The sequence below is a fragment of the Corvus moneduloides genome, chromosome 5 (genome assembly GCF_009650955.1).
Source record: "Corvus moneduloides isolate bCorMon1 chromosome 5, bCorMon1.pri, whole genome shotgun sequence".
Classification (NCBI taxonomy): Eukaryota; Metazoa; Chordata; class Aves; order Passeriformes; family Corvidae; genus Corvus; species Corvus moneduloides.
The window spans coordinates 9,046,103-9,107,050 of NC_045480.1; the positions used below are offsets into that span (position 1 = coordinate 9,046,103).

Genomic DNA, 60,948 nt, shown 5'->3' on the forward strand with positions numbered 1-60,948 from the left:
GCTGCTGGTTTGTCATTTACATTCCTTTCCTGTGCTACCTCCCCCCAGAAGCAGTCCAGTCTCTATGCTGGCCTGCTGATGCTGTCACACCAATTCCCTATTTATTTTCTCATATTTCTTGTCTTTATCCTTCTGTGTTCCACGTTGCACTTGCCCATGAAACTCTTTGACGCAGGAACCAATATTTCTCATTGTACAGCATCTAGAATAATTATGTCTCAGTTTAAAAATGAGGTTCTTTGAGGTTCATTATACTTACTACTTTACTCTTACTACTGAAGAATTACAGGATTTGCTAGTCATCCACGTTGGTTTTTCAACTAAAGGTCAGCCAACTGTATTGAGTTCAAGGACCCGATGCTTGACATATTACGGTGGGATTGCTGCTGAAAGTTATTTCCAGTTTTTTGAGTCAGAGCTACCAAATCTGTGTAATAGGGTGACAACTCACCCTTAAGGGGAAGGAAGCACCCAGGATTCTGAGCATTTCTCAGATCACAGGCTGGCCTGAGGGCAGGGGGGAGGCACCACCTCCATCCATCCCATGGCTAAAGTCAGCTTCTCTGGGCCTTTATGCTTAGGTAGGACTCAAGAAACTCCACTTAGTCTAGAGGACAAGATTTACCAAATATTTCCTTATCCTAAACTACTATTGCTTTCAAATGTCAGAATTGCCAGAGCATTTTGTGTATGAGGCTCACTACCTCTGTGAGTAAATTTATAGTAAAGAATTTTCCGTGGACTGTGCACAACCCTCATCCTTACAGTCAGCTGGAAGGACAAAGAAGCTGCCTATGTCTAGAATGTTTTTTATCACAATAACTAAACATATAAATTTTTTTTTCTCATTGATGCATTTAATATTTATGGACATATCAATTCGTTTTTCATTGTAATAGACAGAAAGTAAAAATTCCTAATACACTCATGGCTGCTTCAGTTTCTGGGTGCAGCTGGAAAGCTGTGCCTCTACATTTTCCACAAACGCTGTCCATGTTCAATGCTGTACTTTGCAGACGCTGTCCTTCCTCAAAGCCTGATTTAATATCCAACACATTCTGTAGCTTTTTGTTATTATTTAATGAAAGTCCTGAGAAATTCATAGTCATAAACCACTCAGTAATTCAGTTTTATTAAGCAATTTTCTCAGTCTTAGCAGAATTATATAGCACATATTAATTAGTCCTTACAACAACCACTTACAAGAGTAGGGACCATGAATGTCTCGATGTCCTCACAATGAGGCAGAAAAGTTAAATCTTATTTAGACCAGACATAGTTGCTTCTCATAGGTATTACTGATACAGCGTGGTCATATGAATGACTGTTTGATCTTTTTGCAAAGAAAATTACTTTGGAAAGAACTGTGACAAGAGATCTCATGGTTTCATGAGTGTGTTGGCCTGGGCCCACGGGTGAAGTGAGGCACAACAAGCTACGAGTGCTGGGCACTGAAGCATCTCATGTACAAAGGTGCTGATGTCACTACGGTGTAAAAAATGTGACACAGATTGTTATTTCCATTGAGTCCTTATTCAGGTCCAAATTCAGCACAGAAAATGAGCCTGTCTTATTTTAAGCGCACAGATAGTCTCAATGCTGTATTTTTAGTTTTGATTTTGTTTTCCTGGTTGAGCTTGAGTGACTGGTTACTAACTTTGACATCTATACTTCTTTTAATATTCTTTTCATGTTTCCTGGAATAGTCTTACGTCTTCTTTTTTAAAAAAATAATGTGTCAAAATGCCTGCACAAAGGCATGTAGGTGGGGGTTTTAAATTATTTTCTTATGTGCTACTTCCCCCCATCAGATGAAAGAGTGTACTTTGTCAGTATTTCTTTCAATATTCCTCTAGAAAACGTTTTTTTTATATATCCAGCTCAGTATTGATGTATTTCTTTGCAGGCAGTCTTCTGCTTGTGTCTTCATAATATCTGAATTAATCTGCATTCACCAGTTGAAAAGAATTATCTTCACAATACTCTTGTGATTTTGGGTCATGCTGTTATCTTTGACTTATGGGTATTGTCTCTGATCTGGACATATTAAGTGCCAGATGACCATAATTTTAATGATTTGATGACTTAAGTGAGTAAAGTGTTTTGCATGTTCAAATTCTCCATTTTCTTTTATTGTGATGGGGTTTTTTCTTTCCTTTCTGGAATAATTTTCCCCATTTATCAGATACTTTACATTTTTTTCAGCTTCTAATGTAGGAGCCCTACTAATCATATCATTATTAACTACCTGTCCCTGATACATTTCCCTTATGCTGAGGAGGAATATTCACCAAATGCATTCAATAACACAAGCAAAACCACTATGCTGTCATGCAATTGAAGTCTAAACTGTAATGGACTTGCATGTGTACACTTAACAAATTTAATTAATTACATTTATTTATGTTTACTACTTTTTGAGGCTTGGACTTCATCACCTTTGTAATTTTCCTTTTTTAAAGTAATTTAAAAAGTAATATTGTAATTATTAAAAAGAGTAGATGTATTCTGTCACCTAGATTTTATTCCTAGGTGTTTCATGGGGAAGTTTATTCAGAGTGTTGTGCATACCAAACACCATAAAAGAGGCCTTTAATGATTATGGCCAGAAACATATAGGCTCATGATTTCTGGGTTTGTTGCCTGATTTTGGTAAAGGAGATGCTCCAGCAGTTGTAGACTCTCCCCCTTATTGGAATCTCTTGACTTTTCTAGTCCCCTGATCTGAAATTAGTGATGTGGCCTGGGTTGATGTCAGACAGATTTCTGCTGGAGACAGACGCAGACTGAAATCCTTGGTCCTTGCTGCCCAAAACTGTGATCTTGACACCAATCCTAAGCTAGTTTATCAACTCCTTTCAGATACCATGCTAAGCCTTTCGTATCAACCCCACTCAACATTGGGATCTGGGGCAGGCAAGAACCAGTAAGTTTAAATTTAGTATTAACTTAAATTGGGTTTTGAGTCACAAGACTGCTATGATTTAGGGATAGGATAAAAACATGGAGTCTTGGAGTTAAATTTGCCACCCAGACTGAATTAGGTTTGGATCTGGGAATAACTGAAGGTGTCTGGGTCTACTGGAAGAGAGCTGGGCTTAAGGTTTAAGTGATGGAAGAGGGTGCAGGAAAACGAAGTCAGTGAGTTTTAGTTAGTTCTGAATCTAGCAAGGGCTGCAAGGTTTGATCACAGGTGACGGCTCTTTGGTTTTTATGAGGCTGGAAGGCCTCACTGTTTAAAGCTAAGCAAGGGTTTGCACTGGTGTTGGATTCATGCTTCTCTTGGCACCAGCCCTAAATTTAGCAAGGGCTTCTTTTCAATCCAGTACTGATCTTTCTTTGTCAGCCCCTGCTGGCCTAAGCTTTTTCCCAACAAAAATCTTGATTAATCTTGATATCGAAGCTTCTGTAAGGTGAAGTCCTAAAATTAGATAGGGATTTCATATTGGCACAAGCCCCACCTTAGTAAAGCCTTCCACATCCACCCTTAACCCTACATCATAGCCCTTGTCAACCTGAACCTTAAACCCCTGTAATTTCCTGTGATTCTTGCCAACCCAGCTCTTGAAACTCCAGCTGAGAGCCTTTACATCTCAAAAATTCAAAACAAACAGCTTTAGAAAAAAAGTGGGTCTTATTTCCACTGCCAGAAAAAGTGCTGTTTAATGTGCAAGTGCAGTGTTTGTGTACGACAACCGTGGGTGTTTTGATATACGACTCACATGCTCTTTTTCAAAATAGCACTTATTTTGAGCTGACAATGGAAGCTCTCATTAGAAAATTAGTAAAGCTGCATCATTTTTCTCAAGAGTAAAATGTTTCAGTTCTGTCCCTTCTGGTAATCCATATCCTTCATCAACAAGAGACATGCCTAAAAATTTAAAACTGATATTAAAAAAATTAGCTGTTTCTGAAACATCTCCTTACATCCTCTCTGCTGGATCAGAAGGACTATCCTGAGACTCCCCTTTCATGGAGAAACTTTCTGAGGTGCTTAGCTAATGTGTCTTGTCAGTTAGGAGATGCTTCCCCTGGGGATACAGCAAAACACTCCTACATTTCGTGTGTGCTGGGAGATCATTAAAGAGAGCAGGCAAGGTCCTCTTGGTGCCTCCAGGTGCAATGCTGGACTAAGCAAAGTTCAGATTGATCAGGATCTTTAACCGTCTTTTTTTCTGACAGCTTAGGAAAAGACATTAGATAAAATGGCAAAAGTATATAATCCATGTTTAACAGGATTTTGAGTGTTGGGAAGAACTGTGGAGGAATCCAGCTCTTTGGGATGAATGGGCTCTGCAATTGGCAAAGAAATACTCAGGTTGTAAGAGGGAAAGAAATAATTTAAACCATTAATTTATCCCATTAGTTCCTGTACTCCTTGTCATCACTCACTTACTAACTCCAAATATTTCCCTAAGTTGACTACAGAAAATGCTGTCTCAGTGTGGAGCACCAGCCAGAAAAACTACCTAAATTCTTGGCTGCATAAAGAACTGGAAGATACAGTGTCACAGACAAAGGAATGGCATGTTCTTTGTAGCTATGCTCATGACTAAAGAATCCAAGCTATAAAGAGAGCTCTAAAGCAGACAATGGAAACTATTAGTCATGGGGATGGTGTGCACGGGGACACAGTGTGGAGCAGGTGTGTTCTCAGACTCCTGTGCTCCTACATGCCTTGGGGTTTCACTGAGGCCAAAAGTGCAGCAGGAGTCAGTGCTCAGAGTCCACAAAGCTGAAAACAAATCCCAGGATATTAGAGGGGATAAGGGTTTTTTTCAGAGATACACAAATATTTCAGGGTGTGAAAGAAGTATCTAACAAAGGAAATCTCACTTCTGGGGAAGTTATTTTTTAATTTTCCATCTGATGTTCTGTTGTGCCTTCCTCAAAATTCTTTTAACACTGAGCACTGCTAGGCAACTCAGTGGAAAATTCATATGCTCTAGTCAGGACATTCCCATATAACTATATGTATGACTCCTTTGATTTAGATAATATTATTGAAATGAATAAACTGTTCCCTTGCACACCTATTTCTAGGACAGGACCTGACTGCTGTGAAGCACCGTCCTGTTGTTTGCAGTGCGAAACGAGGAGTCACAAGCTAACACACTTGACTGAACTTCCTCATATTTACACTGCTAACCAAGAGCTGGGCTTCTGCTTTATATGCCTCACTGATCTTCACAGAAAACTGACTCGGAGGATGAGAGGTGTAGGCGGAGTGAGTGATAGGAGGAAGGGTCATAGACAGTTTTGTGTACTAAACATTCCCCCTACGCAAATGGTACTCTGGGGGTGGCTGCCATTCTTAGTTTCAAATTTAAAAGCCACAGTCCAAAAATAAAAAGAGTGTCACTACAAATAGTAGAAGTGAAGCCAACAAGTCAAATCTGGGCTGGTGTTTTTTTTTTTTTTTGAAAGGTGGATGTGTGTGGGCTGTGAAGATTGTTTGAGCAAGTCACTTTTGAGAAGGAAGAACAATATGGGAAACAAATGAAAAGTATTTTAGCTGTTGATAATTTCCTTTTTCATAATAACAATTGAATGGAACATATTAGTAAAACCCACTTACTGTACGCCCACATTTTATAATTTTAGAGAGTATGTTGAGTGCTTAATCCAAGATGCCAGAGAAGGATCTAGTCCTTTTGACTTAATCGCTTGTTTAAAATGTGGTTTAGCATGGCATGTATTTTTAGACAGCAAGAAGGACTATTTATGATGGTCAGTTAGTACATGGTAAATTGAGGAGTGAAATTGCAATCTGTTCTTTACCTGCATTCATTCTGCATGAGGACACTCTATCCTTACATGGAGAGTGGAGAAGCCAGTGCTAACTCCCAGGTCCAGCAAAGCTGCTGTGTCACTGCATCTTCCTCCCTTCTGTCTCCTCTTTCTCTCCCTGTATGATTTGCCCCATTTGCCGCAGTTCCTGTCCCTGCACCATGACACCACACTGCTCCACAGCCCCTTGGCAGGGATCTTTCTGGCATGGGTTTTTTTTGCACTTGGCGTGAAGTGAGTTCTAGCTGTTCTGGCAGGAAGAGGCTAAGGCTCCTGTTGTGGGGGTGAATGGCTGACAGCTACTTCCAGCACTGTCCCTAAAGCCTGTCAGAGCCTTCAGTCTCAGTTTCCCCCCATCCATCCCACTGCATATCCCTGTATGCATAATCCCGTATGGCTACGGGATTATTTTTGTGGTCTTTCACCAGCGTCTGTGTGTGTGCTCTTCTGTTGTTATTTGTCTGCCTGCAGACAACTAGTGCGGCCTCACCTTGAATGTTGTGTTCAGTTTTGGTGACTGCAGTATAAGAAAGACAATAAACTATTAGAGAGTGTCCAAAGGAGGACAACAAAGATGGTGAAAGGCCTTGAGGGGAAGCCATGTGAGGGGTGGCTGAGGGCACTTGGTCTGCTCAGCCTGGAGAAGACTGAGGGGAGACCTCAGTGCAGTTACAGCTTCCTTGTGAGGGGAAGAGGAGGGACAGGTACTGATCTCTGCTCTGTGTTAGAGTGATGGGACCTGAGGGAATGGCCTGAAGTTGCATCAGGGAAGGTTTAGGTTGGATAGTAGAAAAAGGTTCTTCAACCAGGACTTTCAATTTTTAAGGCTTGTGTGTTTTTCTGGGAAGAAGTTCAAGACCACCAAATAATTAGGGATTATTACTGGCCTTAACTGGAACTGAAACAGAAGTAAGAATAAAAGGTGCTGGTCAGACTCTCTGGTAACAAGCAGTTTTGTCTAGGAAAAAAGTCAGGAGGAAAGACAGTTAAAATAAACATGAATTAATAAGGGAAGGATATAATGTTGTTTCTGCTGACTCTCAAGAACTTTTCCAATGTTTGTTTGGTTTGGCCTATCTATCTGCATCAACATATGAAATCCTACAGCTTGAGTTTCTGTAATTTCCCTTTAAAACAAGATAGTGTTTCAATTCTCCAAAGACTGAAGGCTGAACTCCTATCACAGCTGTGATGGTAGAAGGGTGGAATAACTTCCTTGATCTCAGTCTCAGTTACTGTAAATAATTTTATTAGGTGTGGTTTTAGCTAGGCTTTCCTGTCATTCTTATATATGAGGGGGTTTTACTGAAGGTGGGTTTTTTTCCCCTTAACATATTTTTTGTAGTGATAGCAGTGCCTTCTGAAAAGCCTTGGATTGACACTCTGGACATCAAAGACTCTGCCCACAAAGCACATACTGACATAGTGCCCAGATGATGTTGTTGAAGCATGACTTGAAGGGATCATTTGTTAAGAGCTGAGGATAATTCCGTCTCTAAAGCTACTCAGGCTCTGGCCCTAAGCAGCTGAAACAAAGATCAGTTTGTCCCCAGACTTCTTCACCTTTTTTTTTCTCCACTCTAACTCTGTTTAAAGCATTTCCCAGTATATTTTTCATTTAGATAATTTGACAGTAGACTGAGTGAGTTTCCCCTATCTCGTGGTTGTAATTCTGGTCATTTCAGGTAAAGTTGCTTTTTGTATAATCTGGTTAATTTAGACATCCAACTTTAGTGGTCAATATATGGCTCTTAACATCCTGTAAATATGTCTCATACCTGGTCACCAGGTGGATTAGTCATGCCTGGTCACCAAAATTTAGTTCTGAATTCTCTCCTACAACTTTTCTTCACACTTTTACTCAGATTTTCTGTCTTTTCATTTCCAAGAGGTCTTGGTTACAGCTGAGTTCCAGCTCTGCAGGATGTGAGCCGGATGTGTCACACCTCAGCATGCCACTGGTGTCACTGGACAGCACACACAGGTCAGGGTGGCAGCACTGGCAGTTGCAGTGGACAGGAAAGGTAGTGCTGAGAGAAAGATTAATGGTTTCTGTCGAGGCAGATGCTTCAATGCAGGAGACATGCACTTTCTTGGTATCTCCCATCCTATAAGAAAACACAGATTTACAATTGCTTATCTCAGAAGAGAGCGTGTGTCCTGACCTCCATGTCCTGCATCTTCTTTTCTGGTGTTTTCAACAGATAGAAAACTTTCAAAATCTTCAAGGGCTGATTTCTTCTTGATAGAAATAGTTCTTTGTGTTTTATTTGGGATGTTCTCTTCTGGATGAAATCAAAGATCTCTGCATGCAGTGAGTTCTTGCAAAGCCCCTCAAAGGCAAATCTGGGGAATTGGTTTCCTCTACTCATTATTGTTACAGACCATCAGACTATCATTTGGTCTCGTCTCAGGAAGAAAAAAGCCAATAATTAGCAGGTAATTGAATTCCATTTATATATTTGTATTGTTTCTTTAGTTACACACAGACACAAAATCTAAGTTTCAGTGGATGAACCGAATTCATAAACCTGACCAAAGTTTTATGTGTTATCAGCATTTTTTAAATTTTATTGTCTGGCTTGAATTTTCTAAGTATATATTTTTACTTGATCTCTCTGGAGACAGGGGTGGTTTCAAAGTAGCTTCCTAATCTTAATTTTAATTTTAAAGGACTGGTGATCCTTAACACCAGAACACCTCAAGCAAGTTCTCAGCTAGTCTGAAATACCCAGAGGGTAAGAGGATGTTGTCCACAGAAACTGCACAGGCCAGTTTGAAAGGTGGTGCTGTGCAAGTTGGCAGAGGAAGCAGTGTGTCCCAGTGTCTGTGAGGAAGCTCTCTGGCATGTGACAAGGTGAAGACAAACCTCACCTGAACCCCAGGTGTCCCTATGAAGCAGTTCTCAGCTTTCAGGGACAGTCTAGGTGATATTGCAAGATTGGAAATGTCAGCCTGAGGCAAGGCATTGCCCAATGCCAGATTGTAGGGAAATACTTTCACTGGCAAACTCAGCACTGCTCTGATTCCAAGGAATAAGTTCTCAGCTCTAGGAGTACATGAATTGCTCATGGTAGCCAATAGGCCATGTCCTGAAACACATCTGTCCTTGGGCACCAGTTGGTGTTACTGGGACACAGCTTCTTCCATGCGGGATATGAATCTGACAGCTTTTTTTCCCAGTATTTTCTGTTCCAGTGGTAGTGGTGGCAGTGTTTGCAGTGACACTATGGGAAATCCAGGTTCAAGTCTTTTTTATATGTCTGGGGTGGTACAAACCCTTGTTGTCTAGATGTTCATGAGAGGAGATCCTGGGAAGAAGGACTGGACATTTGCATTGCAGTTTCTGTCCATGGAGTTCTCCACACACTTCATTGTCTGACACCACATACAAAACATACTGTCCTCCTGCAGCCTCCAGGCTGCATTCCCTCCAATAAAACGGTTTATAGCCACTCTATAAACCTCACAGAGACTTGCTGTGCAGCAGTAAATGTAGGCTTTTGTGGCACAGCAGATTTTCAAATAGCATAATCAGAGCTGGCCCCCAGAGAGCAAGCTGAGGAACAAACCTGCGTGAAGAGCTGTAGAGCTCTGTGCCAGCTGATTTGGCCTGTGTACTATCTGGACTAATTGGCCCAAATGGAAAGCAATACCAATGCAGTCATTCTGCATCTGCTTTCTGAGCCAGTTTGTTCGGAGCCAGCTCTGGTATTTCTACACAGTAGCACACTGTCTGTGTAAATACATTCTCCATGCTGCCCACAAAATCATTCTGTGGCACTCTCACTACTTGCACGTGCCATTGCTAACCCATATTGTTATGTGTCCTGGAGACCCCTTGTATAGGATATACAAGTGAAAAGGGCCAAATTTGCCCCATGTTATTTACTGGTAGAGTATGTATTTCCTACCCTAGATTATCTAGATCACATGTATTTAATGACTTCTAATATTAAAATTACTTAATATTTCTCAGAGATGGCTTTTATTTTGCAATACCAACATTAAAAAGTATTTTGTATTGCTTCTAATGTAGCTGCCAGTGTTGGCAAACATATATTCCAGTGAAAAGATTAAACAGTGTAGACAGCAGTGTAAAAAGCAGATGATAAAGTAGGGTAAAGAAAGGCATTTCTAAGCGGGTTAGCTCCACATGCATATAAAACGTAGAGGAAAGAAAATGTAATGCTGTTCATCAAAGCTATAATCAATTCTGTAAGGGTTCAACAAGGATGAGTACTTATGAATAATTCTCCTTCTTTTGACTTTTAGTTGTCCTTTAAAAACATAAATTACAATTCAGAAGCAGATTATGGAGCACTGGAATGAAAATGCATAGGAAGATCTGGGGAAAAGAATAAAGTATGTCAAATCGAGCTGAAATCTTTATGAAAAAGCATAATCAATGTTGGTAAACCTGAAGCCTAAAGGAGCAGTGGTGGAGAAACTCTGTACAACAGTCCTCAAAGAAGATGATGTCCATCTGCCATCTGGGAGAAAGAATGCCTTTGCAGGAAGTAGGGGATGTGTCCTTTTGAGTGTTTACTGTTGAGTGCTGTACTCTCACCAGGATGCTGCGTAGCTGTGCTGACAGCAGACTGTTCACCAGATGGAAGCCTTAGACTCAGATCCAGTGGGGAAAAGGATCTGCTGGTGCCAAAGCCTTGTTACCATGACTCCTAATCTGGTTTAGAGAAATCTCTAGCATTTTGTAGCAAACTGCCTGAGAGGTGATAACAGGTTTAGATTTACTCAAGGAAATTCCCAGAAAAAATTCTAAGGTCTCAAGTGCCACACCAAGGATAACAAATATTGGAGGACAGAAAAGAAAACACGTTCTAGGGAAGTTACTCAGGCTTTTCAATCATAGCTGTAGTGCTGTGCAAACGTTCATGCAAATATCACCACTCAGTCAGAAAGGCATGTGAGCAAAACTTGTGTTTGTTTAAAAGATAATTGGTGCTAGTGAAGTGTAGCATATTTTGTGCTTACCTGAGGCATTGTTACCAGAACAACAAATGGTCCTAATCTCCTAATACCAACAGATGGAGAATTTGCTTCCTTAGCTCGTTTGTTCCACTCTGTGTATATTAGTGGTCCATACCACTAATACAAATATCTCGGGCTCATCTTTATTTAGGACTCCATCTTTGTGTCATCTGCAAATTTATCCATGGTTATTTTCTTTTCTTTTCTTTTCATCATTCCATGATGAGCCTCACTGAGGACTTGTTGAAATCTTTCCACTGGTTGTGGATCTCTGCGCTGTTTGGGTTATCTGCATTTTGTATTACCCCATCTGTATCAGGATGTCAAGGCTGAAACACTGAATACATGCTCATGTTTTCATCAGATTCTTTATCTATTTTGCAACTACTATACCTGAGGTGGAAAAACTTAATTTTTTTTTCCCCACAGATCTCCACCCCAAAGTATTAGCATGTTTTTAATGTCAGCACAACAGTCGTACTCCTCCAGTCTTTTGGAATTTCACACTACCTGCATTTAATGTTGTTAATGCCAAAATCTATTAAGAAGTTGCGGTAGGCCAGAGGTACTCCACAGTCTGCTTTTTCACAGTTCCTGGGTGTAAATAATGCAGGTTGGCTTATGTAACAGTATCTCAAGAGATGCCTTTTACCATCACCTGACTTATTTGCTAACTTGACCGCATTTCATCATCTTCATGTGATGTGGGAATATCATACTCCTTCCTCCAAATATAAACTAAAACTCCTTAGTACTTCTGCATTTTTTGCATTGTTATCAGCAGACATATAATTTCCTTTGACTAATGGGCCTTCTATGATAGCTAGGGTTTATTTTGTTCTTAATGCACGTCTAAAATTTCTACTTGCTATCTTCACTACCAACTTCTTCTTTTAACAGATTTCTGCCATGTGCTGGCAGTCGCCCACCCCGTGGCAGCCTGTTATGAAAACCTGTCTCTGGCAGCTACAAAACAATCCACTCAGGAAGGGGCTTCCTGGAAAGAAGGCCACTCACGCATAGCAGGACCTGAGCTACCTGCAACCCAGAAGACACAAGGGCTCAGTAATTGTTTGCTGAGACCATCTGTACCTGTATGGAGGGTTTTAGCTGTGGTGAAAGACATTTCTGTGAGTAGCAGAGCCTGTTTGGGTTGAAGGAATTTACTATGTTGAGGATATTCATGTGAGTGAGCTGTCTGTGGTTGCTGCTGGTGCACTGACTGATCCCCTGACAAGCTGAACATGTCTTCAGCAAGGAGGTAACCAAGCCTTTGATGTCCAGAAAGCCTTGAGGTCAGGCTGTGGGTTTGCATGAGCCTGCCAGATCCTGAGAACATGACATTCACTGTAGTGTCTGTGACCACTCTGGCAGTGGAGGATGCAGAGGAGGGGCTTTTTGCACAGGCCACAGAGATACAAAGAAGGGGAGGAAATGGCTGATACACCCTGCCTTCAGCACAGTAGCAGAACCTAGGCTTGACATAGTTGTAATAAATCAAGTATACTGATTAGAAGTAGAGGGCAAAAGATAAAGTGAGAGCCCATGGACACATGGAACTTCTGTTTGCCTAAATATGAGCACCAAGTGCCATCTGGGGTTCTCTGGGCAACGGGGCCATGTCTGCAGCTGGAGCTCCAAGGACAGGAGTGCATTGTGCAGCTCCTATTTTATAGCTGTCAGCTTCTTGGGAAAGCTCAGGATACCTTAAGGCATCTCAAATGGCAAAAAAATGCAAATTGTTAGGTATTTGAATTAAGCCCATTGAGCAGGAGTCAGATTAATACACCATAATTGAGGAAGCTAAGTGGAAGTACCTTATTTGCAAAATAAAGCTGCCTTTATAACCAATGGAAATCTAGGGAATGCACCCTACTAATTTGATAAGGAATAGAGAGGTGCATTTGGATAAGCTGAGTAACTCTTTTGAAATACTGACCAGGCACAGGACACTTTTGCCTCAACAGAGGCACGTTGTGGCTGGTCAGGTACCTCACCTGGCCCCTGGCTGCTGCCCCTGGGGCGCAGGGCCTGTGTTGTAGCTGCCGTCCCTGTGCAGGTGTCGCTGGTGCAGCATCTTAAATACCATTAGCCATTTATGTGTGCAACAGGAAAGCCAAAATCAAGACCTAGAACTCCACTACAAAGGAACATTCCACAGCTAGCTCACAGAGACACATTTAAGTTTCTGTATATTAATCTGGAGTTGAATCTCACTTGTATTTGATGCAGGACTCACATATGTTGAAATAATTGTTATTTCCAAGCCTAACTTTGTGCTTAGTTTGTTTGGAAAGGTAACATTTCTAGACTGTGTGTCAAAATGTAGCCAGTATGGCCACACCTTTATGTGGTTTATTCTTAACCTATACAGGATATGTTAGATGTTACCTAAGCATCTAGGCTTAGACGCTCTATTTGTAAAAGCAGAATGTACCAGCAGTTTTCTGTCCTCTGCACCACTGAGACCTATAGTCTCTCCCTCCACATAATTTATGGACATTAGTGATGACAGGGAGAGGAGAGTATTAGCATACCTAGCAATGCACACCATGGCCTGAAGTGAAGGAGCCATATTGATATTACGTGAGCAAGGAGCTGCAGCACTGTATGAATGTCCCTTACAAATTACAGCTTCTGTCGCCTCGGTTTTGCTGTCCTTTATTCCTAATGTGAAGAAATGTTTCACAAGAGGAGAAAGAGGAAACTGCAAAGGCTTTCTCAGGCACCAGTCTGTTCACATCAGAAACAGAGAGTTGTTCTACTTCTGAAAACACATCAGTTTTGATCAAGGCAAAATTTTCTCCACTTTCCTGGAGGAGAAAATCACTGGAAATGTTTTGTGGCATCAGTGAGTTTTGTGTGAGCAGAAACAGAGAAGAAATGCCTTCTTTTTCTCAGCCATTCAACATGTCAGCAGATAACTCTGCCCTGATGCACTGGAGAAGATTCAGCTATGAATGGGGCTGAATAATTATTTGGATATATTATATCTGTCATGAGAAGATTTCAAATTGCTTTACAAGCAGTAAGAAAACAACTTTCATAACACTTGGTGACGTAAAGTAAGGTGAAGGAAAATTCATATCATGCTGAAAATATGTGGTTGGCTCAATTTCAAAAAATATATGGCTTGGAAAGATAAACGAACTGGCTTAACATTGTACCAAGAGCAGAAATAACCATAATATTAAAAAAAATAGAGAGAAACAAACTAAACACTGACCGTTTACAAACTAGAGATTAGAACAGCTCAAGCCCTTCAGACTTTTGACAGTAGGAATGAGAGCTTGCAGGCAAAGACAATCTTATGCTGCACTGAAGCTTTTGGTACCTTGTTTCACTGGTGGTTGGGTAGCCCACATATTTTCTAAAAGTCTTCCTACAGACTTTCCATTTTTCAATTAACTGTATGCTTTGTGACTACCGTTTTTTCTTACCATTATTATCTGTTCCTGATATGCAGATAGATATTATAATAGAGCTGACTGATGGGCTTCAAAGATCAGATTGGTGTAATTCCTCCTTTATTCCTGCTTCATACCCAAATGTTTCACAACCCATGGTCCTGGCATCAGCTCTGTTCTGTAACTCCACAGCATCCCTTGTGCTTGCTTATACTGATCCATTCTATACCATATATTTTTCTGCCTTAGGATTATATGGGACATGGATATAATTTATTGTTTAAATAACTTTGTTTCTTGTAAACCATCATGTTGATTTATGGATAGTAAAATAGTCAAGATTTGAGTCACAGGCAATGCCACCCATGTCTCTCCTGTTTCCTTATTCTCAGTTCAAGGTTTTCATTAGGACTGATACAGTTTGATGATTGTATTTCTCTTGAAAACACTGCATTTAGAATACGTTCTTCAATCTAAAGTGGGGTGTTGGGATCTGGAGTCCTCTGCATTATGTCTGTCACAGAGTGTGTGCCCTTCAGAGCTAGACTGCCGGGTACCAGACAGCTTCCCCAAGGAGACAGCACTCCTTTGTTCGTTTCTGGCTGTGTTCTTGGCTTATTAGTTGGATTCTTGGCACAGTTGCTGGACAGATGTCCACAGCAGTCACAATCACAAGACTGTATTGGGTCTTCTGGTTGTTACGTTTGGTTTCTAAGGAGCTTTCAGCTCCCTTTTCATTGTCTGTGCCCTTTTGAGACATAGCTGTCCTCTCCACCACCTTTCTGAAGGGTGAGACAATTTTCTACATAGTTCTGATCTCTCTCATCCTGCTAGCACTGCTATGTCACAATAATTCAGTTATATCAAATCCACAGATATTTCTTATTTAAGAATTGGAGAAAAGGTAAAAATAAAATCAGAGGTTCTACCTCTGCTGAGTTTTTGCTGTTTGTACTAGCTTCACCTGGGTCTTGAAGGAAGTCCCAGCAAAACTCATGGTGAATGTACCAGGCAGTGGATTGAGCCTGATGAAATATGACACAATGATTCAGGTGCTAAGAGCCAATCTACAGTTCATCAGGTGACTAGAGAGGAATCAGCTGAGGCACTCTCATAATGACAAGGAAATAATTAGTATAAAATACTTCAAGAGCAGTGATGATAATGTAAGAATGTTTTTATTGGTCCTATGTAAAGTCCAACTAGCCCAGTACTTGTTTTCTCCAAAACCTTCAAAGTAATGAACTTTGTGGGGGGAGAAGTGCTATATTTTTTCAATTGATGATGTGTTTTTCTGCTTCAGGTTTTCCCAGGCTCACTTGAAACCTGGCTGAACTGCTAAGATCCACAGCATCCTGAAGCAAGGAGATCTACAGCCTAATCACAAAATCACCACATTTTGTGGCATTTTCCTATGCCATTTTTGCTGTGGGGTATCTTGCACTAAAAAGTTTCCAGGCTATGAAGCCTGATGGACTTATACTATGGCATGAGGCTGTTCTCAGATTTGTTCTTGGTTCCCTTGCTAATAGGTCACTAATGTTCTGTTTGCAGTTGTACTATTGCTGAGTATGGAACTGCCAGTTTTTGGAACTCTTACAACCCAAGCTCTCATTCCTCAGTGGTAACAACCAGCTCATTTTATTTGCTGTTAGGAAGATTTTTGCAATTGTGTGCTCTGCATTTCAGCTTGCTCTGTTGCTCAGTATTATAAAGTCCCTCCCCACACCCAGAATTTATCTTTACTACCTCAAGTAACTCAATACCAGCACATTTTTTCATCTCCCTTCTCACAGTAAGTGTTGCATTAAAGTACTTTTATTAAATTGTTTATGCCTATGTTGAACAGCTTTAGTGCCGTGCCAGTTCCCAAGGAAGGAAAATGCCTTTCCTCACAGTGAAAACTCTCTGTTTAAATCCTGCCTTCTTTTTCCCATCTTTTTTGCCATTTTTTTGGACATTGGTGGTCAGTTTCTTGAAACTCTTTGATAAGTAACTGCACTGAAGGTGTTTTAGAAATCTGAGTAAGCTGTATATGCTGGATCTCCCTTTTCACATGCCCAGTGACTCCTTCAGGGAACTTCAGCAGATTTACTTGTGAGGCATAAGTCCTCTTTCTAAGAACTATGCTGACTCCTTCATAACACATTACCTTTATTGCCTCCCCTAATTGTTTTATTACACTCTTTATTAATTCACTCTGGTCCCGATGCCATAGAATCCTGACTTTTGGAACAATGAAAGAAAAATCACAATCAAAGTTATTACCTTTCTCTTCTCAGATAAAATGCTGCTTTTAAGCCGAAAGTTATACACCACAGTTTGACTATATTAACCTAGAATTCCTGGGAGAATACAGTTCAGGTGAAAGGGTTTTGCATGGGAACTTCCCTAACTCTCTTAGAGAAGTAAGATATTTATTCAGCTTTTCTGTAACGCTCTCCTATGATCTTATCTGCCCTGAGGCTAACTTTAAACTTTCATCACATATTGACTCTACTGATTACTTGGTTTGCTTCCTGCACTTGATGCATTTGGGAAAGTATTTACTATCAATTTTTTTGCTTCTTGCAAGTTGTTTTTAAACAACAGTTCTGGCCTATTTTACTTTGCTTTTAAGCCTTTAAAATTTATTATTATATATGTATCTGCATATGCACTGGGTTTTAAAGGACAATGTGATAGATTCTACATCCTTGCAGGATGTAAAATATCTGCTCAGGTTTGCTCAGTTCAAAAGGAGGCTTGCAGTGAGGATACCTGCCAGAAAGATGCTAAAAGCAGTGTTAAAGAGAGTTAAACTGTTAACAAGTATTTGAAGGTAACTGTGGGAGCAACAGGGCAAACATAGCCCACATATGAAGAAGGATTTGAAAAAGGGCATGAGGATGTCATCAAGGTCAAAGAGCAGGATGAGGGTGAATCAGTGTCTTGTTGTTAGGGACCAAAGCTGGAAACTGCCTGGTTTCCCTAGCAGTACTTGCCACCCACACCAGCAACTTCAGGTCCCTCCACCAGGCAGATGTCTGCAAGAGCTCCACGCTTCCTCACAATAGAAGGGTTTTGGTGCTGCTGCAGCCTTCAACCCTGGGGTGCTCCTCCTTTTGTTGCGTCCAAAATAAAGCCTGCTCCTGAGACATGTCTACTTTCGCAGTCTTCTGATGATGATTTCATACCTAAATCCTCCTACATGGTACCGAAACCTGTAGCCACCAAGCTTGCTGGTGTTCATGCCTTCATAAGCATGTGTGGAGCTGAAGAGCTCTGAAAGGTTGAATTCCTATGCTGGGTTTTATGTCTTGCCCTCCACTCTTCTTGGTGTGAGCCATCTTTAAAGGGCTGTAGTTATGTGAGTAGTAATTTCCTTCTGGAAACTTCAAAGCCATGTAACTTATACCGCTTTGACAAGATGAAGATGTTGTTAGTCACCAGCAGCAGACTGGAATTGTTCTGATGATTTCCGTTACCGTGCAGTTTGCTGCAACAGACTGGAAGGAGTAGGAGGAGATGACAGCACAGAGCACTCAAATCATGAATCGTATGTTGGAGGCTTAGCAGTGAGTTATTCGGGATTCTCTGCCCCTGTAGCTGAGGCTATCTTTTGTTTGCTCAGTTTCAAAAGTGAAAAAATCAGCACTTTACCTGGAGACATGTTTCACTGTCACTAAAGATTTGGTGTTTACTGTCATTCTAATTATATGCTTAGTGTGAAACTGGTTACAGTTTGGATTTTAAGGAAATATTCCTTTGGAATATAGGATGGAAACTGATGTTTCTCACTGGGCTTGCCAGAACACAGGTTAGCAGATGAGGTCATGTGGGAAAAGTTGATACTTTCTGCTAACAAGGGCAGGCAAGTCAAGGAAAATACATTCTTCCAGTCTCAATAATGGCCTTCTCCTCACTTAATAAGCATAATCATGAGGATCAAAAATCCCTGCTATCCACAGTGTGGTTATTTCCTCTGAAGATGAGCTGGAGACAGATTACTTTATTGGAACTTTTATGAAACCCTGTTTTTCAAATACTGTTCATGTTCTTTCTAGATATTTCATGCAACTGCAAAAGACGTTAGTCAAATGGACATCCCTGAGCTTCCCATTACTGAGCTCAGTAGTGTAGATGCCAAACCCAAATTATTGCTGCTTCCACAGCACTGGCACACTGAGAGCTGGGCAGGAGAGAGTGTTGTTTGCTGTAGAGGACTGATACAATTTGCTTGCAAATGCAGCACAGCAAAAAAGAAATGGAATAATCTGTGTTACCAGCAACAGTAACGACCTCAGACAGATCACTTTACTCTTGTCCTGCACATCAGCAACTCTGTAATGTTGAAGACAAGGAGGGATGTACTAGCTGTCAGTCAAATATGTTGAGGAAGTATTAGTGAGTTTACTTCCTTAAAGCTTCAGCTGGAAAGCATGACAGAAATAGGCAAAATGCCTTCACGAAGCCTTGCTTTTTCTGGCATGCTTCCTCCATCCCTAATGGATTGTTCTGTCTCTACAGGGATACAGTTGGGCCCTGGTATTGGTTATGTAACAAATTAATTGCAGTATTTGTCAGCATTAAGAAACAACAAAGAAAAGCCAAGAAGGAGGTTTTATTTTTACCAAAGATTTGGTAAAAATCCTATAAACACAACAGAATATTGCTAATTGTGAGAACATTTGCTCTTTTTTACATCTGTTTATCTTTGGAATTTAAATGTTTTTCATGTTTCTCTGGCAATTCTAGTGAACAAAGAGAGAAAAGTACCCTCTTTTTACCTAAAGTTATTGTCATTTTAATGCATGCCTCTTGAGGAGAACAATCAGAATCCTTTTATCTCTTGGAGCAAGGAGGAAGTATGCCATTATTGATGTGTGCTGCCCTGTTACTGAGAAGCCCCATTAGGGCCCCGTGGTAGTGTCTCTGGAGCCAGACTCTGCATTCCCATGGGAGAGCAGCTAAAAGAAAGAGCAGCAAGCAAAATACAAAGTGACCACGATTCTGGGGTAAACAACAGAATGAGAAAGGCCTGAGCATTTTTAAAGCATTAGGTGTGTTGCATATTTAAACAGGTAAGCCAGTCCTGAATCCCACAGTCAGGAATCCTGTTGGAATCACAGTATCAGGTTTTAATCTGTCACTTCTGTATTTTTGTAGTTATATGATCCTCTGATGTTTCAAGCACAATACAAGAATCTGAAATTGGACACAAATGCTTTCATTCCTTGAGACTGAGCATGTTTTTGCACATTTTTTGCAGGGTAATTGGCAGAATACAAATAATCAAAACAAAAAACCCTAGCACCCTATTCTTATTCCCACCCTGGGTTTGCATTTTGGATGGTGCTTGTTTTGGTGGAGACAGCTTACACTGGGCTCCTTATGACTCCTTGTGCCACATGACTGCATAAAAAGCAGGGAAAGGAACTTTCCTGGAGCAGCTCAAAGTGTGTAGTGAGTCATCACAAACGGGAAATCAGGTATAAGCAGAGATTGTGCAAGAAAGAAGAAAGACAGACTGGTGGCCAGAGGTGTCTCAAGGCCAGGAAATGAGACTTGCCAAGTGTCAACTAAATTAGACATGGGAAGGCAATTATAACAAATAAGCCAAGGCTTTGCAAGCACGTTAAAAAACAAGAGAACCAGGAAGGAGGAAGCAGAACCACAAGGCATTGAAGGACAGTGTCTTTCTCAGAATTCTGGGCGAGCTGGTTAATGAACTCACAAAGAAGTATTTTCATAAGTCTGTTAGATTTGGAGTCTAGATCAGCTAAAAATTACTTACTATTTTTCATAATGAGGGTTATGCAAATTCTGTATTTTAGAAGAACAGAGGTGAAATCACTATCAGAACTACAGTCCCTTCAATCCGATTTGCCATATGCAAATTTGAAGAAAAAAAAAAAGATTATGAAGGATGTAGAGATAAATGAGATAAAATAGAATTTCTTTCTCCCTAAGTAGACCATGTCAGACCAACATGACCATTCTCTTTGATAAGAGCATGGATTTTTTTAATATTAAGATTATATTTACTGAAAAAATGAAGTTGGAATGTTTCCTCACAACAGCAGATTACTGTAATTCAAAATGAGTGGGTGGCTTCAATGACCACCAAGCCTGCCAGAGTTCAAGAAGCATTCAGACAATGCTCTCAAGCACATGGTGTGATTTTTGGGGTTGTCCTGTGCAGATCCAGGAGTTGGACTCCGTGATCCTTTGTCTGGTTCCCTTCCAACTCAGGATATTCTATGATTCTATAATTTCAAGAGAATGTATTATGTGAATTGATAAAAGCTTCAGATTCAAGTAATGAGTTTATTAGTTTGAGACACTTGAGAAAAAGCAAGCTCATAAAATAACTATGATTTCCTAATGTTACACAAGCGTGATCCTAAAAAGTACTGGGCACAGCTTTTCCAGGAGGAATGAGTGAGTGTCCAAGTCCTCCCAGCTGGATCACTGCATGCAAATTAGGTCACACAGAAAGCTTAGCTTGTACAAAAGCGGAATTCAACTCAGAAGAGACATGGAGAAGGGCCTGTTACCCTGTAACACAGTTTGTATCAGGGCTTAGCCTTCGGTTTGGGGATGGGGAATATTTTCCTTGCAGAGGACCAAGGGTGCCTTTCCAACACGTTTGGCAGCCCACCCACTAACACGCTCTGCTATCCAGTAATAACATACACAGCAATTTTAATCACGGGCTGTACCCCATAAAATGAAATCACAGGGCATATTCAGCCAACAAAAGGAAGGTTCCCCACACCTACTTCAGCTTAATGCACTAATCTGCTTTCTCTGGAGACTGAAAGTTCTGGGTTTAGTCAGGCAGGAAAATAAACGCTGTAATTTCTACCAACAGTCAGGATGTTCTGACACAGAACTCACACCAAAATCGGTGGAAGAGCTACACTCAAACACTGTTCCTCCTTGTGGTCTTCATATGGGACTTGTGTTACCCAGCCTGCCCAAGGCTGTACACAGCTCTCCGTCTTTGTGCAACAGAAACCTGAGGATGCTGTTGGCTGCAGCTGTGAGAAAGCTTAAGAAACTTGATTTTCCTTAGGCCCTGCCAGTGCAATGCCTTCCTCATACTCAGAAATGGTCTTTCTGTTTACATAGAGACTCCTTCAAATCCAATGGCAGCTGTTAACAGCACTGTGTTTATGTTACAAATTAATCAAAGGTCGCCACCAAACACCATTTCCAGCTTTAGTCAGTCTCTGTTGTACTTTAAACACAGGGATTTTCATTTCACAGACCAAGACCCCTCTCTATTGTAATCAGAAGATGGATTCTCTTTGCTACTTCATACTACAAAGTTCTGTGAATGACCAAGACAAGCACTAATAAATGGCATTGACAGGAAGTATTGCACTACCGCCCTATTTTCTGACCACAGAAGCTACTCTGGTACCGCCATGAAGGTTAAAAGCTTTAAAACTAGGTTGAAGTATTAGATGACTAATCAGTAAAAAAAGCTGCTGCCTTTTATTCAAACAAGCCTCAGAATGATACAATGATCAATGTTTTGGGAATACTGCCTTATTAGATGCTCTCTCATTTACATTCTTGTTACAAAAGTAAATGGAGTTAAAACCGATCAGACTAGTAATATTGCTTCAGATAAATTTTACAAGACAAAAACCACATTTTAAGTTGCTGAACATTTTAAAATAGATTCTTCATATTTTTTCTTATTTTGCTTCTGCATAATTTAAAATGTAATTTTACCTTTTCAATCCTCTGCTCGTATCACAGAATATGCTGAGTTGGAAGGGACCCACAAGAATCATTGAGTCCAGCTCTTGGCCCTGCACAGCACCATCCCCACGAGTCACACCACATGACCAAGAGCATTGCCCAAAGGCTTTTGGAATTCTGTCAGGCTTGGGGCTGTGACCACTTCTCTGGGGAGCCCCTTCCAGTGCCCAACCACCCTCTGGGTGAGGATCCTTTTTCTAATATCTGACCTAAACCTCCCCTGACACATACGACTAAAACCCAAATAAAATTGAAAATACAACCCCAAACCCCTTCTTTTTTTTATCTACAAGAAACCCCACCCCCCAAATACCTGGGATACAATAAAAGGCTGATGGAAAACCAAACAAAATATTGAATGAAATAAAAGTATATCTTATATTAACATTTAACATGTGAGAATGAGGCAAACTTTATCTTATCAAATTTTAAATGTCACCTTTTAGATAACTTAAAGATACCTTTCCAACCATGTAGCATCTCTGTGAGTACAGGTAAGCTGCAGTCTAGCTACCATGGGCGTGAGGAGAACCTGGACAAAATGAGAGTTGAGTGCAGAGGCAACGCAAGGCTCTGTGCGTGGCCAGCCTGGAGCCAGCACGGCTGGTCCGGCCCTCGGCTGTTTCGGACTCGGGCTCCCTCTGCAGTGACCCTGGAGCAAGAAGCCGGGCACTGAGGCGCGGAGAGCCCGCCTGTGTCCATGGAGCCCGGCCGAGCCGGCCATCCCTGCAGTGCTCCAGGCCTGGGGCAGTGCCTGCACGGGCTTCCCGAAGGACACAAGACAGCTGGGACAGTGCCTCCGCGGGCTCCCGATGGGCACAGGACGCTCGCAAAGGAACGTCACCGTTTGCAGGTATGCTACAACCTCTTTTCTCCCTGCCCCTGTTGCCTTCCGGGCAGGCGCCTGTGTCAGACCCTGCTGCCAGTCACACAAAACCCGATCCCCAGGTCACGTCCTCTGGGGCTCCAGCTTCTGGACGTGGTGGAATCACCGTCCCTGGAGGTGTTTAAGAGAAGACTGTACTCAGTGCCATGGTCTGGTTGACACCGTGGCGTTGGGTCATAGGTGTGACTGGATGATCAGGATTCTGCGATGCTGTGCCAGGTGCAGACAGACCCGAAGCAGTGGCCGCCGGGAGCGTTCAGCACAGGCAGCCCTGGCAGAGCCGAGAGGCGGCCGGCTGGGGCCGGACCCCGGCAGAGCCCGGCTGCCCCTCCGGCCCAGCGCTGCCCGCTCCCCGCCCGGCTGCCCGGGAGGGGCGGCGCTCCCCGCCCGCCGGCAGCTCCCAGCGGCGGCTCCCACGGGCGGCGCCGGCGGGGCGGGAGCGGGAGGCGGGAGCGGAGGCTGGGCCGGCCCCGGCAGGTGAAGGAAGGGGCGGGCGCGGGGCGCGCTGGCCGCAGTGGGGATGAGCGGCCGGCGCGGCGGTGGCGGCTGCCCGCGGAGCTGAGCCGGGCTGCGGCGGAGGTGAGCGCCGTGTGCCGGCGGCGGCGAGCCCCTGTCCCAGCGGGGTGGCGGGGGCGTTCCCGCTGCCCGGCCCGGCCCTCGCCCCGCTCGGGGCCCCCCGCGTGTCCGCCTCTCCCGGCTCCTTCCCGCCGCGGCGCTGCCGGAGGGCGCCGGGAAACTCCTCGGGTGAGTCACGGGAGCCTCGGGAAGCGCCGTGCCGAGCCGGCCCCCGCAGAGCCCCGGTGCCGGGCGGGGAAAGCCGCGGGGTGGCGGCCCCAGAGCGGCCGGGTTCCCTGTGCAAGGTGCGGGTCCCGCGGCTCCGAGGGAAACAGCGGGAAGACGCCTCGTGTCTCCTGTTGCATGGGTTTACGCCTTCTGTTCGGTGCCGCTTTGATCACCTGCAGGTGGGACGTGGGATAGAGTCGTCGGTGTGAGTCCGCCCGTGGGGGAAGGAAAGGCTCTTCTGGGGGCGGAAAAACGGTGTGGGTGCTTTCCTTTGGGAAGGGAAGAGTGGAAGAGCTGTATGGCCCACTTGTGTTGAGCTGCAGCTTTGGTGTTGAGTTGGGAGCATCAGGAGTCATTTCCTAGCATGATTCCAGAGATAATAGAAATACATGTTAAAGGATGAAGCAAGGCTTTTTAGAGTTGAAACATAGCAGTGAAACATAGGGTACAAATGCATTTTACAGCATTTTCTTCAGTGTTCCAATCTGCTTTAATCTTGGAAGCCGTCCCCCTCTTACTTGGGTCACATCTGTCACTTCAGTCTAGGTATGAAGTTTGCATCCATCTGCAGGTATAAGCTGTGTGCAAGCTGTGTACTGCACCTCTTGTACCAGGAGAGAGTGAGGACACCTGGCATGTGCTTATTTAATTTGTCAGCTTTTATCCCCAAGAGACCAGTGCAAATTGGATACTGCTATCCCAAATGAATTGAGGTGGTGGATAAATGTTTCCCCTCCTACAGGGGAGGCCTGTCTGCTAAGACCTCTTTTCTGGAGTCTTGATGCTGGCAAAGTACAGGTCAGTAGTGGGACAGAACTGGCCTCGTGCTGTGTCTAAATTCATCACTACAGGTGCAGTAGTTCCTCGTGCATGTCACACAGTCTCCTGCTGATGTGTGCTCTTGGTCTGGCTGTGCGCTGAAGTTTCCTCTTGGAAGTTAATTGCATTAAACTTGTATGTTTCTTACTGTGAAAAGCAAATCTCCACTTTTTCTCTGCTCTTAGGGTTAGCGTGTCACCGGTTATGAAACAAATTTAGATCTGAATAATTATACACCTCTTCTGATTATTTTTGGTTGTATTTGTACAGGAAATGTAGAGCTGAAGCCTCTGCAGTTTATATCTTCCATGTACCTCCTTCACGCTTTAGGCAAAAGCAGAATTGCTGTTTTTCTTTTAGGCATAACACATTTCTTTCCTTTCCTGTGACCGTACTTTAAAGCCATCTTGCTGTTGCAGGAGAGCTGATTAATAGATACCCCTTGCCAATATTCCATTACTGAGGAGTCAGTACTTGGTCAGCTTAGTGGTGGGTTAAATGCTGTTTCCTGTTTGTAATTTTTTTGTTTTAAAATCTCTCAGCTTGCCATAAACTTCTCTACAAAGCGTGACAAACTTCATGCTAAAAGGTTCAGAAAACAAAAAGCTTTTTAAAAAAGGTTATAAAGGAGGGAGATGCAGAGATGACAGTTCTGGAAAGGGTTAAAGGGTTTGAAGTTATCAAAGCAGTAAGAATGAACACACCAAGATAAGTTCCTGCAGAAACCTCAGACAGGGCTGTCTGAGTGAAAATTCCTGTGTTTGAGGCCAATCTGACCAGCTGACTGTGAATCTGTAAACTCCTGCGGAGAACCCCTTGTACTTCAAAGACTGGATTTCCAATCTAATATTGTTGCTAAAAAATTTAGCTAGCCTACAAAAAATGTAAAAAAGGGGGCATGAAAAGTCTCCTTCTGCAATTTCTTAAGTGGATGTGAAGCAGTCTCCTTTGACAGAAAATCAAACATGGCAGGCACTTTGGTAATGAGTGTTAAGTAGAAATGGAAATGCCTTAAGAAGTGTTAACTTATTCTTTACAGCACTGAAACACAAACATGGATGACCAAAAGGCACATACATATTTATCATTTTACCTGTAGGAAAAGTGCCTCTGACACTCAAACCTGGTGGTTGCAGTGTTCCCCTTTGCCCCACAGCCCTTAGGTTGCTGGTGCATTTATTGCTCTGTGTTACAAGATAGCAGTAATAGAGAGGTGTCTGTTTTAACCTGAAAACATTGACTTTGTGTTGGTGGATCCTCTAGTCCTTTTGGCATGGGATGTTAGGCAATGGGTAGCTTATGCTTTTGTCAGAGTATCCAACAGTTTCATAAGTTGTTTGGAATGTGCAGCCCTGCAAATATTGTGTCCATTAATTGTTTCTGGCTTAAGCCCTGATCTTAAAAGTACTTGCAGATGTAAGTAACTCTACTATTTGTAAACTGTTAGTTTGTATTACTGTAGGATCGGGATCTTGGCTTGCTTGCTACTTTTACTGGGCCTTGCAGGAAAGTTCATAGAAGCTCAGACTCTCAGTAGCATTGATTAATAGATCTGTAAGCAATGGTGAGGCCTCCTAACAGCTACCAGGGAACAGCCAGAAAAAATTGGTTTTGTTCAGATTTGAAAATATTAATTGATACAGTGATTCTTCCACAATGTGTTTTGTCTTCTAATAGGGATTTTTTTTTATGGAAGAGAGAAAAGAACCTCTTAGATGGTCATACCTGTATTGTGTAGCTAAGCATTTTTCTGGCCTTTTTTTAAGGTAACCTTAGTTCATGAAGGCATTTCCTCATAACATTGTTTCACAATTGCTTTGGAACCTGTACTGTAGTGGAACAGTGTTGGAAGGGAGTTTGAGAGTGTAGAAATCAGAGGGACTTAAGGCAGCCTCAAAGGTAATCTGAGAAGCACTGATTTCTGTAAATACGGTTCTAAAGGAAATGTGTATTTCTTATACTGTTATCACATGTACATATGTCACTGTCTGTTCCTCCAATATTTATGAACCATTGCTAACTCTTGTTAATCAACACCCTGTCCTCCTATCAATACTGCTTGCTTTATGCTGGAATGACTAAATGAGTTATGCCTTTTGTGATATGATGAGGAAAGGATTGAAGGCACTGAAATTTTCATCAGTATAACTACACTGGGTATGGTTGTAAACTTTAGGAGCTATTTATCATGTTATCAAGCTTATGCATCATTGGCTTGCTTGCTTTAGATGACTAGACTAGAGCACACAGCAGAAATCTCGGTATGCTCTGCTTTTTAAGAGCAATATACTGTCTACACAGTATTTCTTCAAGGTCCGTTTGAAGTTTTTTTTCAATCTTGTCTCTTCTCCATACTCTTCTATGTTGAATTTCTTATTTTTTCCTTACGAAGAAAAGGAGTTGAAGAGTCTACATTTCATCAAACACATGCAGAAATTTGACAACAATTTTTCTCGCGATAAGGGATTTATTTTGAGCAGGGCAATAGTTAGGGGAGAATGCAGAGACATTAATTCCTATGGAAGCAAACCTAAATGTTCTTCTCCCCTTATTACAGCATACCAGCGTAATTGAAATAATCTATTTCTTTTGTTTGTGTGCTAGCTCATTTCCTATAATGACCGAGTTCTTATCTCTTCCAAGCTGGTGTTATTGCAGTGCTTATGCATGTCTGGATATCTTTGGCAGAAAGATACTTCAAGTATCTTCAAGTATCTCAGTGCAGAGAATTACAATTACTCAGAAATCAGACCTTGGCAATACTTATGGCTTCAGCTCCTGCAGACTGTTTTTAGGAGCAGAGAAGGGGGAAGCTTGCATGCTTATTGAGAGGATTCCTGTTGTGTCTTTTTGCTGTAGTCATGGGCTGGTTTAACCAGGCTAATTCAGGGACACCTAATGTGTAGCTAGAACTCTTTCTAAAGTACTTCTGAAAAATCTTAACCTCATGGGAAGTGGATGTGCTGGATCTGTCTCCTAAAACAGCTGTAAAGAGCTGAGCTAGATAGCTGGTGTGAAATAAGTAAGTCTGGCTAAATTTAGGAATATATGCTTGATGGATTTTGTTGCTGGATTAACTTTCATGTCTATGGCTGCCCTGAGGTAGGGAAAGTACACCTTTGCTTCCTTGCAATCTTTTATTTCTGGAAAAGCCACAAGTAAAACTTCAGGAAATCTAGGGAATGCTTGTTTTCATCCTCTTAATGTTTGAAAATTCTTACTGTTCAGCTGATTATGGTTAAAGCTTTCTGGATTTTTATTTTCTTTATGCTAAGTTATAACATCAACTGAAAAACTGTCCATCATTAATCATGTATGATCAGAATCACTTCCATCCTAATGGAACTGTAGGTACATTTGGATCATTAGATCTGTTCTGTCTTCTAGAAAATGTGTATGTCTAATTCCAACCCAGCTCTTCTAGTGTTAATTTGTCAAAGAAGGAACTTCCCGATTCAAACTAACTTTATATCCTTACATTTTTAAAAGGTAAACACTTTTCTCTTAGTTAAATGCAACCACTCTGCTCTAACTTAGAAAAACACGAAATTTGTTTTGGTCATGGTAAACCATTTCCTTGGATATCTTAGGGCAGGAATACAGGAGTTTGGTGTTCTTTTCTTTATATTTTGACTGATTAATTTATGTAGGTGGTGCTACTATGTATGGTAGTGTGTGACCACTTAAGGATGACTTTGTTAATTCCTGATTATTCCTCATTATTCAAAGTGGATCTAGGTGCTTACAGAGACTTTCACTCTCTCATGAAGCATTTAGAAAAATTAATGCCTGCACATACATTCAAGATCACTTTATGAAAACTTTAGAGTGGTGCATTTAAACAGATTATGGTTTTTGTTGCTTGATGTAGTAGACATTGCAGCTAAACTTTGTTAATGTGTGCAATACCTTGACATGTGCATGCACAAAGGACTTGCATAAAACACTTCTTTGATATTCTTGATTGTTTCGGTGCAGGGACTATATTGCAATCCCAAATAGAAAAATTATTGGACATATTTAAGCAAGGCTCTTATTTTGTTATCTCTTCACCTTTGCCATAAATGAGCGCTAGGAGAAAGTTGGATTTATGCCTTTAATCATGAACGCTCTTGTAAGGAGTCTTCAAACAGGAAATCTTTCATGCCAGATGTTTTCCTCTAAATATGAAAATGGAATTTCTATTGGAGCTCATATGAGAGCAACAACTGAGTGAAATATCACTCTTAATTTTTTTAAAAATCTGGTGGCCATGCTGAGTAATATTTAACCTTTTTTGGAGAGTACAAAACCCCTGAAATTATAGAATTCTATTGCTTCTGGCAGAAGCACTGTAAAAGTATGCAAAGGTCATGTATGAGGTCCCTAAGAAGAAGATGATGTCTGTATTTTAAGCAAGCATGTTTTATTCACTTTCCTCCCATGTGCCTGTATTGTATGTTTTAATACTTTCCTCTAATAGGAAGGATAACATGCAGCTTTAAGAAAACAGAAACTGAAATCCCTCAGCATAGTAGGCCTTAAAAGAAGCAGAGGAGAGGCAGTAATATGTGCACCAAAAATTTAGTTATATATGCAGTTCTTAGAGTTGGCTTGTTAGTATTTTATGTTCCAGTTCATCTCCTGTCTTAACTGATTTGTCATTTTCTAGCACCTGGCTTAAGACTGGTTACCAAGTTCCAGTTAAGAGATTGGTCCCAACTTGCTATAGGAAAACAACCTGCATTTTGGAGTTTGAATGATATTCATTCTTGCTTCTGGCAGCACTTGGAAAGAAAAGACTGGGAGGCAGTGGCACCACTGTGCATGTCTGGAACTGTTGCTACCTCAGAGATCTTTCTTTGTCTAAGTGTTGACAAGAGAGAGATGATGGGAAGTGTGCTGCAAGACTCGTCATGAAAGGTGATTTGTGCATAACAGACATGACTAAAGGCAAAAGATTTCTCATTTTGAAGTGTAGCCAAGTAAACAAGAGGAGAGCAAATTGTAGAAGGAAGTAGGAGAATTTAGTATCCCTAGGCTTAGTACTTGTATGGTCAAGAAAATGAAACAAAACCATACTGGGTGGTGGAAATAGAGTCTGCATGAATGGGTTCTCTCTCTTAAAGGACAAGAATGTGAATTTAGATTGGACTTCAGTGCCCTGAACTCCATTGTTACTCAGTGTAAACGTACTTTTTCGTTGTTCGGGTTAGCCAGCCTGGAACTGCCAGCTGAATTGCATCTTTCGGTGTTGTTCATTGGCTGTAACAGATGGAAATAAGGTCAGGTCTAGTTTAGCTGGCAGTATTCCTATTTAGGTGAACCATGAACCTGTGCTGTGCAATTTAATAATTAATTGTTAAACAAAAGCAAAGCTTCATCTTCTATTATCATTGAGTTTTTCACTTAAAAATATGCAAAATAAAAAACAGGAACCCTTGGAAGAGGGAAATCTTACTTAACATGTCAGTTCCCACTTCCGTGTTCAGTTCTTCTCCAGAAAAAATAAGCTTCGTACTCTCCAGCAGAGCTTTAGTCTGCTGAAATCAGTCACTGAGATGACTTTGTCTGTACTAATGCAGCACTTCAGGGCAGCATCTCAGATCCTGAAATAGATTTTAATAAATGTAAAAGTATGTTTTACTAATTTTCATTTTTCATGTAACAACTGCTTAGTAACAAAAAAGGAAGAGGAGAGGTGGAAGTAGAGTGTCGTGAATACCTTGGTCTCGTGTGGTGAAATATGTCTTGTAAGACAAAAAAAAAAGTGGTTTTGTAGGAAGCTTTGTTTCCTTGTTCTAATTTTAACTCCAGCTACTGTAGTGGCAGACATTAATCATCACTCTAGAAACAGTCATTTTTACAAATACAGTTTTTTAAAAATACTCATAGAATTAGCAATTAGTTTTTTATTTGTGATTTCTTTCAATATCTTCATGTTAATCTTATTGCGAGTCAAAATCTCTTTGAAATGGTCATCTCATGTTTCATTAGTTCTTACATGATTTTACAAGACCTACCATACTTCTAAACATCAACTTGGGTGATGGACAATCTCTCTATTGGTGTACTTGTAAAACTTGTTAAAACTCTACTGCAAAGTAAAAAGTTTTGGTTTAAGTGCCACACCCTTACAAATTCCACCTCGAAGTCTACCTAGTTCCACTTAACTTCATCAGAAGTTGCATGCATCCAAGTGCTGAGGTTGGTTTTCAAACCAGACCATAGTTAACCTTCAGAGCTAGTTCCTGCAACCAAGCAGCAGAGGCTTGAATTATTAGTCTCTAATCTTGTGACAACCCTACTAAAAAGAGTAAATCATTACCTTGATGTTGCTTAACAGTAATTCTATTACAACATATCACATAATTGTTTGCTTCTCCTAGATCAAGCTGGAGCTCTGAAGTGACTTCAGTTCAATGTGTTACAACTGCAGGACAGTTATTTCCTCAAGTGGAGCAGCTCTTCTCTCGGAGCACTGTGGTATGACTGAATATTGGGTTTGCATTACATAATATGTATTGTCTCCTAAACCTTTTACACAGACCTGGTAGTCACTGTTTTCACTAAGCTGTGTACTGAAGTCAGCTTCTGGTATTTCCTTATACCAATAAGACTGTACACCTTAGATACATAGGCTTGTGTAAGAGCTACCCATCTTTCTTTGTGTTCTGTTCTGTACCTCTTCCTGGAGGGATTAGCTTCTTTTCCCTACTGGTTTGTTGGGGTTTTTTTTTGTGACAATGATATAAAGAGAAATTTAGCATAAAGAAACCTGGACTATGACAGATCCTACAGATCCTACTGGCAGATGAAAGGCTTATAATTAGCGCATTCAAAACTGATCTGTAAGCTTGACTAATCAAAATAAGGCACTTTGAACTATGTTTGGGAAAAAAGTAACCTGGCTTGCACAGCTGCTGAGCATCTGCAGCTGTTAATTGCCTTTAATCAGTCAGGCTTAAACATTCAAGCTTTCCACTGTAATTTTTCAGTCAGTTAATCAGCCTCCACTGTGATGCCAGGTAGGCATGTTTCCAAAGCACTGTGCATTTTAAGAGAGTGAAGTGGGATTTGTGTATATAGACTTTTGTACACATTGCGTAGGGAAATACAATTTCTGCTGTCAAAGTGGGTGTAGCACACACAGGAGCACGGGTCTATCAGTCCTCTGAAGTCTCTGTTTGATGTCTATGAAAGAGTCCTTACCTTCAGTATGTAACTGGAGACTTGCATTAGGACTAGGTGCATATAGGTGAATATATTCATCAGAATGCTCACCAGAAAGGCTTTTCTGAGAAGACAAAACACCCATTGCAGGAGGGGCACACAAGTCTTACTATAAGATTAGTAGTTTTCTTCCTCCTAGAGAATTGCAAGTAGAAAACTGTGTTGGAAAAAAAAAAATAATGAGGTTATATACAACAGAGTTGTCATCCTGGGTTTAGGAGAACCCAAACAAATAATAAGATGATGCATAGTCTGGCACAGATGTATTCCATTCCCACCATTCATAAGCTTGTGTGGGTACTCTTACTCGGGAGCAAATTAAGCATGGCAGACTGCTGGGATTATGCTAAATAAATACTTGATGTGTGACTATGCAGTGGGGGAGGATGGGAAATTTGGAAGGGAAAGAGGAATATTTTAAATGCACTCTTCATGTTTAAACTAGGAGAACAGAGTTAGATAGCCAAACTGTTCTCTAGCCACATAGAGGAAATTACTGGATTTGCGGGAAGCGGTTATGGGAAGAGCTCACAGTGAAATTCTTTTTTCCTTCAGTACTCAAAGCCTCAGTGAGTCATCTGCCTCCTGCCTTCTTCTCCCCGCCTCCAAAAAAGAAAAAAAAAAAAAGAAAAAGCCTTTATTTCTGTCCCTTGGCAAATACCACAGCTGCTCTGAAGAAGGTTGTAGTTCAGGATGCCACTGATCCAAGTGTCTGAAGAGGCCAATTGAAGCACTGTTGGAGGGATGTGTGGACTTGTTAAATCTCACGTTTTGCTTTGAGGTGCACATAAGCTTTCTCATAATGATGTAAACAATGCTGATAGAATGGAATACTGTGTTTCCAAATGTACACAGTACTAGATGATACCAAAGTGATTAGGTCTGGAAACTGTCTGTCATATTGGCACAGTGCCTGCTGTGCCTCTGCTGCCAGTCTGTTTCTCCATGGCTGCGTGGCATCCCCATTCCTTCAGTGGAGAGCAGTTGTGTTTGTCCTCCTCCCTGGTGGCTCCTCTGCTTCATTCACTGATCCTAGAGGAATGAGAGGACTGCCAGGGGTAGAAGGATATGGTAGTGGGAGAAAAGGGTGCTGCTGATGCCACCTGTGCACTTGCACTCGGGGGTTTGTCTCCCCAGCAGAATTGGGTTGGCAGGTGGCAAGGGCTTAGTGACGACAAATCTGTTAATTAGCAAAGATGTACTAAATGCTGATCTAATGGGCTACAACAATGTCACGGTATTTAATAATTACTTGGTAGTAGGAAGCTCTCTTCTGGGCAGTCAAACTGGGAGTTAGGTGTCTTCTTCTGAGTTGGAGGTCTTGTTCCAAGGAACAAGATTGACAAGAGAACTGGATTGACAAGAGAAAGCCAAGCAGAAGGTATTTGCAGCAGTGTCTTTGCTATGAAGTGTAGCAAACAGAAGTCTTTTTTATTGAAACTTGTCGTTTGGCAACTTTACACAATTCTATTCCTTCCTGGAGTGTTCTGTTCTATTTTAGATAGCAGGAAACATATTAATTAGATGCTTCTAATTAATCCTTGTTTCTATGCCTGTACCATTTCTTTCTAGTTGACATACTGAGTAATTTGCCTGCCACATGTTACTCATGCCCTGTAATTTTTATAGCCCTAAGCAGATGAAGTGCATGGCTTGGTAGAATTTTGCTCTAAATGCACTTGTTGGTCTGTGTTAATTGAGAAGGTATGTGGAAGAAACACACCTGACACATGAATCAGGAGCTTGAAGTGTCATTCTGACAGAAACAAAAGTTGCAAGAAAGCTCTGTCTCCCCACAGCCCTTTCCAGTTGTAGCAGTGATGCTGGGCAGACTTCCTTTTCTCTTTTTTTTAGTTTCTTATTGTTGAGATTTTAGGATTTTTAGCAACTCGGAGGTAAAGCCAAATATGAATTTGGCCTGATACTCAGGTGTTAGTCCACATAAAAAGCAAGTATAAACCTGATGTGTTCCTAAAAATCCTGTGTTAAGAAGATAAACTGCGTCACTACTCACAATTTATTCTAGTGACCTTAAGTCTGATGGGGTTATGTTGCATATTTGAGCAAAATGGTTTAGAAAAAGAAGAGGGAGCTTATATTAGAATGCAAAGGGTTGCTGATACTGTTCTGTAGAGGAGCCAAAATGTCAAGTGAACGGTGAATCTTGGGGAATAGATTTCTTGTGATTTCTAACTGAACAATTTAATCTCTAACAAAGTGGAATGAAAAATAATAAAGAGAAACAATACCGCATTCCAAAGGAGCAAAAAACATAAGCTTTAAGTTTGCAATGTATACAGAGCATAGGAAGATCTCATCAACAATTTTCCTGTCCTTGCTGACTAAAGGCTTATTTTTTCACATCCAGTTAAACTGTAACTAGCGCAGTCTTTGCACTTGTTATTCTGACTGTACCATGCCAGCTGCTGGTTCTCTGGTAGACTGCACGGGACAGGAAGTGGCAGTGGAGCCATGGATGTGGCCCACAATGACTTTGTCATTATATCAGTCTTTGCTAATCTGTGATGATACCGAATTTAGAAATTTTTCATAAAATTCTGTAGACAAAAGATTTTTGAGTATGTAAGGGGATAATGGTAGCTTGAACTGTTGGGCTTGTTAAGTTTTGATCTGTTGGATATGTACCTGACAGAAATTGGAAATTAGCTTTGTTTCATCTTGGAAATTTATAGTGGCTTATTATTTAAATATAAATTACTAGAATGCATCAAAGATTGTCACATACTTTCTGGAAGAAGACGAGGCTTTTTGGACAGAGTATAATGCACTTTGAATGCTTTTTAGTACACCTCCAAAGCTGAGAGTTCTTTTATATAAACAGTTATCAAAGTGCAGCTGCACTTTGATACAGTTATTAAGTGCAGTTTTTTAGACGATGTTAAATGGATCAGTCTGTATGATTTCAAACACTAAATAAAATATCACAAATAGCATTAAATATTTTTTAAATGTGCAGAAAGAGTACTTTCTTCCTGTAAAGTTCAGCTTTTGTAGACCTTTTATTTTGTGGTGGCAGTAACTCCTACAGCTGAGTCAATGCATCTGTGATGTTGTTTGGCTTGGGTCTGGATGAACTGTTGTTATGTTTACTACACAAAGATGTCAGGTTTGATTACTTAGGTTGAAACAGGACCAATCCCATTGACCTAAATTTCTGGATTTCCTTTGTGCAAGTGAAATCCAGCTTCAGCTCTTCATTGTGTACAAGAAGTGATTTCTACTTTGAATGCCTTAAGAACATCTAGGATTTGTATAGCAGGAAGAGATTCTGTAAAATCTTGTAAAAGCTTTTGCTGGAAATGTTACGTGCTCCATATAAATTCAGTGTAGAACCAAAACCTGGAAATGAAAGAATGCTAAGAATGAAAGACTCCTTGGACATAATGAGTGTTAGTTCCAGGTAGTGCAGAAATGTAAGATTTCGGAGGTCATGAAAAAGAGAGCCCTTCTGTCATAACCAGGTCATCTCTGTAAAGAGTCTGGCTGCACTGTTTTGAAAGAGCTTTTCAAGGAAACTACAAAAAAGAATGGTTCACAAAGGCAATGTATTCTTTGTAGCTTATCCTGCCAAGAATATTAGAAGGGCTGCTGACGTATAGGACATATGTGATTTAAGAACTGTGTATATATATGTGTTCCTATATGTGTGTGTGTGCATGTTTCTTTTTAGTCTGTAATAAAGAAAAGTTAGTTTCGGTGGTGAAAATCAGCGAGGCCAGGAATCAGCCAAATGACCTTTGGACCATCTTTGTGACTTTAAGAACAGAAGGAATAGGTGATGCTTTAATATGTTTGAGAAAGGATTTGGAAATAAGCAAGTTCTCTATGATAGGCTAGGTTAATGTGATGCCCAGAAGCATCTTCAAATTTAAAAAGGGGAGGGAATAATCTAACTAGAATGTAGAGTGGATGTAAAAGATTCCAGGCTCCTACTAGATTCAAACTTAGTCTGGAATAATTTTAAAGAGTTGGTGGGAAGGAAGTGGAAGTGTCTTTTAAAGTGGGTGTTCCAGTTTACAAACTTTTTTTTTTTGATCATTAATGGGACAACAGGAATAGCTGTGTGGAGTCAGATCTGAGGAGAGCTTGCAGAAGAGTGTAAGAACTTGACACAGATGCAGAATATTCTTCCAGCCTAAGAATTTGCAGGTCAGGGGCTTATTGGAGTAATTTTGAAGTGCCAGAGACTGAGATCTTGGAATCTGAGATGGATTTCTGTATTTCCAGTTTTTCGGTCACTATACACTAAGTGAGATTTGTTACAGCTTTTTTTTTTTGGTTGTTTGTTTGTTTTTTTGGTTTTTTTTGGTGGTTTTTTTTTTTTTTGTTGTGGTGTTTGTTTTTGGTTTTTTTTTGTTTTCCTCCTCTGAAACATTACTGGGCACCAATCCAGGAAGGGTTTTGATTCACATGTGCAGTACCATTGTATCCATTCCCATTATCTGTAATGTTCTGAAGTCATTTCCCCAGAGTGGACAAGTTATACTCTTATAAATATAAGGGTTGTATCTTGACATACAGGACAGGTCAGGAAAGGAGCTGATTTGAGGAGAGCTAAGTGCCATCAAGGTCAGATGCAAGTAAGAATCTAGAATTTGTGTGTTAGCTCCTTGCCTTTGGTCTATCTAACTGTCAGGTGTTCATTACTTTCATAATATTATGCATGGGGTTTGTACCTATTTAGAAACCTTGCTGGAAACTGCTGGCACCATGGCAGTAATATATTTGATTAGGCAGACTGATCTATGGTGTAAAATATGACTGTTGTTGTTCACATCTTATGAAATATTGCATATGAAAGTTTTCAGTGCTTGAAAATGGCCCTGCGTGAACTCACTTCTGAATGCAGCTCTACAGCTCTGGAGACTTAAGTTAATGTCAGGCTAATCCTTGCTATTGGAGTTCATTTAAACAAGATTTAGGATGAATGAATTTCTTTCTTTTTAGTCATACTTCTGAAGGAAGTAGTGATTTCCATAAAGAAATGATAATAGAAAAGGCCATTGTCCAAATTGTCTTGTAAAAGAAGCCCATTGCATGTGATTATACATTTTAATGGTTATTTTAAGTGATATGAATTGACTGTTTCCTCTCCTGTCCTCCAAATTAAAACTGTTTGTTTACTGCTCTCTTTCTGAAGAAGCTTTGCAGTGTACATTTGTTTTCATTTAAAAATCTTCACTTAAAATCCCAACTATATGTGATGTGGTGTTTATAATTGAATTCAGCTTTTGTAGAAAGTAAGCATGAGCTTACAGAGATTCTTCTTTCTGGTGTTTGTTAAAAAAAAAAAACAAACAAAGCAAAACCCCACCAAAACCCAAAGGTAGTATTTACCCAAGTGATGAAATACATGGTAGCTTTAAATCCTGATTATTTCAATCTATGCTCTTACCTGTTTCAGTCCTTTGATCCAGTGTTTCTGTGGTGGGAGTGGCAAAACACTTATGCTTTACCACATCCTTTGGAGAAGCTCGTATCATGATTTAAAAGGGAACAGTAACTGGAATTGGAATAAGGAATCCGTGTTTCTGGTGCACCTACTTACTTGCATGAGGCTTTGAGCACTAAGAGCTTCAAAGCTGCTGAAGGTGGGGACAGTCCATTAGCAATAAAACCCAGTTGGGCCTTCTAATTCTATAAATCACACTTGCATGGTTAATAGCTTATTTGGATATTCTGGTTCATAGTCAGAGTTTCCAAGTCTGAGAACAGCAAACTCTGAGATGCTTCACTGCATAATTATTTAAAACCCAGCACCACCTACTACTGTGTTGTACAGCAGTATAGTACAGAGTGAGTCTTTGCAGTTACATTCTGTCTTTAAATTGTATCAAAAGTCTCTAAACAAGCAAAATAAAAAAAGAAAATCTTTGTTTTGTTTTGTTTTTCCAGGGTCTAGCAGAAGCTGAGCTTCCTCTTTGGTTCTGGCTGCAGCCATTTGCCTGCAGAGATATATTTGCTTAACTATAAGGTTCCTGCAGTCACCAGGAGAGGGAAACACAGGCTTGAAGGACTCATAGATGACATGACCAAATGCTTCCTCTAAACCAGGGCTTGCTGCATTTCTTTAAGATTCAATTAGTAGCTTGTTATTGGGGTCAGCGAGTTTATGAATTTACTCACTGCGTTTTTTTGTGGATAGACATTTAAAAGGACTTTATAAACTCTACGTGGTTTTGTTGGTTTTAATATACAGCTGCACTAATGTTTTAAAATTGCTTAAATTCAGTAACTTTCTTGTTGATTTGCATATTCCTTCAGACAAAATACTCTCTTTAACTTGCTGTGGTAGTCTTGGACCACAGTTACGTTAGTCTTGTACAAGCACAGTATACAATGAACTCATGGCTGTTGTATATCTTGCCAAAATGCCTCAGTATCAGAAAAAATTAAATCACTTTTCTTGTTTCCTTCCCTTGGACACTTGATGTACTTCAAATCAATATAAGTAAAATTCTAAGAAAGCGAAAAAATATTTCCTAACAACAGACTTAATTTCATATGGCGAGATGTCTGTTGGTTAAATATACCTGTCAGATCATTAATGGATATTTGACCCCTTCCAATACATTTCTGAAAGCCTATATTTAGGTGTTGCTTTTACTAAAATTCAATGGTCCATCAGCTAAAATGCTGAAAGCTGTTTTGACATCTAAGCAGAAGTTATTTTGGCATCCAACAGTGCTTCCTAATTTACCAGTTTTGAGTACCTTAGTGATAGAATTGTGTGCAGTTAATCACAAACCAGCCTAGCAGTAAAATTGTTTTAACAGTAATATCTTGGATCTGAAAACTTCTGCCAAGGAAATAAATCATTTGTGGAAACTCCCACTTTCAGTATCTATGTGTATCTGGGGAAACTCCCTTTGCAGCTGTCAGCAGGAATAGGATCTTGGCAATCACGTTTATACTTCTGCTCAGTTACTTTTTTTTTTTTTTTTACCTATGTTCTAGTTTAAATTGTTCTATGAGCACTGATGAAAGAGCAGTTAATCATAGCCATAGTGGCATTTACAGTCTTTTGTACAAGGACCTTGTATATAAGTAACAGTTAAAAGGAACAAAGAATGTGTTCATCTATTTTCAATAGTAAATGAAAATGGAATGTTGGTAATGTATCTGAATTTATATAAAAAGAAAAAAAAGGCAGCAAATTATCTTCAGGACTTGCCTTCTACTTTAAGTGTTTTTACCAAATATTACTGGTGTGGTCTGACTGGCACAGACTTCACCCAGTTAACTCCCTGGGTGAATGCTCCTATACAGTTTTGAGGGGCCTTTTGATTCATTAGAAATCCATTACACTTGAAAAGCTACACATAACAAAATTGGCAACATTGAAAATTATGCTGGAACAGCTGTACTGATCTTAATTCATAGAACCATTTAGGTTGGGGAAGACCTCTAAGATCATCGAGTCTTAACTTTCAACCTAGCACCAACACCCTATTCAACACTAAACCATGTCCCAAAGGGCCACATCCACATTCTTTAAATACCTTCAGGGATGGTGACTCCACCACTTCTCTGGGCAGCCCATTCCAATGCTTGACAACCCTTTTTGTGAAGAATTTTTTCCAAATATCCAACCTAAATCTCCCCTGGCACAACTTGGGGCTGTTTCCTCCATCCCGTCACTTGTTACCTGGGAGAAGAGACCGACCCTCACCTGGCTACAACCTCCTGAAAGGGAATTGGAGACAGTGAGAAGGTCTCCCCTGAGCCTCCTTTTCCCCAGGCTAAAAACCTCCAGCTCCTTCAGCTGTTCCTCACAGGACTTGAGCTCCAGACCCTTCCCCACCTCCATTGCCCTTCTCTGGACACGCTCCAGCCCTTCAATGTCTTTCTGGGAGTGAGGGGCCCTACAATACATTAATATAAAGCCCTGCATTATTTTTCAAGGCTGGCTGGTGTAAGTGAACCTGTTAAATAAGAATGTCCTTATATTGAGAGTTTGCAGATGGTTTTTGTCTTCCAGCTGCACAATCTAATTTGCTTTTTTAGAAGCTATGCACATACTGCAAGTACTTTGTGACTCTACTTTGTTTTACAGATGTTTGAGCAATATATGACATTAACTGTATCCCAAAATCAGTCATGATGATATCTTCTAGGATGAGTGCCAAACTGATGAAACAATCATGAAAAGTTAAAACTTTGTTTTAAAATTGGTATGCTCTTTCTCTGAGGTATGACTTACTTATTGTGGACCAGTGCTGGCTGGCTTTTTCTTAAGTTCCAAGCCAACAATATGTCTATAGATGTTCAGAACCTAAGAGCCACTGGAGAATAAGTAGAAACTTGGAAGCTTTCTGACTTGAAGTGTTTCTTGGGTTTAGATTAAATACATGTTATCAAGACTTCAGCTGCCTATTTTAAGTATATGTAATAAATAAGTAAAAATATTATTAGGACTTCTTCAGGTCTTCTAAAGTAAGTTGAAGGAAGAGATGATAGTTGAAATTTAAAGTATATGAATTCTTTTGACATTGAAAGAGGATTTTTGGAAGTTTTGGCCTCGTTTCTTCTCCTTGTTGCTGATTTATCTTTTTTTTTTTTTTTTTTTTTTAAGATAATAATGCAGTTCACCCAGCAGAAATAGTTCTGATGCATGGTTATTTGTATTTTCACGAGACTGCCTTACTTAATAAATGAAGGGTTCAGGCGAGTAATTTACCCTTGATTTTTTACAATCTGCACTTGTGAAGTATGCAGCTGACAAATATATTATCTCTCAATATAATGTCTGTGTTTCCACTGTCATCTAGAAACTTGGGTCTAAACTTGTTTGGTAGAATCAATAAAATAATAAAACTTCGAATAATCTACTCCTGATTCAAACATTAAAGTCAGTAAAGGATTAACAGAACATCCTTCCTTAATGTCTTACTATATGGTTGGCTTTTATGGAAATATATAATGTATGAATTCTTACATTATTCTGAGTGGAACTTAACTACTGAGCTGACTTGCTGCAGCTGGAAGAAAGTGTTTTTCATGCTATTTTAATTTTTTAGTGCTTTGTTAATTTTTCTGCCTTGCTTGTTGCTGCGCTCTTCTTGTGCTGCTTTTATTTACAGTCCGTTCTTGCAGTTTCCTGTAAATTTGTCAGCAAGAGGAAGCGCCCCTGCTGCAGACACAGCTCAGCCCTGTGAGCTGTGGTGAGACAAGTGAATTTATACTGGCAAGAACAGTGTTCTGCCAGATGTGTTTGTGCCCTCGCATCCCATTAACTAATGATAAGTAGGATTGCTTTTGACTGCCAGCAAGAGCTGTTCCTGATAATGGCAGAGAACACTGGCTGACTTCCTCGGGCAGCGGCCCTGCTGGAATGAAATCCAGGTGTTGGTTCCAGATGCTTTGGTTCTTCCTTTTAAGGCTATCTGAGTGATATCTTATAATGTTAAAGAAGAGAAGTATCTCCTTTGGAGTGAAGTTCTCCCTCGGCTATCTTGGTGCAAGGCTACTTCTCACCACTGATTTCATGGGGACAAGTGAAGGTTAGTGGTCTGAAAACCTTATACCAAAGGTCCGTGCATAACAGAATTTTGCTTTGTGAAGAAGGATATATTTAATGCTTTCACTTCCCTGGCAGACATGTCAATCAAATCCATAGAGTTTTCATGTCTTTTCAGATTCCTTATTTGCAATTCTGGAATACAATCCTTCTGATAAATGTTTCTTCTAGAAAGCTGAATTTTCAGTCTCCCAAAACTGTGAAACATTTAAACTACTTTGGTTGTTCCTTGGTGGAACACCAGCTTGCATGTGTGTGAAGTGGCTTCTGTTCTGACTCTGGGAACATCTTGATGGTGTTGGAAATCACCAGAGAAGTTGAAATGGGATCTTGGAACTTGAAATGAAAAATCCTGCTGCATCTCTGAGTACTAAAATGAAGAAATAGAGAGGACAGCATCAGAAAGGTTAGAGAGGAAAAGCAGTACCTCAGGAACACATGTTGGATAAAGGAGGCAAGGTTTAATGAGACTGTTGAAGCCAAAGACCGTGGTACTGTAAGTTGTGGAGTTTGGAGGGAAAAACCAAGAGTTAGGTGTGTCACATCAGAAAAGGGAAAGAGGAACTGAAGGGTTTTTTCCAGTGTTACATATACTCAAGTGCTGTCGTTCTGATTCTAGTTTTTTTACTGAGTTGGAGATAAAGCTTGCAAAGATGCTAATGCCAGTTTAGAAGAGTATGCTTAGATAACAGAGAAGTCAGAGAGGAAAGATTGCTTTAGAGCGTATGCCTTCAATGGGTAACTGATACGGTAGCAAATAAAACAAGTGAATTTAATTCACAAACCACTGAGCTGTACTCTTCTGTGTGAAAAATCTGTTAAGCCACTGAGACAAGTGGGTATTGATCCTTACTGAAGAGTACTGGGATCTTTGTGTTGATATGCTGATCCTTTTGGCTAACAACAGGTGTGTGGTATTTGTGGTTTAATTTCCCCTTCTCTAGAGCCTGGTAGGTGCCCTGTGGTGAGAGAACTGTTTTTCTAGCCCATACAGCCATGAGCAGTATCTGAAAGTTACTTTCTTTTGTGCTTTGACTGTTGGGTAGCTTACAAAAAGGGATGTTGTATGGAGACTTCTTCCTTCTATTTTGGGGTACAGATTCATGTCCGTTTCCCCAAAAATATGTGAAGTAAACTTTTCTTGACATACTTTTTTTGTTCATCACTGTGAAACTTTCTAGTTGTTTCTGTCTTGTTCAAACTTTTGAGCCTGGAATATTGTTTAAATCTAAACAAGTCAGTGAAACACTTGAAGCCTTTTAAGAACTCCAGATGAAAATAAGTGTAAAACAATGCTATTTATTCATCATCAGTTGATAATATTTGTCCTGTAGATTTGTGCATTGTAAGCCTCTTGAATTCAAATTTTATTGTCTTTTGTGGTTTGTGTAGCATCAAATGTACAGGCAAGACTTGCTCTAAAGTATGTCTGTGCTGCAGAATTTTTCAGAATGGTGATTTTGATTTTCTTGGGTTGAAGAGGGAAGGACAAGCTCCAACTCTGGGGGAGAAAACAGATGAAATATTTACAGTTCTGTGGTGCAGTGCAAGTACCTGAGGCACAGGCTCTTCTGGAACACAGGCAGCATTTCTGATCTGTGCCTCTGCCAGTGTGAGAGCCAGAGTACACCGAGAGAAAAAAGGACAACTTTCTTTTTCTCCCATAGGAAAGTGGTCGATTGAAAGGTGAGAAGGAAGACAATGAGCACTGGAAAATCCCGTCTTCTTTCTACCTTGATGTCTGTCAGAGGTTTCAGCTATGCAGGAATTGATTTATAACCTCTCTGGGAAGCTGGGAAATCTGACAAAGATAGTGCTGCCCACTGACAGTGGGGGAAACAGGAAGTAACAAAGGAAACAAGTCATTGCCTCGGCGTCACTTTTGGCTGCAGTGCAGATGCACAAGCAGTTGGGGCAGGGTTTCTTTTCCTTTTGTGTGTTGAGCAGACAGCAGCTACAGCTGTGGCTTTCAACCTGGGAATACCCAAACGTGGGAGAAATGCAGAGATGTTCCTGCCATGCCTGAGAGGGGTCATAAGTTGTTAATGGCTTTGTCATCACAAAGGAAACAATCATTCGGTGAAACTGTCAGCAGAAAAACTATGTGTCGATCAGACAAGGTCACCAGGTTAGTGCTTTTTGTGGCTTGTATTTCTGTCATCTTTTCTCCTTCAGGTAGAGAACCGACTACAGCTACGAGTAGAGTATGGTGTCTGGGCTAAAATACTTTTAACTCATGCAGAAAATGGAAAGATAAAGAATTGGAGGGGGAAGAGATGAGTGGGTTGTTGGTTGAAAGCTTTTGCCAGAAAAGAAAAGCAAGTTGAAGCAAGTTAAAGAGAGTAAATTTAGTTATACAATGTATTTCAGTAGGGCTTAGTTCTCTGTTCCCTTTGTCTTGTAAGATTTTTCTTTTACTTCAATGTTTGTACTGTGCTATTAATCTTTCTGAGTATTGTGAAAGGGGCTGTTAGAAGTATTAGGAAATGGAATGTGTAGCCAAAAATGTAGGAGAGATATGGAAAAGTATTTCAGAAGTACTGGAGAATAGTTAATAAATGGACAAGAGACCTGATAATTCTGCAGAAAATAGTTTGAAGAACAGATGGTAAATGTTTAGATGGTTGAATCAGAGAAATCATTCTTGCTCAGAATTGCTGAGAGCACATAGGGGAAACTTTTCCTGTTCTGCAGTGTGTAATGCTGCCTCATTTTTGGTAAACCCTTTTGTAGCGACTGATACTTCAGTCTCCCTGTGCAGGATGTGAGGAATACATTCATTTCTGTAAGTTATGTATTATATATGTCATGTCATTTCTAAGTTATATATTCAGAAGTAAACTAGCATCTGGCTTAGCTAGGTTTTACTTGCAAGTAAAATTTAAAGACTAGAGGTTATGAGGTTACAGTTTTATAAGTTCTCAGATGTAATTGGCATAGAGAACATTGTTACAAATTCAGATCAGGTTTACTTTTTGTATTTTGGAGGCCGTTTTTTTGTTTTTTCCAGCATGACCAAACTGGGCTCCAGGACAGATCATAAATATTGTTATAACAAGTGAGAACTTTTAAAATGACTTTTGGCAGCTGTAGTCTCAGAGATGAGGGTAATGTTTTTTAACGCCTATATACTGCGAGACGGGGAGATGATCACATCTGCCATATATTCTGCTGAAGTTAAGCAAGAACTGAGGACTCTTCCAGGATGCAATCCTTAATTGAATCAGCTTGTATTTGTTTTAATTGGGCTGAATGCCAGTAGCTCTTAAGGCCAAGAGGGTAAGTGTTCTTCTGTAATGTAATCCAGATTTTTAATGTGGCAAGATTTTACTCATGGAGGGACTTTTAGCCTGTAAAATTATGCCCTAGCCTCCAATATAGCTATTCCCTATCCTCTGAGTGAGGGGATAGATTGAAATTGCTTCAGAGGTGTATACATTTACCTACTACACAATAACAGAAGTCTGCTATCCATTCAGAGTTTGAGCTTTGTAGCAGCACTATGATTGAGAAAATATTTCTGCATCTGACTGGCCTTATCCTGGTTATATGATTAAGTGTGTAGTTTCACTTTTTTTCACGCTGTTTAACTTTCAGGGTACTTTGAAATAAAGAATGGCTCATTGCGATAGTGTTTGAGAAAAGTATACTCATGTGATAGACTTGGACTGACTTCATTGATACATTAGCAATACACTGCAAATTGGCTTGGTTTTCAGTCTGGCAGACCAGTTTGTATACATGAAGAAGTTACAATGGTAACTGTATAAGCTCTGTATCATGCTCCAAAATGCTGATTGTACCCTTCCATCTTTCCAAAAAGCACCCTTGAATCATGAATCACATCCTAGAAACTGCTGTTCTACTATTTCTCCTACTACACTCCAAGGCCTTTCATCTCCCTCACAGGCATAGAATTGTCATGGGGATCACCTGAAAAACAGAGTGATGCAAGACCTTTCCCTGTCTGCTGCCATCGTCTTCTGGTTCTGAGGGTTCCGTTCAATGGGGGAGACGATTCATTCAATAGCCACATGCAATGGGTTTGGGGTTTGGTGGAAAAATGGATTAAAAAATAGGCATCTAGTTCCTTGGTGAGTGGGAAGAGGAATAAAGCATGTGGCTTTTACTAGAAGCTTTTACCAAACACTGCATGGGAGATGTTGCCTTCTGTTTGTAATAGAGGACTAGTGTCAGGAGCAGCTTTGGCTGCACTGCGTGAGCCCTTTCTGTTAACTTGGTTGTCAGCCCGATGGAAGAGACTCTCCTATGTGCCAGAGGCAAAAATGTGTAACGGGGGCTTTGACATGTAGTGTAAAAGTGTAACTGCGTAAGAAACAGCTGGGAAATATCCTTCTGTTCTCAGTAATGCTGAAGTTAACAGGCTCTGCAGTGACTTCAGTGACTGCTATGGTGCATACCTGGTAATGCAACATCCATCTGTTCTTGGTGTAATGTAGTAAAGAAGTTACAACAGGAATATCAAAAGCTGAGTGAACCATTAAGTGAGCTAAAGGAAACCATACTGTAGATGCTAAGACCACAAAAATCTTCGAGCTTCCATTTTTTCCTTCTACTCTTCCACCCCTACAATAAAGATTCTGCAGTTAGATTTGTTTTGACAGCTTTCTCCCAGCGGTTTGATGCAAAATAGCGACATCTGTCCTTACAGAGCTCTTTTCTGCAGTCAAGAAAAGAAGAAAAATCTTCCTGGGGCTAGGTTCAAAGTACTTAAATGGATTTTAGCAACATAACTCAAAGATTTCAACTCAGAATACTGAAGTTTTCCCTAAGTGTCTGCTATGTGCCTTCAAATGAAAGTGCTTGAGGAGTGTACAGATGTGATGGGGAGTGTTATAAGCCACACTGAAATCCAGATAATAGGCTTAGCTGCCTCTAAATCTGTTGAAAAGCCTGGTGCAGTAGATGGGCTCTTTAGTTCATGTAATGTATACTTGGTGATATGGATTTCAGCCTTGTCTCCTTTTACTCACTTCTTTTATTCACTTAGCTGGGCTGGGGAAGTTCTAGGTTTTGGTCTCTATTTTCGGGACTGTTTTATAGTAAGTTGCCAAAAGTAAGAAATCATTGTGAAAAGAGGAAGCAGAACCTGATACTCTGCTGTCCTTTCCTGTCAGTTAAATCCTGTAGTCATCACACTGTAGAACTGGATAATTTTTTTTTCCCCTGCTTGCTCGCTCCTCTGCTTCCGTATTTTTTTTTTTTTCCTGTCTGCCTTAAATTCTGGCTTTTCAGGTAGAGGAGAAATTCCCCATCCAGACATGCTTTAGGGAGTACTGCCCTACAGAAGGCCAACATGACCGGGACAAATATTTCTGCTTTCTGTATTTACCTAGGGTAACGTACACCCAGGACTTGCCTTTGCAATCCTTATTTCAAGGAAATCACTCTTAGCAGTATTAGTGTGGTTTGGTGTCAGCAGCCAGCTGGGTAACACTCTCCATTTCCCTCACTTCAACTTTTCTGCAAGATGTGGAGAAGTAATTTAAAGGATTTAGCGGGGCAGGGGGGATGTTAATTTCTGCTACTATTTTTTTTGGTTGTTATTCTTAAAAGCTTAAAATATGTGAGTAGTCCCTTTTTGGACCTGTTAACACATTGCTGTTGCTAGAAATTTCATTGAGGTGGAGGAGGAAATAACTCAGCTTGGGAAGATCTCGGTCATTTAATAAAGATAGGGAGGAAACAGCAGAAGAAAGGATATAGCTGAATAGAATAAAAGTAACTTACCTTTTGGTGAGCAGTGAGGTCCTGGGGGAAAATTGGGATACCATGGTGCCTTGACCTGTCTGCTGTGAGAGCCTCTTTAGGGTCTTGGATCCTATCTTTGGCTGTGCCTGCTTCATAACACTGGGGACCAAAACCTAATTTTTGTGATTAAGTCTTCTAGGCTGCCTAGAGAATTTAATTTAGTTTAAACTCTCCTGGTAGAAATTGCTAGGAATTTCCACTCTTTCCCACGTGTGTCATCGGCAAATGGCAAGCAGTTAGATCTAAATCCTAAACTGATCCACTAAAGGGTCCGTTGACTTGCATGTCTGTTTTTCCTAACCCATACAATGGATGTGTACTTTGCAGTTGCTCCTCAACAAATCTGAAACACTTCCTCATTCTTGTCAGAATGGGAAAAGCCATTTTAGGTTGGAGGGACACGTGCTTGGGTAGGGTGTTGTGCTGAGGCTCTTGGATTCTGTGCTGAGCCTCACTATTTACCTCCCTTACTGTCCCTTTTCAGTAAAGGAGAAACAAACAAGATCCGTTAAATTTCAGTCCTCCACTGAAAGCTTATTAGTACTAAACCATCATTCCTTTATCAGAAATTAACTGGAACTTCATTAGTTTGCCTTTTACCAGCCCTACACCAGATGATAACAGACCCTTTTATGTCTAGGTCAAAATTTCCATTCTGTGCACGCATGGTTTCTTTTCCGAGGGGCTCGAGGGAGCTTGCCTTTATAGGGATACAGGGGATCAGCAAGGGGACCAATGGATTACAGAGGGTCTGGGACAGACCAATGGGTTACAGAAGGATCTGCATAGGGTCTCCCAAAGGATTGTGGGTCTACCTTTCCTCACCATGACCCAAAAGTAGTTGCTTTTCCAGGGAGTCCTGCTGGGTGATTGCAAAATCTTTTATCTCAGCAGACATCCCTCCAGGGCAGTGGCTGGGCATATCCCACACTAAACCATCATTCCTTTATCAGAAATTAACTGGAACTTCATTAGTTTGCCTTTTACCAGCCCTACACCAGATGATAACAGACCCTTTTATGTCTAGGTCAAAATTTCCATTCTGTCCACGCATGGTTTCTTTTCTCCATGACACAGTAGGATTTTTAGCCTAGTTCTGTTACCAGTTGAAGAAAGAAAGGGCTCATAACAATATATCAGAAAAAGTTACTACCTAAGAAACAGAGCTTTTTGGTTTAAGATGTCAGCAGAAAGAGTGGTAACTGCAGAGATGCTTGATGGAGCATTACATTAATAATTGATAAATAAATTAAATTGAAGACTGCAGCAATCTGAGAGGAACTTCATTTGCAGAGGATGCTGTCGCATATAACATCCAGTATGAGATTATATACTAATCCTTTAATTAAAGAATTAAGAGTTAAAGAATAAAACATGTAAATATCAGGAGTAAGTAGTATTGGATGCTGCAGTTGCTAAACTTTGACTTGATTCCCTTGTTGTACATAAAATAACATTGTGTATACGTGTGTCATGTAGCACTTGGGAGAAGAAACCAATTTTGTTTCCAGTCACCTGCCTGATTAAGTCTCGTGGTGTTATCTGGAGTATTTTAAAAACATAAATATTTAAGTAACATTTACTAAGCACTTTTCCTTTGTTTCAACAGCTGTCAATCACTTTTGAGAGCTGTATAAAAATAAATCGGGGCTTTTTGCACCACATTTTTTTATACATTACAAAGTTCCTGGAATCTTTGAACACCCTGTCTGTCTTACATTCTTGAGTGCTGAACCACATTAGTTGTTTGGAAAGCTTGTTTAAGGAAACAAGCTTCTCAGTACTCATTCCTTAAAGTACAATCCGGGTTTTAAACTGTTTTTAATTATTCTAAATTGCAGAATGATGGCCTCACAGGAACAGGTCTGGCCAGTCCCAATGAAGGCAATTGGAGCACAAAACCTTCTGACAATGCCTGGAGGAGTCACCAAATCAGGGTATCTTCATAAAAAAGGAGGCACCCAGCTGCAGATCCTGAAATGTAAGTTGAATAAGGTATTAACTAAATTAAATGTTTTAAATGTTTGCCTCTGGGGCCAGTAACAGACTTCATGTTAGCAGACAACTTATTGAAGCTGTTCTTCCACTTTGTCTGGACTGGAATACAATTATACTGGAATATATGTATGAAAGACTCACATTGAAAGATTTTCCTTTAATTGTTTTGGAACTGTAAATCTTAGATAATAAATGTTGGGGCTGATTTAATTTTACTTGTTTAGTTTTCTTCTCAAGTCCTTCACAAGTAAGATTTTCAAGACAAACAGATTCCCAGGACATGTATCAATTTCAAATACTTTTTTCTGAAAGAAATTAGTACTCAGCTTTTTTTTTCCAGTTGGTTTTTCTGTACTGGAAAAAATATCCCCATCTCCTACTGCTGTTGTGAAATGGAAATTTTCTCACTGCCAACATTGGGCTGTACTTAAAAACAGTAATTTCTTCTGAAATCAGAGCCTATTTACATGGGGAAGAGTTCAGATTTTGGGTTTATTTATATGCTATTCATTTGGTATCCCTGTTTATGATGGAACTATACTTATATAGGTAAGGGCAAAGGCTACTGTCTTTGATAAGGGAAAGAGTTTGGCCTCTTTCAAAAAAAGAAAATAGGATATCATTTTATTGGCAGCATTATGTACTTGAGGTAAAAGAAGAGAGGGAGATACCGGTTTTGGGATGGATGTAAATATGTATTTGTAGCCTGTAGCTGCCTTCCTGCTATTGCTTATTTCACTAGTGAAGGAGCACAGGTGGAGGTCAGGCCTGCAGGCTCTGAGGCTTCTTTTGAAGTTTTCAGATCAGCTCCCTCTCAAGTGAGGGAATCAAATATTACCCTTAGTACCAAAACTGTGAATGGACAGCTTCACTGTGTGACTGATCATCAACAAGCTGTCACTTAACTAGTTTGTGCTCATTTGCAGCAATTAATATGATTACTAAAATCTTAAACAATGATTCTACCCAGGCTAAGAGGTTCTAGTTATTCTGCTGCCCTTGGATTTATATTTTGCTCATTTTTTACCTTTTCAGGGCCATTGAGATTTGTGATTATCCACGAAGGATGTATCTACTATTTTAAGAGCAGCACATCTGCATCTCCCCAGGGTGCATTTTCTTTGAAAGGTTACAACAGGTGAGTGCCAAGGAACTTTGTTAACACCCAAGCTCCTTTTACTGAATGCTAGGGGCTACAGCTTTCATTTCTAATGAAGTTAAACACTGCTACATCTGTTGTTTGAGTTAAGCATTGATCTTAGATTCCAAGAGATGTATTCCTTCCAAATTGTATATATGATGTTTCCTGTGCTTGGCAAGCGGGTAGCCTTCCTCTTCTGTAATTTAACCAGTAAAGCTGTTTGAATTGCAATGGGCTTACTCTTGCTACTGATTAATGCAGGCTGCACGTGCAGATAGATGTGGATTCTTTCAGACAAACCATCTTTGTTCTGTGGTGACCAGAGAGGAATCAGAAGAGAAAATTGATGGAGCTACTGGTTCAGCAACTTTAGTTAGTGTCGAAACTGTATCAACTACAGTGTGATAAATGAGAGAAAGCATGTGCAAGATGTCTGACTCATTTCACGACACATTTTAATCTTAATTTTTACTCTGCAAGTTGAAGACAAAAATATGTGGCTTTCAAGTTAGCCAGTACTGTCAGAATCTGAGTGCAGTGTAAGTACGAGGCCTACTAATATAAGTCCACCGTAACTTTAGGGAATTGCTGTTGAAATGGATGCTAAGAAAGGTTTAATGAGAGAGAGAATGTAGAGAAATATCACTGCGTTGATCCTAACCACTGCAATTTCATTGTATTTGTATATATCTTGTACTATAATATGTTCTCAGATTTGTGGAATAAGGAATTATCTTTTCTTGAATTGTGAGAACTTTTCTAACTGAGAACCCTAATGGCATATTTTAGGGGAATGCACTTGTAAACACTGTAGGTAGTTAAAAATTCAAGATTAATTTGTAGAAGAAATCCACCCTGTAATTTGGTCATGACACCAGCTTCTGCAATCTACATGAATGTGAACAATATGATGGAATTTGTAAATGCTAGAGACTGTTCATTCCTTTTTATGTATCTTAATTCTAGCAGCCTTGTAGAGACCTTGGTTGGAGTAGGGACCAGGCTTTGATTAGTATAATGCACAGACAAGCATTACTGGAAAACAGTTTGAAATGAAAGACCTGAAAGACTGAGTAGTTGCATAAGAGTTTTTAAATTTTTTTCCCCCTAAAAGTCCCAAATGAGGAAATTCCTTACACACACAAAAAAGAAAGAGGTTAAGTTATGTTTGTTTTAAAATAATAAGAAATGTGTAATAAAGTGTTTGTAAGGGAAACATGTAAAAATTAAGTTTACCTTTATTCATAGTTTTTCCTTATTTCATGGGAAACGTGTTTTGATTTCTCCTCTGAAATAGTGCCTTCTTGAAATAAGGACCACAAGCACCTGGAGTACCTCTTACAGTGTGTGATGCTTGTGAATTAATATGGTTCGTTAACTCTTGAACAAGTCAAAGCAGTTGTTCATAAAAGTCTGGTTGGTGGATCAACAAGTGTTCTTCCTTTTGCATTGTCCTTTCTACCACAATAATGGAGAAATACTGCAAATGCACATATGGGGATTTCTGTGGTATTTTTCTGGGCTTGGGGGTTATTTTTCATAAGGCAAAACTGGCCAGTAAAACTGCTTTCTGCCAGTCTTTATGACTTGTATAGCGGCATCAATTTTATAGATTGAGGCGTTTCTGTATTGGTTATTCTGTTTCTCAGGGTTATGCGGGCAGCTGAGGAGACAACATCAAGCAATGTGTTTCCTTTCAAGTTAGTTCACATAAGCAAGAAGCACAGGACATGGTTTTTTTCAGCTTCTTCTGAAGATGAAAGAAAGGTAACTTTCTTCTTTTGCAATAGAATTTTCCTTGAAGCAAAAAGTGGATCTTGGACTTCCCTAAAGTCTAAATGAACTGGGAATGCAGCTGTCACTGACATTCATATACCTAGTTGTTTGGGCTCCTCTGAAAATCATGTCTGAAGTTTCAACTATTAAGTTAGTGTCGATTCAGCTTGTGGTTTAGGGAATGGCTGTAAGTGACATGCTAGATGGTATGGGTTTCTCCATATTTAATACATATTCCATATTTATTTTTTACCAAGGAAAATGTAATGATACGTTAAGCCTTTGATAAACTATGAGAACTGTTCAGTGAAATCTCTCACCCATAAACATACTATGAATATATACCTGGCTTTCGGAATAAGAGCCTGAAATTTGTAAACTGAAAACTTAATATTTCAGTATGTTACTACAGCATTTTCTACAATCAAAACATCTGAGTGATGAGTCCTTTCAATAAAAAGTCATGGCTAAATACTATTTCAATGTATGTTCTCTGAACTTAACTCTGTTCTTACAGAAGACAAGATACATCTGTGTTTAATGATTTAAAGATTGATATGTTGAATGTCGTATTTTTATTTTTGTTTAGAATTGGATGCTGTCCTTGAGGAGGGAAATTGATCACTACCATGAGAAGAAAGAAACAATGACAGAATTCAGGTATAAACCCTTACTCTTTATTGGCTTTTTACCCTTTCGCACTAGCTCTTGACAGTGGTGTTTTAAGCTTTTTGCACCTGCAAGTAGCTTCCTGTTAAACACAAACAGGCGCAGTAAGACCCAAGAAGAAAAGCCCTTCCTAATTTATACTTTAAAGAATATGAAGAAAAAACCAAATCTTTTCACAAAGAGTACTTTAAATGTCAGCTTTGTGTAAAACAAATTAAATCTTTTAAAAGACAGCAGCAACATATTTGACTGTTAATTGGGAAATAGGAACAGATTGCTTCTGCTTTTCCAGCATTCCTTTCCAGTGCTGCAGTCCTGCTAAACAGAAGTAACTGTCCTTTCTTTTGCAGCGACTCTGGTTCTGATGCAGACAGTTTCTATGGCTCAGTAGAACGTCCCATTGACATCAAGTATTCCCATCATTCAGCAGATAATGAAGGTGACAAATTTAGACACTGATAAATAAGGCTTCTTTGTTTGCTTATTTATTTCTCCTGAATTCTGCAGGAATTATTCCCATATCTTAAGTGAACTGATCCAATTTTTAACTGGTGTTTTTTTACAAGGTGTGTCTCTGTTGTAGTGTTCAATCCGAAACAGCTGTTCTGTGCCATTGACTGTTGGTACAAATAAACTAAAGAATTTCATATCCTTCAAGGAGCTTAATTAAAAGTGAGGACATGACAGCCTGTCAGGTAGGCATTCACAGCATATTTCAGCAATGGAGCTCCTAGGCAAGAAATATGTTTGTGAAAGCCAACATGAGAAACCTTGCCTCGAGGTTCAACTGAGATCCTTTACTAAGCCTTTTCCCATCTGCCCTTTCAGATTTCTAAGGGCAGTGTTGATGGGAGCAAGAACTCTCATTTCCTGAAAGGAAATTCCTGACTATTCTTCCTGACTAGGACAAAAGGGCAGGAATGGGTCTTGTTAGGAAATCCGGTTCCATTGCTGCAAACAGAGGAGAACAGACTCATCAGCATTTCATGTGGGGTTGTAGTTTAGTCCTTCTGTGTTTATGGGAGGGAAGGGTTGTATGCAAGATGAATGATGATAAGAGGTCTAGTAGAAGTTTAAATTAGGAATATTAGAATAACTGATTTTTATCAGATATTCTTACCTTTTTTTAGGGCATTCTTCTGCATATTGTCCTTCAGGCTTCTTTTATAATCAATGATGAGAAATTACTGCCTGGAAGTAACGTGTGTTTTGTGGCTTGGTTATTCTGATTTGCAGATAAAGGCAACATCGAAACCACAAATTGAAGCCATTTGTTGTGGTGGGGTTTTTGTTGTTGCCAGAGCAAGGCAAAAGAACTAAAACTGTTTTGTAGATCACTTAGCTTGTTTTTAATATTTCATATTGCCAAATCATAAATGTTTCTATGGTAGGGTTAAATTTTGGGGATTATGCTTTTACCAAGTGGTTCTGTCAATGCATCCATGTAGTTGTGTCTCTGCAACTGATTTGAACTTTTCTCAGGAAGGCTGGAACACTAGAAAGTGTCACAAAAAAGTAAATTTTTTAACTTGTAAGTTAAAAAAACCCCAACTAATGTGCAGTATAGTTTATCTGCCTCTGTTATAAGTGATGGCTTTCTTAACTGACATAAAAATTTAAAGAAACACCTATTCTAGATACAGAGAAGTGGATCAAAACTATTAATTTTTTTCACCTCTTTAGAAAAAATACCTGAAAAATATTTGTATTAAAGAGCCCTAAGTACTTGATATTCTTTCTTGGTTCCAGAAGTACTTATCAGAGTCTGACACACTGATTTTTATCTGCAGATTATGACCAGGAGGAAGAGGATGAGTCTTATTTGCAGCCGGATACTTCTGACATAGTGAAAGATGGTATGTGATTTCTTTGATTCCCTCACGAAAGGCCCCCAAGTGAAGGCAATATTCCTGTGGAATGCCAGGTTATTATTTTGTATTGGTCATAACTATTCCAACTGACAAAATAACTGAAGTAATGTAGAGGTATCTAATCTTGAGAGGTATTTAGGGTCATAAGTTTATAATAACAGCAGTAACCTCTTATAGAAAGCATTACATGCCTTTAGGGACATGTTTTCTTGCAGGCCTCCTGCCTGGAGTGACCTATATCTGGTCAGTCGTCTGGAGCACCACTAATGCTTTTAAGGAAAAAACAGACTACATTATTTTTAGCAAAGACTTTTCCCTTTGCTAAGTCATCATAAGCCATGCCTGAATAAAAATATCAGGAGTTTATTGCCTATAACTTTCAGAATTGTGCTGACAGTTAAATGCTTACCCAGCATGTTGAGTACTATCAGACCCAATGCCAGTGAAATATCTTAGATCACACAGCAAATTGATTTGAGAAGTCTCTTTTGATCACATACTGTATTCCCCCTCAGTGTGTCAAGTTTTTTGGTTTTCTTTCTGTAGATATGGTCCTACCCCCAGCGTACCCACCGCCGCCCGTTCCTCACGTCAGGAAATCTCCCTACTCAGAAGCGAGGGCACATTCCTATGCTGGCAAACCAGCTGCACCAGTACCACCACCTCCTCCTAAGAGAAGCTTACCTGATATCAAACTAGAGGATTTTGTGGGTGTGAGAGAGGCCCAGTTACAGAGCCGAGCTGAACCTAATCCAAAGATTCAATCTCCGAGCCGGAGACTGAGTGAACAGCCACCCCCTGTGCCCCCTTTGCCTGTGTTCAAAAAGCCTGCAAGTGGCAAAGAGTCTCACCTACTGCCTCCAGAGCCTCTGCCTCCAGCCCAAGTCCTTGCTCCTCCAGAAGCATGTGAGAAGCTAAAAAACTTAAACCTTTCCCTGCGGACTCCTCCTCCTCTGCCAGGCAATAAACCCAAGCTGTCACAGCTTGCTGAAAAGCCAGCAGAGCCCAAAGTGCCAAGGGAACATGGTAAACCTGGACTGTTTGTGCCGCCAGTGCTCCCAAAGCCACCTGTGCCAAGCCACCAGCCCCCTGCAGTCAAGCCTAGAACAGAAAAATCTTCATGTCCCCAGTTACAGTAAGTATGAAAACACAATGCACTAATATGTTCTCAGTCATTTATAGTTAACAAGTTTAGACACTCAGATTCATACCAACATCTGTGTTTCTTCCCTGCACCACCCCTCTCTGTGTTGTGCTTTTTTTGCCTGTTACTTGACAATTTGCAGTGAATCTAGCTGATCTGGTTGGACCTGTTTTGTGCAGGAGTTTGGACTAAATGATCTCTAGAGGTCTCTCCTTACCCAAATTAATCTGTGATTATCTAAATTCATCTGCAAGTACTCCCTCCAGCTCTGGGGCCCCCGACACAAGAAAGATGTTTACGTGTTGAAACTGGTCCAGAGAAGGCCACTGAGTTGATCCAAGAGCTGGAGCACCTCTCCTATAAGGACAGGCTGACAGAGTTGGGATTGTTCAGTCTGGAGAAGAGAAGGCTCCTGGGAGACTCTTAGAACACCTTCCAGCATCTAAAAGGGCTACAAAAGAGCTGGAGAGGACTTTTGACATGGGCATGGTGTGACAGGACAAGGGGGAATGGCTTTAAACTGAAAGAGGGGAGGTGTAGGTTCAGATTAGATATTGGGAACAAATTATTTGCTGGGAGGGTGGTGAGGCACTGGCACAGATTGCCACATAAAATTTGGATGCCCCTTCCGTGGAAGGGCCAGGTTGGATGGAGCTCCAAACAACCTGGGCTAGTGAGAGGTATCCCTGCCCATGGGAGGAGGGTTGGAACGAGATGGTCTTTAGGGTCCCTTCCACACTAAACCATTCTAGGATTCCATGGTTTGGGGGCTAAACTGAAACTTCAGTTCTAGTTTACTATCCATTCAGTGTTTTGTATATTTTTCTGTTTTCCTGATGAGATATCCTTCAGTTTTCATTCTGTTTCTGCCAGGAGATCACCACCAGATGGACAGAGTTTTAGAAGTTTTTCATTTGAAAAACCAGCACTACCCTCCAAGCCAAGCCAACCTGATGATGGCTCTGATGATGATTATGAAAAAGTAAGATCAAGCAGATGATCCATTCTAAAATAATTTTTTTTTCCTTGCTTATGTATACTTTTGGGAACATTTTAAGTGCATAATTTCAGGAAAAGAGTAACTTTCTGAAAACACAGTGCTGTGTAATTTTTTTTTTCATTCCTTTTTGAGCTTTAGCAAATGCCTTGATAAGTTATGGAGTTTAAGATTGGATATAAAGGAGAAAGAAGCATAAAGTAAAGATTAAACCACCATTAATAATTTCAGATACTGATGAACTGTAGGTTATTTGCATAACAAATTGCTAGGATTTTGAGTTGTCATTGACTTACACAGTGACTTATTTTCTTCATATTTTTTACAGGTTGGGCTGCCTGCTTCAATATTTCTTAATACCTCTGAATCCTTTGAAGTTGAAAGGTAAAATGTGATTTTAAAATCATTCCTTAGAAGTCTGTCAAAAACCTGTGCTGAACCGTAGTCCGATGATCGTTTTGATAGGTATAACTTGTGTTTAAAACACACACTGAAATGTTTAATATGGAAATCACTTTCTAGAGAAGTTAGTTCAGTGCTCATGTATCACTTGAGAGATGAGAATGCAATGTGATTTGGCTCCATCTGGAGGAGGTCATTTTGCCAGGATGCTGGATGGGACCAGAAAGCCAGATGATCTGTGCTGCACTGCTGGTTCAGGTGCTAGAACACTGACTTTCCTTCAGCTTGATCTACTATGAATTTTTACACCCAAACCAGAGATTTGTAATAAGAATTTTAAGACTGTAAGCATTTGATTTATCTGACTGCTAATAATATGTCATGTACAGGAATAATTATAGTATATGTCACTGTTTGTTGTTTTTAGGATATTTAAAGCTAATAGCCCACAAGGACGACCACAAAATGGATTGTACTGTATTAGGAACTCATCTACTAAGCCTGGAAAGGTAAACTGCAATTGCTGAATCTATGCCCCAAAAAACTTCTTGATTGAGATGTACTGCATCTTATATATGACAAAGTACTTAACAGTTTAGATGTGGTCTATTCTTAAAGCAAGAAAATGTGAGAGAATTGCTATCATAATGTCAGTGATTTGTAAAAAAATTTTTAGGCTGAATTTTAATTAGTTCCTTAATAATACCTTGACTTAGAAGAGCTTGGTAGCATAGACTGAATATGTTGCATTTTTCTTCTTCAAGGTATTGGTTGTATGGGATGAACCTGCAGGAAAAGTGAGAAACTACAGAATCTTTGAAAAGGTCAGTAGCTGCACTGTGTGTGCATCTTTAGATTATACATGTCTGTGTGTATCAAGTGGGTGTGCATATAGGTATATATCAGAACTAACATGTTGAAGTCTAAATTTGTTCCCACCTGATAGTAAAAATCAGCTGATTTACAAATATCTGATCTAGGATGAGAGTTTGAGTACTCACATCTGGTTTTCTAGTTGCTGCATCATGTATCATCATAAATTTCAGCTCCAGTGAAATCTTGTTAAAGTCCTGAGTTTAATTTGGACTTATTTGTATGACTGACTGGTTTGCAAAGCAGTAATGTGTTTGAAATAACTTTTTTCTGATGATGTTTTAGCCTTTTTTCTTTAGACAGTGAGCTGGAAACTTACTGTCAATGGTTACATATGTTTTTGTCCTACAACAGGATGGCAAGTTTTATCTGGATTCAGACATCATGTTTTTGAACATGGGAAGTTTGGTGGAATACTACAGCACTCACATCTTACCCAGTCATGACAGCCTGATGCTCAGGTGTCCTTATGGTTACTCTAAGCCAAGGTGACATGACAGCCATGGTTCACTGAGACCCTACTGCCCCTGAGGACTGGACTCCTGGCGCTGTTGGACGTCCTGCTGTTTGCACATACAAACTGAGTCTGTTTCCACCATTTATTCTCACATGAATTGTTATATAAATGCCCTTTAATGAACTCTCGGTAAAGCCTTACAGTCCAGATCAGCGGATTTTATGGTCTTTTCTTTTACAAAGACCTGAACTGATTATGCTGTGAAAGCTGTCCAGGATACCCACACCTTTTATAAAACTGCTGCTATTACTAATCTCCTTGGAATGTTGAAGATGAACACGAACAAAGAAGTGATCTGAATACAGCTGATCCAGAAAATGGACACTTCTGAAAGTATGTCAGAATTTATTTGTGACAAGGAATACTAATACTCTGACTTGGAGCTAGTACTCCTAAAGTCAGCATTGGTGCTCAACTGAGATATTTTGTATTACTTGTATAGTTGATGTGTACATAATGAAGATTTCTGTGCAAATTATTTGATTTGCTACAGGTAAAGATGATCAGGAAATGCGGCTTTTTTTAAAACCACCTCATATTTACTTGTACCTTCTGAGTACAGTAACCACTATCAGGTACTATCTGGCTGATATGGATGTGGCATCCCACATACTGCTTAATGACATGCACTTGAGATAAGTGTGGAACAATATTGATTTGGCTTTATGGGAGCCCGACTACCTAGTTCTGAACTGGAAGGGTTTGTGCCACTGGTATTTTTAAAGGGTATGAGAAAAGAGAAGGGCTACTTGAGATTTAGGGGAGAGGGAAGGGAGCCTTTTGAATATCTCAAATTCCAACTAGCAGTTTTCTCTCATGTTGCCATAGTCAAAGGTTCTTTAAAACAAAACACAAAAAAACCCCATAAACCATAATGGTGATGCTACTATCACTCCATAAATCCTTGTGGTCAATCTCTTAGGAACAGGTTGTCAGCCCATTGAATTTTCCTCTGTTCTAGGGCAAAACACACTATCCTAGTCTACCACCAAGAATTTTTCCATAATTGGAATTTTTACCCATTTTGTAGTTGCATGCAAAACAAAATCTGTTTTTAATCTACTGTCAGACATTAGCAGGGTGCTCTTAACATTTGTTCCCTAATATTTTGGGGACAGGTATCCTACATCCAAGGGCTTGATGTTTATGCCAAAATTACTATTGGAGAAGAAATTTATTTTAATAATCTTTTAAGTAATTCTGTGGATCCAAAACCACTGTCATAATGGTCTCATACTCTAACAATATTTACAAGACTTGTAATAATAGTAAAAAAAATTCTGCCACTCCTGAAACAGAAGGTATCTAGTTTTTAGCAGTCTGAATCTGTATCCATAAAGTTTTTTTTTTTTCTGTTACCTTTTCAAAGTTTATACATGCTCATTTTAATCTTGTTACCATTAGATGGTCACAACTTTAATATCATAACAAAACTATTACAGAATAAGACTTTGCTTTTTATGAAAATGATAAACCAGGATTTAGTCCCTAGGGAATTTTCCTTACTAATCAGATGGAATATGAGGATCATACACAGGAATCGAGGCAGGAAACTCTGCCTCCATCTTTTTCAAGAGACACAGACATACAGAATATCAGTCTTTTGATATCTGTTCCCACTGTAATAGGACTTATGTGTGTAAAGAATGTGAAGTACTTAAAATTCAGATTCTGTTGAAAATTGGATATTTCAAGTCTAATTCCTTTTATTTTAAATTAGTATCCCTGTGGTGTGCTACCCTGATATGATCCTCTCTAAAGAAGGGTCAGGCAATACAGCACTTTAAAAACTTTTTTGGCAAATAGTTACAGGTATATCATAATAAGTTCAAGTTCCTTGCAATATTCACACATACTGTCTACATAGTAAGATTTTCTCTGCCTGGGAATAATTGACTTCATTCTGTCATGACAGTCATATTTATAGTATGCTCTCTTGGGGGCCATATTCAGATATTTGATTGTTTTTTCAACCTTACCCTTGGAAGATTTTTAAACTGTAAACATCCATTTAAAATATAACACACTCTTTACCTGTGTAATACAAGAGTTTCAAATATGTAAATTTTTGTGTTAATTCCCTTTTGTATCTAAATGTATAGATTTCTGAAATGGATAAACTTTCAATGCCAGTTCACCTCATTTTGTGCAGTTGTCTTTAATTTCATGGGGGTGTGTTTTAATGTTTTTGTTTGTAGCTGTGCTCTTCTAATAGTAAAGTTAGAGAAATTAATTTTTAGCCCCTCTAAGAAGAAAATCTTCATGTTCCGAACAAATCTGCAGTGATTTACACTCTTTCTTCCAAGTCCTCTTGCTCCTACATACTAGTCTAGTCTGTTTTATAACAAATCAGGTAAGATTCTGGTGTTTGTAGGGAGGAAGGACACAGATAGAACACATGGCTCAGTCCCTCCCCTATATTTCTCACCAGCTTGCCTCTCCTCATTCCTTCACCACAAAGCAGCCTTTGCATCTACAACCTTCTGCAAGCTCTTTAGCTTTAAAATAGTTTGTGGGGAATTGTCAAAGCAGCATTTGATGTGCAGAAAGAATGTAGTTAATGAGTTTTGTAATCTCCAAGTCAAAATCATTGATACTAG

At 40.0% G+C, this 60,948-nt stretch overlaps 1 protein-coding gene across 6 annotated transcripts; it reads left to right on the forward strand.

Annotated features, from left to right (window-relative positions):
* The first annotated feature begins 22,666 nt into the window (after positions 1–22,666).
* On the forward strand, positions 22,667–60,490 carry SH3BP2 (SH3 domain binding protein 2). Of its 6 annotated transcripts, none has more exons than XM_032109622.1 (14): positions 22,667–22,800; positions 30,804–30,900; positions 48,802–48,941; positions 49,994–50,096; positions 51,749–51,866; positions 52,465–52,535; positions 52,895–52,983; positions 54,335–54,400; positions 54,962–55,550; positions 56,433–56,541; positions 56,885–56,940; positions 57,386–57,467; positions 57,723–57,782; positions 58,186–60,490. In XM_032109622.1, exons 3-14 carry the CDS (start codon positions 48,803–48,805, stop codon positions 58,321–58,323), a joined length of 1,620 nt encoding a protein of 539 aa, XP_031965513.1. In that variant the 5' UTR covers positions 22,667–22,800; positions 30,804–30,900; position 48,802; the 3' UTR covers positions 58,324–60,490. The 6 variants fall into 6 exon arrangements, with proteins under 6 accessions (XP_031965513.1, XP_031965510.1, XP_031965514.1 ...); XM_032109619.1 differs by lacking the exon at positions 22,667–22,800 and adding an exon at positions 23,387–23,577; XM_032109620.1 differs by lacking the exon at positions 22,667–22,800 and adding an exon at positions 23,655–23,795.
* The last annotated feature ends 458 nt before the right edge of the window (positions 60,491–60,948 follow it).

Bases quoted from the DNA above. Each gene is read 5' to 3' on its own strand.
- SH3BP2 (XM_032109617.1), top strand. From the start codon at position 43,207: ATGCCTGAGAGGGGTCATAAGTTGTTAATGGCTTTGTCATCACAAAGG. The intron at 50,097-51,748 runs GTGAGTGCCAAG...TCTGTTTCTCAG, and splicing joins TCTTTGAAAGGTTACAACAG to GGTTATGCGGGCAGCTGAGG. The intron at 57,783-58,185 runs GTCAGTAGCTGC...GTCCTACAACAG, and splicing joins ACTACAGAATCTTTGAAAAG to GATGGCAAGTTTTATCTGGA.